Here is a 63870-nt window from a genome sequence, read left to right as displayed (position 1 = left end):
ATCACTAGTTTGCAAGTTTTTGGTGATTCACATTTGGTTATCAAGCAAGTTAAAGGTGAATACAAGTGCACTAACAAGGCCTTAGAAGAGTATTTAGTTGAGGTTAAATGGTTGGTGAGTTTCTTCAGCCATGTGACATTTTAGCACATGTTTCGATTGGAGAATAATGAGGCTAATGAAATGGCTCAAGTGGCTTCTTGTTTAAAGATTCCCAAAGGATTCCAATAAAGAATAATTAGGATCCAAAAGAGAAATTTCGTGACAGTAATGAATTTGGAAGTGGCAAAAGAGGATTGGAGACATCCTTTGATCAAATATTTTATAAATGCCAATGAGAAGGTTAGTAGGCAGATTAAGTATCAAACCTTGAATTATGTCATCATGGGATATGACTTATTCAATAGAGCCCATGATGGTATGACCTTATTATACATTAGCCAAAATGAACAGATGAAAGTAATGGATGAAGTGTATGAAAGCATATGTGGTGCCTATCAAGCTAGAGAAAAAATGAGGTGAATGATCAACAAGTACGGTTTATTTTGGCCTACAGTAAGGAAGGGTTGTATGGCCTATGCTAAGAGATGTCAGGCATCCCAAAAGCATGATAGCCTTCAAAGAGTCCTTGCAATTTGTTTGCATTCAGTGATAAAGCCATAGCCTTTCAAAGGATGGGCAATGGACTTGATTGGGCAAATTTTTTCTCCTTCTTCAAAAAAGCATTCTTACCTTTTGGTGGTAGCTAATTACTTCACCAAGTAGGTGGAAGGAGTGCCATTGATGGTAGCAACCCAAGGGCATGTAATTGACTTGGTGAAAAAGCATATAATCCATACATTTGGTCTACTCCAATCGATTACTGTTGATCAGGAACCTATGTTTAATGGGAAAGAGATTAGTGAATCTGCCAAGGAATATGACATTTCAATCCTCAATTCATCACCTTATTATGCTCAGCCTAATGGGCAGGCTGAGTAATAGAATAATAAAGAATAATTTGGAAAGGGTGATTGAGGAGAACCCTAGATATTGGCACAATTTATTGTCTAATGTATTGTGGGCCTATTGAAATTCCAAGAGAAACAGTACTGGTACTACACCTTATGAATTGGTATATGGCCATGATGCAATGTTGCCTTTAGAAGTGATTGTCCAATCTAGTCGAGTGGCCTTACACTATGATATTCCAATTGATGAATATACTGAGGCCATGATGGTTGAGTTACAAGATTTTGAGGAAAAAGAGTTATGGCTTATAGCTATCTTGTTGCCCAAAAAAGAAGAGTGGAGAGAGTCTACAATATGAGGATAAAAGTTAAGATACTTTCAGAGGGGGATTTGGTATGGAAGACTATCTTACCTATAGGCAGTAAGGATCCAAAATTTGGAAAGTGGTCGCCAAATTGGGAAAGACCATTTAAGGTTTTTAAGGTCCTTAGAGAAGGAGCCTATCACCTTGCATCCTTGGAAGGGGTCCCACATAGGAAAGTTATAAATAGTAAATATTTAAATAAATATTATCCAACCGTGTAGGAAAATGTTAGACAAGCATAAAGTAAGAAGACATGCATAAAAATTTTTCTTTTCATTATAAAATTTAAACACAAAAAAAGTTCTAATGTCTATTCTAAAAAAGAGAAAAAATAAATACAAAAATCTCAGTCCCTTTGAAGAACAATTACAAAGCTAGCCCAAGCTGAGAGGATTGCCCTTCTTTGGGCCTTCACTTGGACATCTCTAGGGGCAGTGGGGCCATCTTTTGCCAACAACTGGTCCATTTGTTGATTAATATTACTCTGCTCCTCCATTAAGAGAGTTTGCTAGGTATCAGCTACAGTAAGTTCTACTTGCAACTGTTGTATTTGGCAATATTGGAAGCCTTCTTCTCATTGATGAAGGCACTTTGTTTGCAAAGCAGCAGCACTGGCCAATGTGTGAGAAACTTACCTTACAAAGGCCATTTGTGCATTAGCAGCCTCAACCTGAACTTTAAATTATGTCATGAAAGAAAGGTATTGGAGAAGTTGACCCATGAAGTCTTGGAGGATTTGAAGCTGGTCAAGATCTAAAATTCTTGCTGCTAGTGGTAGAAAACTTTGAAAGCTGCCAGAAAGTTCTTCAACCCTGGTGAGGGCAAGATCTTCAAAAAAATGACTAAGCAGTAGGAATAATTGGTCGACTTCTTGTTGTTTAGAAGAGGTTAGTTGGTTGAACCCTTCTTCATAGGTAGTACTGGCTATTGACAACTAAAAGGCACTGGTCTTTTTTAGCAAATATGGAGTTAAGTCCATTGGAGAACTCCTGGCCTGGTCACATTAATGTAGAGATTAATGCATAATAATGGAAGTCTAGAATTAAAAAAAAATAAAAAAAAAATAAAAAAGGTTACCTCAGTGGTAGTAGCAGGAAAAGAAGAGGTGCTCTTGATAAGTTAAGGTTTGCCCAAAATTGCTTGAACTGGTCATGTTGATGTAGAGAAATGATTCCTTGTGAATATTGTAATTGCATTTGCATCACTTTTCACTTAATTTTGCAATGGCGTACAGTAAACATGACATACTGTTATGATTTTGACCATATCCATCTCAATTCCTTTGCAGTGATTCAAAAATCTGTTTTTGATAGACATTATTGTGGTTTGTTTACATATCTATTAATTAAGTGATGTGCTTGAATGGTGCACTTGTTGTTCATTGAGAAATATAGCTTTATATGACGGGGACTGTTCCTTTCCTTTAATATTTTCGATCTGAATATGACTGGTTTTTTATTATTAGTTATTGTTATTATTTTTATTTTTATTTTTTAAGATCTCTAGTCAGTATGACAATTCTGAGGATTATAAATAAATTATGTCTTGGAGATTTTGGACATGGGCAACAATTTTGGTGCCTTTTACATGATTTATGATTACCATGCCTTCTGTTTTTTCTTCAAATCTTTGAGGTGGATAATAGTTGTGCCATTGGGGCTTTGATTTCAAAACCGTAATCGTAAAGAATGAATATTTACTTTTCTATGTAATTTTTTGTTACTTCATAGCTGTCTAATCGATTGTTAGTGTGAGGTTGTAGATCAAACTTCAAAAAAAAATCCGAAGTTTTTATTTTTCTCACTTATCTATGTATCTCTAACTTTGGACCCTCTTGAATTCTGGTTATTGTGTGTGTTTCTTATTCAAAGATACCAATGAAGTTCTATGAAAGTTCAGATTGGATCCAAAACCTGGCTGTTTGATTTATATTTTATGGAGTTCCTTTAAATGGTGTTTGGTTATATAGATTTGGAACTGAGTGCTGGATCCTGGGATTTTGTAGTCCTTGGGAGTTGAGGCTTATACATCATGGCAAGGATTAAACCTCAAGCTCTGCTACAACAAAGCAAGAAGAAGAAGGGTCCAAGTCGTATCGGTGCCACTACAGTTATTTTATACAGCTTAATTATAGTTGTGATGGTGTTTTTCTTGTTTGCTAGTTAAAAGTTTATATTTTTACAAATTTATTATATGTCATATATGTGAATAGTTATTCACAGATAATGAAAAATATGTAACACAACACTTAATACATTAAAAGTTATATATTTCATAATACAGAACATTGTTATTCTGAAGGGATTGATTACATAAGATGTGTTTAAAGGGTTGAAGAAGTATCGCCGAAGTGCCCGCAAAGTATCGGTAAAGTATCCGATATTATGGATTTGATTTTTTAATTAAGACATGTTGAAGAAGTTTCAGACACACTTTTAAGAGTGTCCGAAGAGTGTCGGTGTCCAACACCACAATTCCTCCACAGAAGTGTCTGTGCTTCTTAGGTCAAAATGAACTCAATAAATCTTAGGTGCCAGTTTGATGCTTTTAGATTTTAGGGTACAAGTTGAACCTAACCTAAAGTTTTTGGGTTTCAATGCCCTTTACCTGATATAACAATATTCAGTAGCAGTAAGCATGAGAATTTGTCTACTATCTTATTCTTCAATGATTGTTTAAAGGTTTCAATGACATTGTGGCATTTTTGCACTGACTTAACAAAAGACTTAAAGGTGCAAGTGCCTTTTCTAATTAAGTTCATATGCGGTTAGTTGTTACTTTCATTTTCATAATGTACATTGTGACATTGTTATTTTTCACCTATTTGGTATTTTGACTGATGGTTACATAATGCTAATGAGGGGAGATGGTGAAATTTTAATGCTTTTCTCACATGACCATATAGATGGTATTAAGTGAAGAACTATGTCAGTGCTTCTACCTTCTATAAGTTCATTGATGGTTTTGTGCAGAACCCAGTTGCTAGATGGCATATTTGCCAAGGTTCAATTAACAGCATTGCCTTTTCAACTGATGGGACCTATATTGCGACTGTTGGAAGAGATGGTACTGTCTTGATTCCTTGTGTGTCTCACAGATTTTTTTTTTTTTTTCTTTCTAAATTTACCTTCTTTTCCATTTGTATTTATTAGTGGTATATATGGGCTTTAACTAATCAATGAATGTAGGTTATCTTCGTGTATTTGACTACAAAAATGAACAACTGATATGTGGTGGCAAAAGCTATTATGGTGCTGTATTATGTTGTGCTTGGAGGTGAGAAGCTTTTGTGGTTTTCCTTTCATAATAGTTTACGCCTTTTTATTGTTGTAGCTTTTCTTTCTTTTTGTAAAATGATACTGTTTTTCCTAGGTGTTGTTTTTAGACTAGCTATTAAATCCATTTAAAGAGAATAGTATTATTGACAACTACTGCTACTCAACAGCATGGATGGAAAATACGTTTTGACTGGAGGTGAAGATGATCTAGTTCAAGTTTGGAGTATGGAAAGATCGTAAGGTTGTAGCATGGGGTGAGGGACACAACTCATGGGTAAGTTTCTTTCAATAGATGGTATTAGTTCATAGTTTCCTCTCAAGCGCCATGACTTCCACATTCACTTTGATTGGTGGGTGACAGGTCAGTGGAGTTGCTTTCGATTCATATTGGTCGTCGCCAAATTCGAATGGCTCAGAAGAAAATGTTATGTACCGATTTGGTTCTGTTGGCCAGGTATGTTATTAGTCTTTCATTATTGTCAGTGATAGTTGAATATCATATTTCGTGGATGCATACTCACATAATTTCCTTTTTCATACTGTTAAATATTATTGATTAAATGGTTCCTTGTCATCCAGTGTTTGTGAAATTCTTTGCAATTGAGACCTAGAACTCCATATCAGATTTGACAGTTCTCAGGTGGTCTTGGCACTTGTGATTTCTTTGATCTTTATAATTAATCTGGCTGGTTGTTAGAGGTAATTAGTTGCAATTCCTGGTCAACAATACACATTAGGCTGAATGTCATAATGTAAGAAGCATGAACACGGAAGCAAACACAAATAGAGGCATGGAACACGAAAATTTTGAGAAATTAGGATATGGACATGGTGAAAATATGAAATTTATTTTATTATATATGTTCTTATTTGATATGTATATGCATATAAATTTAGGGAACATATATAAGAAGCATCATTGTATATGTGGGTGTATCTTTTCTTTTCTTTTCTTTTCTTTTTCCCTTCACTTTCCTCCTGTATTTTCATATATTTTGCTTTGATCCCAAATCATCTTTCTTAATTATATAAAAAAAAAAGACTAAGGTGTCTTGAGGCATATCCAAACACAGTCGCATGTCTAGTCGCATGTCTGTGAAGTGCCTTGCAAAAAAATAATAATTAAAAAAATTGACATGTCACATGGTGTGTACGACATGTGAACACTCGTGTCCCCAGCATGTCAGTGTCCATTAACTTATCCGATACAGACATGGCACCTATTTTGAAGTGTCGGGTGCTTCATAGGTCATAATGATTTTTGATGCTAAACAATGACAGTGGTATGGCTTAAAAATTGTGAGGAGTTTCATTAGACTATCTACTATGAATCTCAAGCATGACAGTGAAATTTTTTTTTTTTTGAGCACCAGACAGAGAAATTTAGGATAAGCAGAGACTAGAATTTTGAGGATAGGTAGCACACAGAAAATGATAAATGATCACCAGAAATCATTAGGAGACCTAGTAGAAAGTCATGATTATGATTCATATAAATTTAGGATAAGCTGAGACTATTGATCGTTTATCATTTTCTATTTATGTTCTATCCTCAAAATTCTTTCTTCTATTATTGTGAGTTGATTCAATTATTTATTTTATTTCATAATATGTTGCCATTTTATGGTGCCTAAGAAAAAAATTATGTTTCACTGCCATCTTGTGACGTCTCTAAATTTGGGCTTATCATTGCTTCTGTCACTGTTCAACAGTTTGATTCTGTTTTTTAAAAGTATTTCTATCATCATTATATGCTTACTTTAATGTCTTTTTCATTTCACAATTTAATGTTGTTATTATGCAGGACACGCAATTGCTTTTGTGGGACATAGAGATGGATGAAATTGTTGTGCCACTGCGCCGAGCTCCTGGTGGGTCCCCCACTTACAGCACTGGAAATCAGTCCGCTCACTGGGACAGCGCTTGCCCAGTGGGTACTCTGCAAACCGCGCCAAGCACACGAGATGTTCCAAAACTCTCCCCACTGGTTGCACACCGTGTTCACTCCGAACCCCTCTCTGGTTTGGTATTTACTCAGGAATCTGTACTTACTGTCTGCCGAGAGGGACACATCAAGATTTGGATGAGACCTGGATTTTCTGAAAACCAATCGAACAGCTCTAATTCTGCGTTGAGCACGAGTTTGAAGGAGAAGTCATTGCTGTCGGGAAAAGTTGGTAGTTCTAGTTACAAACCGTGATGAAACAGTGATTAGAAGTGAGACATAAGCGATCTTTCAAGAAGTCCCGTTTCTACATGATGTTTTGGTTGTTCCTTCCTTTTCATCTGGTTGTTTTGCTCGGAAATGGCAAAGCCTGCATAGCATGCGTGCATGGAGACTAAAAATGGTTCCATTGTATATCAAGGGATGAAAATGCAGTTGATATCATCATATGAGATTGAGAAGACACTGCCCAACCTACCTTGTAAGCTTGGAATGGCTGAGCAGAATAATGGAAGTTGCTTCTTTCAAATATATAATCTGCAGGTTTTTTTTCTGGTGGGGAGGGGGGGGGGGTGCGCTTTGACCCCTATTTTTCTTTTGAAATTGCAGTTTCTTTTCTTTTCTTTTTTTCGAAATTTTCTTTTTCTCTACTTTCTTGAGGGATTGGAATTGGATAGTTGTACACTTTCAATTTATATCTAATTGCTCAAATTCTGGTGGTCTACAGTAAATATATCATGCAATTGGTCACATGAAATAGGTAGATTGTATGAAGCAGGCAGTAGTTAAGGCTGTGTTTGGATTGTGGATTTAGATGAAACAAAAAAAAAATTAATGGAAAATATAGTTACTTTGCATACTTATTTGGGTAAATTACACCAACCTTTGCATAAGATTTGAAAAAAAATACATTTAAATCTGATAAGTTGCATTACACTGGTTTTCTTAAAGTTTTAATTTACATAGTTTATTTTTCATTAATAATTGGTTGTTCATAGAAAAATGATATCTAACTTATTTATTTTTACAGATGACTAAACAAACAAACAAAAAATTTGGGGAGGGGGGGTGTGTGTTGTTGGAACGCTTGTACTTTAGTTTCATGTTCTATTCCTATCACAATTCAAGATTCAAACAACCTTATGCTAACTGCAGTATGAAATTATATCCAAGCCAAATTCGAATAAAAGATGATTCAGTATACAAGATCTTAAAGCGGGATCTAAAAAGAAGAAAATAAAAAACAATATAGACGGATTGTCTCACCTCGATGATCTGAAACTAATTGATGGAGTTATATGGAGTATCCAACATTGATAATAATGCAACAGAATATGATATATCATTCAATCAAATGCTTAGCTGTATGGTATGACAAACTTCACAATTCACTCAACTGGGAAAGAAAAGAAACAAAAGCTTATATAGTCCCATGCCTGTACAATGTCATTGATTACTTGAACACACGAGAGCTCAGTTCAAATATCCTATTGGGGCTACAAATGCACACAAGGTTTGGAGTCCAAGTCTTCTCCAGAAACTATAATTCAAAACGGTCTTGAACTATTGATTGAAGAGATCGAGGAAAAACTGGACTGTACAGTTGCACTGATATTTTCATCCAAAATTTACATACAGCTTAGAGCTGTAACATAACATTGAATCAGCTGCGTCACTCGATTCTGGAGTCCACGGTTTCAGTTTGGGTGGGAGGATTTATTTGTGGTATATATGCAGTTTCAGGCAACTGATGTGGCTGTGTTACCTCTTGAGAACTTGGTTGTTGATTTAACCAAGCTTGCCATCGTCTTCTCAATTTTAGAGTCTCGAGAAGAATAGCGGTCCCACTCATTGTGCCTCCAAATCTAGCAAGCGTCGCAAGAAGAACTGAAAGCGCAGCCTGCACATGAAGCTGTAGCTCCCACAAACATATAGAAACATTTAGGTTCCACTTGGATAAATGAATTTCAAATGAACGGATTGACTATTATAGATAGATTAAGAAACTATAATGGTAGAGTAAGATGAGAAATATATTATTATGATCTTTGTACAACTGTAATCTTTTAGCACAGGATTTCAACATAACTACTTTTTACATTTCTATTTCCAATCCATCATAATCTATCATGGTAAAGCTTTCAATAAAATCTTGAAATCCAGATATGAACCATCATGACTAAATTTGCCTATTCTCTTTGAATTATAAGCACCCAAATCAATTCATTTCAAACCCATAAATCCAAACGCAACCTTAACATTAGAGGGAACCACTTTGTTTGCCTTTTACAATATTAGCCAACTATGTTCAAATATTGTTTACCCCATTCATGAGATGGCTTTAAATAAGTCAATTAGGATGACAGAAAAGTTCAGGAAGATCAATATAAAGCTCTTACAATATAAAAAAAAACATTTTGACACTAACTTCAACTAGGTCAGTTCCATTGTCCGAATAAATCGTTAATTTCTATCTTCACTCAAGTGACTCTTACCAGTGAATAGAAAAGGTGACCAAAGAGAACGACAAGTGCAAACTGAATAGTTGCATACAGCCAGGCAAATTTTCTCCTCACTAAGCATAAATTGCAGAGATATATTAGTAGAGTATCAAAGATGCAAAACTCATGCTAGCAAAAGGGTCGACCAAAACATAAAACTTAAAAACTTTAGCTACCCATAGTTGTTGATGTCATGGATGCAAGGAGACCCAACATGCAGGAAAATGGCAGGGATATGGCAATTGCACCCGATCCCATTTTCGTAACCTGCAGACAGAAAGCACATATTAGGAACATTGGTAGGCTTGAAAGTGTTGTACCTAGAAGTCACTAAACTTACCAAAAGCTGCTCTAGAAAACATAAATAAGCTAGCATGCTGACAATGACGAGAACAGGAACATCCTGCCAAACTCTGATAAAAGTCACATTGCTTTAACTATACAGATTTGAACATCAGCTCATATTAAAATTAACAGAAATTCTCAAATTAAAATGATATCAAGATAAAATTAAGTTTGACAACAAGCTAAAGACCAACATCTAGTAATCAGCATTTTACTGATGGCATTGTTCTCAAATCCCAATTGATTGACACTGATTTCAATTGAGTTAAAAGCCTGTTTGGTACAGCTTCTTGCAAGTTGAAAGCTAATAATCAAGAAAGCATAAGCTAAAACCCCCTCTCCTGCTTCCTGATTTCAATATGGTTCCTAAATTGCAGATCTACAGTGATATATAAACATTGCAGGGAAATTAATCTCATCTGGCATACTTAATCTCATAGTAACTAAATCTTGAATGACTTTATCCTAGAATTTAGCAATTTACAACACCAAACAATCATAAAATAACATTGTTTTATATCAACTAGATACCAACTAGACATATCGTATGGTTTTCACACTAAAGATGAAGCACTGCTTGAGATAATGTGAGCTATACCTGATTTCATGGCAGTATGTGTGCCCTTTATTTTTCATACATTTAAGAAGCCAGCTGAGCATCCAATAATTGCTCCACCCGGGAATGCTGGATATGGAATAGACTGAAATTTAACTAGCATCATATTTATATTTGCATAACATCTAACAAACAATTAGCAATATTGTTAATAAGGTACCATGCCTTTTGAGCTGTAGATAAAAAATGGGAAAAACGAGTTGCCACTTTGCATTTGCAGTCTAATCGGCTATAAATATTATAATTTTAGCTCTTATGATTCTAGCACACAATATGTGCAAATCTTGTGTAAACAGCCACCAATAATTTTGCAAATGAAAATTATTTTCAGGCACTTGCATCTGCCTTTTAGCACTGATTTACAATACTACATCAGGCATGCATGTGGTGGATTCAAGAAGCCTTTAACACTTCTACTATCTTAATGTGAATTTTCCTATTGGTCGCTGGACAAATAAAATAACATATCACGTACCTGAAACCCGCCTTCATTCAATGTACGGGCACCATATTGGAGGACAGTAGCGCCTTCAAGAAGAGGTTTGATGGCCGGATGATGTTTAAGTTTCTACACAAAGGAATTAATACACAAGAGACCGAGTAAGACCTTATGCTTGCACTTTGTAGATAAATACCTAAAAGGTAAAGAGATACACTCTATCCAAGGAAAAAAATGCTGATAGGATTACAGACTTCAAAATAATAAAAAGCTGTTAAGGGATTCTCCAAGAAAGTAAACTTAGGTGATAAAAGAATCGCTCAAACAAACATTGAAAGACTTGGAACCAATACAAGTCAATAGCTATGAGAAAAAAAAAAGTTTATATATTCTTTGAAAGCAGGACAGCCTATTGCATTAGCTTCAGTTGACTCTTTTCTTTTTTTTTTCTTTTTTTTTAAATGAGCTGGGTTTTGCACATTTTGTTATGGGTTGAACAATAAACATCACCTACCAAACCCACTCACAATATTGTCATTCAAGTTTGTTTACCATATACTTCTAACCATACAATTGATATGAGACAAATATGATGGTTACAATTGATCCAATCATCCTATTTGTTGACTAAACTCAGCAGATCATCATCCCTATGGAGGGAAACCTTTTCTAGATTTGTATGATGCTTGATGCAATCTAACCACAAAAGGTGATTCCCAAGGAATTCCCAGGTTCTTCTTCTCTTGCTTCTTTCACTTTTATTCTTCTTAGACACTAGTCAGATTTTACTGTTCACAGGTAGTGCCTATTCAGTACCACATTTATCCTGTCAATCCAAAATCAACACTAACTCTTTCCACTACTTTTTGGCATTGAATTGAGCACTGAAACCTTAAAATACTTGCTGTCAATAACTACTGACAAACTATTCACTGAAAATCCAACAGCCTTTTCACTTTAAAAACTAAGTTCTAACTCTTTACAATTGGAAAGCCCTACAACCTTTCTTCCAGTTTATTAAATCCTAACCAACAAGCATAATGCGACTCCCACCCCCATTAAGCTAACTGCAAGCAGCAACATTCCAAGTTCCTGCTGTTTCCTACGTCAATGTATGAGAAGAATATACAGAGAAAGAAAACTGTTTATAGACTTTTGGTAACATTTTATATTACAAACAGTAACAGATTTTCATTTTATAAAAAAGGAGAGAGAGAGAGAGAGAGAGACTCACATATGAAAAAGAAAATGTGCAATCTTGACTTATGTGAAGGTAGGTCCATATATAATATATAAATAAACATTGCAAAAATAACAATAAAAAATACCTGGAATTCCTCATAAGGATTCAAGAAAGGGTTGTGGTGATTCAAAGCAACAACAAGGCCAAGAGAAACCTGTATATCCAACCGAGGAAACATCTCATTTAGGTGCCGAAATTAGGGTTTCATTGTGGAGCATGCTAATGGAAAAAATTAATAACTTGTAAATTCCAATTTTAAAGCATCAGAACTTATGAAGTCAACAAGGTTGCTCCAGCCACTTTCTGAACTATACATCGACGTCCACCTCTTTTTTCTCTCCTTTTGAAAACGTTTCTCACATAACGACTAATGCATTTAAAAGGACAAAATTTCTAGCATTGTTAACCATATTTTTATAAACGACTTTGAGTAGATTTAGCATGTATATCCTCCACTTATACAATTACATACCTTTGTACACCATATAATGTAACACAAGAAGCTAAGGTAATTAGTAAAATTAATACACTAAATTGTATCCTTAATTAATATAGAGCTATAAAGCAAGGGCAAATGATACCTGTCTGTCTTTCATATGGTATAGAAAAGATCCCCCATATGTCTTGTTATCCAATGGCCAACCCAAGGTGTGAAGTACATGACCAGGTTCATGCTTACTTGAATCAATTTCCCAAACCTGATAAAATTCGCTTCAAGAATTAAGCACAAGCTAGAAAAATCTTGGGGATGTATTTACTAGCTAGTACTCTAATTTTACATGCCTCCAAAAGATTCTCTCTTAAATCATTTGGTCAAATGAGATTTTGTGAAAGCAAAACTACTGACAAAAGTGAAGGATCACGGAAGAACAACCATTAGATATAAAACATCTAGTTCTTCAACTACGCCATAAGGCTCTTTTTATGGATTCACCATGCTTCTAGGAAAAATTAATAACAATTAAATCATATGCATTAGAAGATAAGACTATGAATGATTTATCCTCAATGAATTGTGTGCAAATTGATAATATGATGCATTAAAGTTAATTTGGAAAATGGATAGCTTAGTTGACAAGACTTTATTCCCGCATGTAGATAGGTTGTTTTCGTGTTTCAAAACACTCATGCTTATGTCATGATAGAGCAACCTTACTGTTACTCCAAGGCCCACCATTGGTGACAAGTTTCAAAAACAAAAATGTATAGGTCAATGTATCAAATTTCCAACCTACATTGCTCCTACCTCCAACCCAAAAAAATTAGAAAAATAAATGCAACTGTTATTGCAAAAAAAATTACTAAGAACAAGAGAAATTTACCTCTTTAATTCCTAGAGTATAAGTTTGATGTTGTCCCTGCACCTTCTCCCTCAAATTGTACTTTTTCATTATTTTCTGCATATGAGAAAACAAAATAAAGTTCTTACTAGTTAATGAACATAGGATTGGACAGAAAATTGTAGAAACCATAGCTAATACTGCAGCCATAAGAGACAATCTCTTTATACCTCTGATAATGACCCTCGGCATCCTTCACCAAGAAGTGTTATGCGTCCTGCAGAGCAACAGATTTATTAAGAGTCAGAACCAGTAGGCTAGGGACTAATAAATAAACCTTGCAAAATAGGTCAATCTTGGCAAACCTTTTCTATATGAAAGCCAGTCATAAACATGAAGTTCTTTTCTAAAAAATTTCTTATTTTCTTACTGTTGGTGGAAATATGCATATAATCAAAAAAAAACTATTTTTATTACTATGCACAGATTAAAAAAAAAAAACATTACTTCTTTCACGAGGGTTAATCCCTTAAGATTTAAAAGATTCATCAAAATAAACAAAAACCTTGAACCCAAAAAGTCTTGTATATTTGCATCATAGTCCAACTTCTTAAAGGTTTTCTTCAGTGCCTATATTCTCAAATAGAACACCAAAAGGCTTGAATGAATATGATATACGTTTATCATTTCATATTTAATGAAAACAGAGGAACTAGAGAACGGGCAGTATTAATCTTACTTCAAGGCTCTCCAACTTCCTGGTCATTCAAATAAAAATTATTTTGTGACATTGTGACAAATGCAGTTAAAATTTAACCCAAAAAAAAAAAAGAAAAGAAAAACAACTCTTTATCCTCATAGATTTAAAGCATATCCGTACTGACCTTTTTGTCCTTTCTTGTGCTGTCAGTTGAGCGAATTTTGTAATAACCTCTGCAATGTTGCTGAACAAAAAAACACATGATTTCAAGAAATGATACATGGTGCACATAAATCCAAGTGAATTTTGTTTAATTTTTCAAGCCATACATCAAATTTCACAAACATTTTTATATAGGCACAATTGGAGACTTGAAAATACCTGCGCTCTCTGCGGAATAATGTGCGATATCAGTATCTAACATCTGCCATGTGCATCCAATTCAATTCAAGTTAAATTCAATAATATGTTCCAAAAGCCTCTCTTGCCTTTAACCAAAACCCAAGTTTTTTTTTTTCTCTGTTTGTGTTTTCTATGATTATTATTTATTACTTTTCTAAAGTTTTTAAGTTCCATGCAAATGACTCCTTTTTTTTCTTTTCGTATTCATATTGCAAAAGCTTGGAGCATTCTTTGTATCACATAATTAGTATGAAATCCCGTAGGCCTCAAAAACTGGAGAAAAAGGCAAGTTGGGTTCCATGCGAGCAGAACTCATAGGCATGTTCTTTCCAACAAAACAATCACCTTACTAAATAAAATTATAATAATTTTAACAACAATTAAAATAAAACAATTTTTTTTTTTACAAACATAGGTCCGCAGATAATGTGGCCTATAGTATGTGCTTCTCAAATTCATTGTACTATGCTAAAAATTATTATGTTGCTGCATATGGAGAGGTTATAGTATCTTCGACTATGCTCAAATATTATTGTACTGCTGCACATGGTGGTCAACTAAGAAATGCAAAACAAACGTGTAAAGATGTTCTTTTTCCCCTAATTTGATCACAAATCTATGGAACACACCAAAAGATTTTATCAATAAAACAATTTGCAGGGATAATTAATTTTAAGTAGGGATTTCTTGCTAAATATATATTATAATGCATTTAAACCACTACATGACAAATTTATTTTGTAGTTCCAACAAACACACTATTCAGTCAATTAAACAAACACATAAAGTGCACAGTTACGACTAGTACCAGTAACCCAAGAAACCCACATTGAGGACGACTATATCATACTAACATTTGAGCAGAAATGGAGAGAAAAATTAGGGCAAAGATGAACTGTCCATCTTCTGATTTCGTTTCTGACGCGTTAATGTGCCTCGCCGCCTGGTCTTTCTCATCACAATCAGCCCGTTCGAGATCGCCGTTCTGACGAGTCCGACGATAGTCCTTTGTAGACAAAGGTTCTGAGGGGAGTGCAGGGTCTGGATTTGAACATATGGCTTGTGAAGGGATTGGAGAAGATCGAAGGTAGGGTTAGGGTTTTGGATCCGACGACGAGAGTAGAGAAGACGAAGTAGACGACTGGTGAAGAGAATAGGAGAAGAGAGAGAGGGCGGTGAGGGAGGAGGTGTGGCGGCGGCAGTGGTGGTCGCCGGTGGCGGCACAAGAGCCGACGACGTAGGAGGCAGAAGAGATAAAAGAGAGAGGCGAGTGAGAGGGAGTGTTAGGTTAGGGTTGGGGATTTGAAAAATTTTTTTTGAAAATTTAGACAGAGTCCGACGAGTCCAACGATAGTCCTTTGTAAACAATTTTTTTTTATTTTTCAATTTTTTTTAGGTTACTAAGATTGTAAATTTATTTGATTCATTTTTATTTTACTGAAAAAATTTGTTTTTTTTTATTTGGTAGAAGTAGGGGTAATATTTTAATGAAAAATATTTTCTGTTAAAATAAAGTTAATTTTTTGTGAGCGGGAAAATGAAATAATTTTTTTTTATTAATTTTTTCTCTTTTTTTTTGTAGTTAATGATTTTTTTTTTTGATTTTTCAATTTTTCAATTTTTTTTAGGTTACTAAGATTGGAAATTTATTTGCTTCATTTTTATTTTACTGAATTTTTTTTTTATTTGGTAGAAGTAGGGGTAATATTTTAATTAAAAAAATTTCTGTTAAAATAAAGTTAATTTTTTGTAGTCAATGGAAAATATTTTTTTGTAGCCCATTTTATTTTTTTTTACTATAAATCAAGAACTAATTTTTGTAGTAGAAGAGAGGGTGTGGTAGTAGTGGTGAAGGTGGTGGATAAAAGGTAATGACGAAGAAGATTAGTGATGAAGTTGTGGTAGTGGTAGAGGATGTGGAATGACGGTGGTGGAGGAGAGGTAATGGTAGTAGTAGTGGCAGTAGTAGTGGTAGTAGTGGTGGTGGTAGTGGAGTGGTGGTAAGGGTGGTAGTAATGGTAGTCGTAGATGTGGAATGGCAACAGTGGTAGTAGTGGTGGTAGTGGAATGACATTTTTTCAGTAGTGGTGAAGGTAGTAGAGGAGATGTGTGGTGAGAGAGAGAAATTAGTGAGAGACAGATAGAGAAAAGAGACAGAGAGAGACAGAGACAGAGTGTTAAGCGAGAGAGAGACAAACTGATCGCTAAAAGTGCATTTTCTTATAGTGGGTCGATAAGTCCAGAGAGAGCTTGATGAGCAAGGAGAACACAGAAAACATATATTTGCAATTGATCAAAGAAACATAAATATGAAGTACCAACACAAAATACTCTCCGAATTACCAAAGATGGAAATTAACATATGCCTAGAACGAAATATGGTGGCTAAGAGAGCAAGAGGAAGATATTAGGACAAGATGGCAGGAAGCAAGAGAGGATGAAGATGGACAACAAAAGCAATGGAAAAGCGGGTTTACCGGTAGGATTAACTGATGGTAGCGATGGGTCGTGCGAATGTGGGGACTATGGCGACGGAATGGGGTTCCGCTGTATTCAGAGAGACGGTGCCAACGGTGGCATGGTGCCATAGTGATTACAGGGCGGTGAAGGTGTGTGAGGTAGAGATTGCTAAGAGAGGGAGTCGATTTGTGAGAAATTAGGTCAAAGAATAAGATGCAGAGAAATAAACAGAAATCAACTTACCTGGTCAGAATGAAATACTCTAAGTTCGTGAATCGGCGGTGTCGACTTTGGATTTCGGGCAGTACAACGGTGGAATGAAGCAAAAAAATCGTCCGTGAGGGAGGAAGAATGAGAAGTAGTCGTGTGAGAGAGAGTAAGAGAAAGAGACATGAGAAACGTATGAGGGATTAGGGGCAAAACTTTGAGGGTCCCAAATTTTGAGAGGGAATTTCAAATTAACATAAAATTTTGATAATTACACACATTATATGATTAATTAGACAACAAATTAATTAAGAAAATTAAATTATCGTTAGCTAATTTAAATGATAATGACAATCACTTTTTTGCCAACGAATCCATTGATGACATCTCTCTTTAACTCGTAAGTTTTCTATTTACTCGCCAGTTCATATTTGCCTTTAATTTTGTAATTTTTATTTCTTTAGTAGAAATTTCACTTTTTTAATAATTTCACCTAAATATTAAGGTTAAATTTCACTATTTGAAGATAATGAAATTTCACTACTTGAAATGATGGTATGTTTTATGATAACGATGACAAGGATAATAAAGGTGGTAGTAATAACAATGGTGGCTTCATAATGGTGGTGGTGGTGGTGCTGACAGTGACAGCGACGGTGATGATGGTTGCAGCAATATTAGTGATGATTGTAGCAATTGTGAGGTTATAATGATGTATGTTGATGCTTGTGTATAAATATTTACAAATTCAGTTAGCATTAAATAATTATGTAATTTTATGTGAGAAATTCGGCGTAATTTAAATGAATTTTATCCTACAAACGCAAACTCAAGTATAATTGGATTTGAATGGATTGAACAAAGGGTACCGCCTCTTATACCAACACCTCAAAATTATGATAATAAATTTTAAATAATATATACTTTGCAAAAAATATAAAAATTATTATTTAGAATTATCTTCACACTATGAAGCATGGGTATAAAAATTATCATTTAGAATTATCTTCACACTATGAATTATTATCTTCAAACTAGTTACACACTATAAGAAATTGCACATTTGAAAACTAAATTTTTAATCGTTAAAAATCATTTTTAGTCGACTAAAGTTATTTTAGTAGCCAAAAAATACCATTCGTCGACTAATCATTTAGTCGCCATAATTTTTTTTATAAATTTATTTTGAACTTTTATCAACTAAATGTTTAGTCGTAGATAAATTTTATCACTACTATGTTTTATTTAGTGATTAAAATATATAGTCGCCAATTCTTTGTTCCATTATCGGCGACAAAAGCCAAACATCTAATTGACTCCTTTAGCTAGCAACCAAACTTTTTTGTAGGCAAAAGATTGTAGCTTTTTGGGTGACTAAATGTTTAGTCGTAAAAAATATCGATAGTTTTTTTGATGATTAAATTTTTAGTAGACAAAAACTTCAAATTTTTTGGGCTACTAAATATTTAATTACTAAATAAAATTTATTTTTCATCTTCTTTTTTTTTTTTTACTACAAATTATTTAGACACCAAAAATATTTTCTTTCTTTTGGCTACCAAATATTTAATCGCGAAGAAGCCTTTATTCCCTTTTGGCTACGAATTGGTTAGTCGCCAACAACTTCACTTCTTTTTAGCTACTACATGTTTAATCGTAAAAAACTTTCTTTAGTTTTTATTTTTATTTTTATACATATATATTGATTTCGCCACAACCTGTATTTATTCTGTGCAACCTGTACCTTGTATATAACGAAAATAATAACAATCCAAGGAAATTAAACTTTTAACGTCAAATTCGAAATATAATAGAAATTTCATATGAATCAAGCATAATCCAACCTAAAATAATAATTCTATACAAAACAGAGGATTATACAAAAATCATGTTTGCCGTACACGAAAAAAAAAATATCCACAATACCATGTCAAATGGTAATCTATACAATGCCAAAAGTAATATGTTATATGCCAAAAGCAATTTGTACCATGCCAGTAGTTATCTGTATGAACAATGGTAATCCAAAAAAAAAACAAAGGACAACATAATAACAGATTATAAAAAAAACAATGTCCTCCGCACAAAAATAAAGAATATCCACTTTTTCACGCCAAAAAACCATCTGTAAAAATTAAATTCACATCTACATCAAAATACAATACATCCACATCTATTAATTCATTCCCAGTACAAATTATTAATATTTTTTAAAATACAATACATCCACCTCTACATCAAAATTCACATTCAAAAAATCATATACCAAGGCACTGCCGGACAACTCGGATCATTGTCACCCACAATGAACAATATAGGCACCTTTATATTAGCAACGACATATGGGTCAATTCTTGTGCCATAGAATGAAACCCCAATGCCAAAACAGGCACCCCCGTCCTGGGCAAGCGCATCTATTAGTCGGCCACCTCCAAAGCAGAATCCAATGATACCAAGCTTCTTTGAGATTCCTGCAGCTACAAACTCATCCATCATCTATTTTTCGAGGTTGTATCTTTTGCAATCCTTTCCGGGGTTTGTTGTGCCAGCCATTCTTCAAATAAAGTCTTTGGTCTGTCCTTTGCCCATGGATCCCCACGAAACAAGTCTGGTACTAGTACACTAACAATATTTATTTCAAGAAAAACACCAGTAAAAATTATATAAAAGATCATTTTAAGAATTGTTAACAATGCTGACAAAGATATGGAAAAACAAGACAACATGGATATCAATGCATAGACCAGCAGCATTAGATACAGAATGCTCAAGTTTGTTTAGGTGCCAAACGCATAAAACCGTAAATGAAGTATTTTTAAAAATTTATGTTTATCCAACACCATTATATAATGCTATCTAGTGAGAGAGCAGTGATTATAACTATGTTAGATAAGAGGACTACATGATGATAAACAACCACTAAAATCCACCAAAGCAGTTACAATCTTCAAAATGAGCAAAAGTACCTTGCATATTACTGCAATGTTAATGGCATCCGAAGGTCGAAGATCAAAGCTAACACTCTCCGTTTCATTACCCAACTGAGATTTTTAAAAAAAAAAAAAAAAAAAACTTTACCAGTTAAATATTACTATTAAAGCAAGTTCTATGGAAAATATTCGTCAAACAAAATACAGGCTTGTAACAGGAATATGCCTTTGTGAGGTATAACTGAGCAAAATATGCTTCATGTACCCTCTTGGTGACTCAAACAACCTTCACCTGCATAAGAAACAAAGAGTTATATCAAATGAAGGTCATACAAAAGAGAAATCAAGGTATGAAAAGATAGAGGCATTGCTAATCATGACAAGTTGCCTTTTGATTGCATGTGGCAGGTAATTTGATGACAACATTGAAGATTCCTAAAGGATGAGCAGAAGAGTTTACTTGATAACAGTAGCCAGTGAGTATAAGAACTAAGGTGGAAATGAAGTTCAGAAGACATGTTTGTTGATTATCATGTTTTTTGCATCCGAGTGTTGAAATTTCATGGTTGGATGCTTAGAAAGTATGGCCAGAAAATGAGCTACCATGTTAAACAAGAATGTTCAAAGATCCTTCCTATTTGTATTTCTTTTCCTTTCTCTATATCTTTCCCAAAACAATCATAATATGATGTGCATGGTAGCCTCCTATGCAGTCCAGATCAACAATAATGAGGAAAGCCAACAGATTTTCCTTGACCTCCGGCATTACGTTGCTAGCCTACTGAATATGATAGTGTACTCAGGTAGTATATTGCTAGACATAGTGTGAAAACTAGCTTTCTTAAATATTATCACATATGATATATATATATACACAAATATATATTCATTTTCAATTTCCACCCTCTTTTGTTACATGGCATATTTATGACTCATAAGAGATAAAACATGTTATTCGGTTCAGAGTACCTCTGGCACCATTTGGTTCTTCCCACTTTGACATTCGAGTTCCGTCAAATGCAGATGTGACCTGAAATTGGTTGACAGCAATGCCTTTAAAAGAATTTCATTATCAACAATGGGATCATAAAGAAATCCACAAGACACGTGTCATATATTAATTATCAATAAAATTGAACTAATAGCATGAACTGGTCAATGCAACTTACAATTCCAAAAGAAAGCTCCTCCCCACTAGCAAGGACCAAACCGGAGTATATTCTGTTTAATTTTTGAAGTGGCCAAGAAAGAGAATTTTTATTGAAGTTGTTGCACATATTGACATTATGGATCACATCATCCAGAGCATGGAACAAAACAGGTAATGCTATGGAGGTTCTAACAGGATCAGCAACCAAATAAATGTCAACCCTTCCACTGGCATCTAGCTCACTCTTCAGGGAAAGGGCATCAAACAATTGATCAAAAGAAGGCAGCATCTGAAGGAAAAGATGCTGTGCACCATTTGAAACAGGGTTTATAGAAGTTCTCCTCGTTCTAAAAGGGGAATTCTTGAGATTGATTAACATTTGTTTAAAAAACAGTAGGACTTCAACAGCTCTAGATTTAGAATAAGATTTCTCGACAAACTGAGAAATGATTGGACAAAATGCATTGTAGATCTTTGTCACATGCTCATCAATGCATTTACGGGCTGGACAACAAGAAGAACTTGGAAAGCAAATCTCGTCAGAACCAAATTATGATATTGACATGCGCCATTCCTTGTCACCACTTTGTCTTCCAGGTAACGAGATTGAAACATCATCTTTAGAGTGCAACTCTCTCTCAAGTGCTTCAGCTTCATTCCTGTCTTGATCCTCTAGGGCAGAAATCACTTGAGATGCAAAATTCTGTCGGCATTCTCTTCTTATGTTCGAGAGAATAATAGACAGGATGGGCTCTGTAGTAATGTTTCTCCGAGACAGAACCTTTAACATGAAAATATTATTGCGCAGTCAAAACTCACATAATCGCATATTTTTTAATGTGAAGTGATCATTAAAATATTTATAAGACTACCTCATGCCACTTTCTGTTGTAACGTTTAGTGACGTCATACACTCCATCTTTTGCAAAAGCAATTACATAATTCAAATTCTTTTTCCACCTTCAAAGAAAAAAAACATTTGCAAACAATATAGATGAAAGTCAAAAAGTTGATTCAACTATGAAGCATCAGGATGAAAAAAACAATTCCAAAACTATATAGATTATGTGTAGGTGAAAGTACCCTTTCTCATATAGCAAAGGATTGTCGTATATTCCTTCACAGGGATCAAGATGCATCCATCTATGAAATTTGAACCCATCATAAGAATTTGTGGATGCACATATAGAACATAACAAATAGCAGCAGCTGCGTGAATAAAATATTTACACAAGGACCCATTGTATCTCATGTCCACACAAGGACCTCATAGGAAACAGAAGAGTCCATGAGACACAAGTATGAGCATATATGCTACATTCCACAAAGAATGAGATAGTTTTAACGAGCACTTGGCTCTTCTCTAACAAGAGGAAAGAAAGAAAAAGAATAAAGGGAGTAGTACTAGCATGCTAATGATCTATAGAGAATGAGATGTGTATCTAACCACAAAAACGATCAAGTTATCAATAGGCATTACAACCCATTTTCTTCCAACATATCAAAAACGATCAAGTTATCATCTAGTAACAGTGTTTCCTGTTTCTGTTGCCTAATTCTTATTTATCCTTTTGTATTAGTTATTTTCCCCACAGCTGAGTGGAGGCGCAGAATAAACATATCAATAGAAACAGAAGATTTATGCACATAAAAGTTTCTCTCACCAATCAGAGCAACGCCATGAGATTAATTCTGTATTCACAAAAGAGAATGAAAAGAAAAGCGCACCGTGGAGCAGTTTTCCCATCCTTGTCATCATCAATAAGTGATGCAGAAACAGAATTTTGACCATTGGTGAGTGGGCCAGTGGTAATAGCTTTTACTTTAGGAATTCTTATTTTTTCTTTAGAACTGTGTGCAGCAGTACTAATACCCATGTTCCGCCATTTGTCCTGATCATGTAAATAGGCATGAAACTAGTAAATAGCATGCTGGTGTAAAGGAAAATCATGCAATAGAAAACATGAGCAAACTAATGATAATTCCTGTTTCAATAAAAAAAGACAAGAAATAGAGAAATTACATGGATTAGCAGCTGCAACTAAAAACATTCACATACTGGTAAAAGAAACAGACAGAATCAGATGCAAATAAAACCATCATCATAGCAGCAAATGAAGCAGAGAGTTGATGTGGCAACATCAACCTCATAAAGATCTTGAATATGTTAAAGAAAACTTGCACAAGCATCATCTTTACCACACAAGATGATTAATAATCCACTAACTACAAACTGAAATCCACCTAAAAAGGGCCCATAGCATAATGGGTCGTGTGAGGAAATATGGACCAAGAAAGGGCCCACAGCAGAACCTCGCAATCAGTCCAATATCACTTCCAGTGCCCGGTCCACCAGCACTCTGCAAACAGAAATGGGTCTAGGCCCAAAAAGAAAAAGCTAAAAATAAGGTTACATATCTTTCAATGTACTTAACCAGATATTTTTCAAGATGATACAAGAAGAAAATGGAAATTTGAATTACAAGCTACAATGACCATATATGGTTTTTATGAATGGTCTACTACTCAATGTGAGTTTAAAATTTTCTTCAACAAGATTGTTAAGAATGAATTTTGCCAAGATTGAACTCACTTTAAGAATGGTTAATCAATCATGTCCATTGCATTGCTTATTTGAATTATCTGAGAATGATGATCCGTTTTAGAAGATGGTGTTTTCTGTAGTTGATGTTGGTTTACTATTTACTTGGGTGACATTTGTTCTTTATTGAGAATATGATTGATAATCTAGTCAAACCTTTGGCAATTAAATTGTGCAAATGTTCATGAACAACTGTTGTTTTCTTGTCTTTCCGTGCATATTTCTTCTACAAGGCATCTCGTGACATGGATACACGATTTGGGATTAACAAAGAGCAAAGCGATTCTACTACTAAAGCATGGCTTGAGAAGATAAAAACCCTATTTATCAGAAAGGGTTGTGGATTCTCCTCACGGAGTGTTATTACAGGTGATGCATATAAGGGAGTCAATGAGATTGGACTGCCTTTTGAAATTGCTCAACGGATAACATTTGAGGAGAGAGTTACTCAATATAACATGCAGTATCTGCAGAAGCTGGTTGATGAAAAGTTGTGTTTAACTTATAGGGATGGTTTGTCAACCTACTCGCTGAGGGAAGGTTCGAAGGGGCATACTTTTTTAAGACCTGGTCAAGTGGTACATCGACGGATAATGGATGGGGCTATTGTTTTCATCAATAGACCTCCGACAACGCATAAACATTCCCTGCAAGCTTTGTCGGTTTATGTTCACGATGACCATACAGTGAAGATCAACCCTCTTATATGTGGGCCACTTAGTGCTGATTTTGATGGTGACTGTGTCCATATATTTTATCCTCAATCCCTTGCTACAAAATCAGAGGTTTTGGAACTGTTCTCTGTAGAGAAACAGTTGCTTAGTTCTCATAGTGCAACTAACGAATGTATTTTGGACTCTAAAATTAGACATTAATCATACAGAGGGAAACATAAAACTTAAACCTTCATCTCCGCAATATAGAGTAAACTCATTCCCCATGTAGTGTACACAACTAAAGACCAACAAGAAAATAATAAAACAAAAATAACATGGGATTTTTGGCAACGCAAAATATACATATTAGCCATAATGAGATACACAAAACTTTTGTGACTAATAAACACACAAATTTCATCAACAAAATTGTTAGTTATATTCTAACACAAGCACAAATCACTAGTCCCACATAAATCAATTTATAAGAATCTTCTTCTAACAAGAAAACTATTATTTATATATATGTGTACGTACCTTATCGGGATGAAGACAGACTTTGTCTCTGAAGAGAAGAACAACACTGGCCTCATCAAGAACACGGGTGAAAGCAGCGACTGAGTGTTCCTGAAAATCAAATAATTGTAGTATTTCAAATAATTCATGTATAATTACAGACTCTCACTGAAAACACAATAACTGAAATACATGGAGTGACAAATACTAAAATATGATTAATCAAAGATCCTAAAATACAATACTACATCAAAATAAAATAAAATACAATACATCCACATCTACATCTACATCTATTAATTCATTCCCTGTACAAATTATTAATATTTTCTAAAATACAATACATCCACATCTACATCAAAATTCAAATTCAAAAAATCATATACCAAGGCACTAACCAGACAACTCGGATCATTGTCACCCACAATGAACAATACAGGCACCTTTATATTAGCAACGACAGATGGGTCAATTCTTGTGCCATAGAATGAACCCCCAATGCCAAAACAGGCACCCCCGTCTTGGGTGAGCGCATCTATTAGTTGGCCACCTCCAAAGCAGAATCCGATGATACCAAGCTTCTTTGAGATTCCTGCAGCTACAAACTCATCCATCATCCATTTCCCATGCCCCAAGCAAAATAGATCATATTTCCCATGGCCCAAGCAAAACCCTTCCACCGGGAAAAAGATCGTGTTGTGTAACTAAGAGTTTCTGTTTGCAATCATGAACAACCCAAAAATTATTAGGGAGTCAATTTCCACCCAACAAATAGAACAGATACAACTCCATTCTAGTTTAGTGAAACAAAAATACCAACTTATTTGTATTTTTGGGCTTTGTCTTGTGCTGTGACCTACACAAATTCAACACCAGCATGGAATAGTAAAGAATTTGTCCACAACAGCTGCAAAATATATCTTACACGGTACGAATTTAGAGCCAAAATCAAACAAATTCTTAATTCCTTTAATTTTTGTTTTTAAACCTAACTCAATTTCTTCATCTTCTTTCTAATTTACCAATATGACATGCAAATTAAACCTAATTTCTTTCCAATTACATGAAATTGAGCCTAATCATTTCTTGATTTTAATTATTAGATAATTAATCTACAACAATCAAGCATGTAATCCTTACCTAGAGTTCCTAATTGATAATCTCGAGTCAAAGTGATTTACATCACCTCTTGAGCTCCCAGCACACACACACCCGTGCACTCTGTGGGTGATGGAGATGCTTTATAAGTCCACAAGTTGTCAATCTTGAACCAGAACAGGGCACACATTCACATATATTCACAAGTACGTATGTAAAATTTTCAAAAAAAACTGGAGAAGTTAATGCGATTAGATTCAATGTTTGATTAAGAAACACAAATACAAGTCCGAAATATCGAAATTAGAATGTAGACCAAATCAAAACCCAAAACCTAAAATCTATAGGCCATAATATAACATATCTCTAAAAATCCAAAACCTGAATTCACCATTTCTTTTCAATAAAGAGCTTGACAAGTGTAGATTTCAAAAAATCCAATACATACATAGACAGATTGAAAGAGAGAGAGAGAGAGAGAGGTTACTAACTAAAATGCAGCAGCAATGAAATGAATACCATTTATCTTAAAAAAAAACAAATTTGGATCAGCGAAAAAAGAACAACTTTATTGATAGCAATAATCATACAAAACATACATCAATAAAGCAATGGTTGGTGAGGAATCAACACCAAAGAAAACAAACAAAGCAAGCAAACTCCCCCACCTCAACCCAGCCTACAATAAAAGAACAAAACCAACACCTGCACTGAAATAGAAAAACAAAGGATAGGATCCCAAAAATACCAAGCAACTCCACTGCCAAGTAACCAGCCGAAGCAGAAGGATCCCAAAAATAATTACGTCCTTCTTGATGAAGCTATTTTGTTGAAAAGTTAAGAGTTTACCATAAGGATTGGACATCAAAGCTACTTTTATTTTGTGCAAATAGTTTACTAAGAGTTTACTTTTAATTCAGATGGCTATTTAATTCAAGTAGAACAATAAGTACTACACATTACCAAAAGCACTTGGAATAACTATTTGCCTTAACTTACAAATTGGGAGCTCCCAACCACAACTAAAAGAATTCTTTACTTGGCAGCAGGGAAAAAAAAAAACCTCCCAACGGTGTTGTACAACTCCCCTTTGTTTTTTCTTTGAGCTAAGACTTACTGTTGGTTTTAACCTAAAAGACAATCAATCTAGATCAAATCAAATTCAAAGGATGGTCGTATTTGATCCATGATTTTGAATTACTCAAGTATGAAATTCCCAAGTGATCATATATTTTGAAATTCAAAACAATGGGCATGATTCCGTGTAAGGAAATTGAAAGCTGAAAAGGGTCAACTTCTAATATTAACCATCTTTCAATTAAATTTAAGGACTTTATATTTAGATAACCAAGTGTCCAACAGAAGAATACAAAACAAACTGAAGGATCTTACACTACTTTCTCTGGCACGTCCTTTATTGAGAAGAGCGGAGGCACTAGAATCATCAAATCCTTCTGATCCACATCCATAAGACCACACTTCTCTACAGAGTAGCATGCATAAGAAAATAAATTTGGATAAACTAAGTATAAACGGTTCATTTTCATTTCCAAATTGTATAAACCATGAATGTTGAGGGCTAACCAAATTGTGGTTCCATATCTGCCCAGTTTCTCTTCTTTCTCTGAACAACATCCGCATGAACAGCAACAATATGCTGGTAATCTACCATTCCTTTTTTAATAAAAAAGCACGTAAAGAAATGAAACCAAAAAAAAGATAAGAAAAAAGTGAGAACATGGTGAGGACAAATGGAAAGGAAAAAAAGTAAGAAACTAGACTGCAAAATAACACAAAGTACTTTCTAACCATTAAAATAATAAGCCTCTGAGACTCTAGCAACAATATCAGCAGAAATATCTTCTTGCACTTCTTCTGGCAACTGTGCTTTGACTTCTGTTGGTGCAGTAATTGAATCAATTTGACATTCATCCACGTGTTGATCATTTTTTACTGATTCAGTACAACTCTTTTGATTCAGATGAATTTCATCTTCTGACAAACATGTTGATACCCTGTCAGTGTTCTCAGCATCTTGGCCATTCCTAACAGCTTTTTTTGTTATCTTCAAAAGAAAATTGTTACAGGGTTGAAGCTCCCCAAAAGCAGGGTGTGAGTACGGATCCTCGGGGCGAAAATGGAGCCCCAACTTGTTTGACTGCAAGCTACGAGCCTGAAAATAATGCCAAGCATTTATTAGCATATTTATAGTAGAATACGTTTTAGTTTGATGGAAATTTTAGATCTGCATGTATGCAACATTAAGTAACAAGTGCATGACATCACAGTAGCGATTTAGCATAGAACAATAATCGTTAAGTCAAAATAAGGAAACCCAAAAACGTTCTATTATAGGAAATGCATTTGCTACCAGCAAATATGGTATGCACTTGTTTTTAGGCACCAAGGGATGCAACCCTTATACAAAAGAAAACGTATCTCAACTATACATTAGAAGCATTCAAAATTTTCTAAATATTGATTCAAGGAAGGATTGATCTTTCCCAAAAACCAACTACACTAACAAGACAAGACAATAATGAATTCTTTAACTTTGAAATTGGCTCTTCCTTTCCATCAAAAGTCCTCATATTCCTCTCGGACCACACTAACTACAAAATTACCAAAGGGCCCAAACACCACACCTTCCTCCTCCTTTTACCCACACGAGCTCCCCTCCACGACAACCTCCCCCACCCTTTGAGGGAATACCCATTCCATACCAATCATAATGAGGAGCAAAGCCCATAGCAGCACCCGAGCAACTTCATAATGGATAAGAAAATGACCTACCGACTCTTCATCCAGGATCAATTTGTGTAATCCGATGGCCAATAATAAAGGTACATATGGTGTGCAACCCTTAAAGCATTGCACACTACAGCACGACCCTATCATTTATCATGCTAAACAACAAGGGAAAAAAAAATTCAAAATTTTCCCTTTTTCACACTTTCCACTACTTCAAACCTAAAGTTCGACACTAATCTTTCATGGTTGTTAGGAAAGCCTCCACGCTTAGAGGGAAGATAGTAATTCATGGATTATCTTAGCATCAATACACTTCGAAAAAAGTATGCAGAGGAAATTTATTTTATTAAACATAAGCTTCATGTGGATTAAAAATTAAAATTAAAATCATATAACAGAGGAAATTCATTTTATTTGACATAAGCATGTTGACTGCATTATAGCTAAGATTAAAATAATATACTTCAATTCTTTTTAGCTTTTCACACTTTTTTGTTGGTTGGAGTCTTTTCCCCATTATCTTGTCAACTGCTCATGCTTAAACAAGGATACAAGTGAAGTTCAAGCACTATTTGATTAGCATTTTTAGAAGTATTTCTACTCTATGTGAACTACGTTCGCTTATATATATATATATATATATATATATATGTGTATATGTATGTTTTTAAAAACCAATTAAACAAATGATTTACTTGAGATGGCTATTTAATTCAACTAGAACAACAAGTACTAAACATTACCAAAAACACTTACAAATTGGGAGGTCCCAACCACAAGTTATAGTTGCTTCATGTGAATATCACTCAATATATTTTGGGATAAATCTTCGGAGAACATGTTAAAGTCAATCACAAGTTTTCAGCATCTAAATGCAATGAAAATATAGTTCCAAAATACATTTGTTTAAATTGCTAACAAACTAGGCATTTTTACAAACATCTTAAATGCAATCAAAATCAAATAACAAAATTACACCTATAATTTTAATGCCAAAATTTCTTATGAAATATTTTGCAACAACTCAAGAACAAGTCATGGAACCAACAATATGGTTACAAAATACTATATTAATTAATGTAAAAATAGATTATTTCATTAAGAATGTCAACTGAGATATATAAACAGCAAAATAGAACAAAATCATTACCAAGCCTTGCTTCACTGCAAATTTCGAATCAGTGTGAGCCAAGAAAGACTCGAATAGAAATTCAGATAGCACTAGAGACAGAAAATAGGGTAAAAATCAGAGAGTATAGTTTTAGAAGAGGGAGGATTTCAGAAATATACACAGAGAGTAAAAAATGGGGAAGAAGAGAGTTTTAAAAGAGGGTTTAGGGTTTCAGAAATAATCAGAGGGAGGCATACCTTGTTGATTGCTCTTCAAAAAAAAAAATTCCTTCGTTTTCTTACAAACCGAACAGAGGCTCACTGGGTTAGATTAGAGTTTTAAACCGAACAACCACTGAGCATCTCCAGCTAGGCTAGTTAAAATAGCTATTTGAAATTTCACTTTACTATTTTAGCTAGTCATTTTTTTAATATACACTCCAACAAGGCTATCTACTTTAGCTATCTTCTATTAAAATATTCTTATACTTTAACTACCTTCTTTCCAATCTAAAAAAAAAAAAACTAACTTTTTTCAAATTTTTATTTTTTTCATTCTTGTAAATATAATTATATTTTTGTCAAAGTTACATTTTTCTACTATCGTATTTTTCAAATGGTCATATTTTTTCAACGGTCATATTTTTGTAACGGTCATATTTTTACAACGGTCATATTTTTTCAAATTTTTACAACGGTCATATACAATATCGGATACTATAGTTGTCTTCTTGCTCAGATTAAGCAATTTATCAGTGTAGACGCAAAACAAACAGATCAATAGAATTATGAACCCCCAGTAGACTAAAATCAGAACCATAGGACAAGTGTTCAGGGCATGGCCAAACAGCAAAAGCACAAAAGATCCAAATGAAAATAAGACAGAATTAGCTCACCATTTGCACTTTGTCAGCATGTATTGCTGTCGCAAGAAAACCATTCATGGACAACCAGCGCTCTAAAGCATCAGCCCCTCTTTGTCTCTACAAAAACCAGTGTCAAGGCACACTGCATTACAAATAACAGAGTTGCATTAGTCAGATAGATTAACAAGATTAATCGTCAATTGTCTAACAATGGTGAAACTACTGCCACTATACAATTTACCTTTCCATGGGCTCCATTATCACATTGGGTATGAAGAAGATCCATCAAATAATTTCTTTTGTCCATGTCCTGGACAAATTCAACTTTTTGAACAATTAGATCAGTGCTGGAACCAACCCTTCCAACAGCAAGAAATATGTAGTTTGACATAATGTCCGAAGCAAGCCTCTGCAAGAGGTAAATTAGTGGTTATGATCCATCCACATGATAACTTATACTAAAGAAAAGCATAAATACCAACCATTCAACAAATTAACTTATACTAATAAAACCAAAATGCAACAAAATGCAACAAAATGCAATTTGATTTCACTCAAGACTTCTTAATTAAAACTTGTGATCTAGTTCTACTTGCGGTTGGTATGTACTAGAAATAATGCCCTCATATATATAAGTAATTATGAAAAACTCAGATTGAATTATGCTTCATCTGGAGCTAAAATTAACTTCATATTGGTTGCATAATCCAACATCATGCATAAAGGCAACCAAAACAGACTTCCATAGAGTTATGTTATTTATCAAGGAGTTGAGTAAACCAACTTGTATCTCAGTTGGAAATGTGGCACTGAAAAGCATCGTCTGTCTTGCACCTGGTGGAGGCATCTCCATTTGCTCAACAATCCTTCGAATATGGGGCTCAAAGCCCATATCCAACATTCAATCAGCCTCATCCAAAGCCAAATACTTGATCATCCGAAGAGAAACTCTTGCCCTCTCTATCATATCTACTAAGCGGCCCGGTATGGCAACTAATATGTCCACACCCCTTTCCAGATTACGGAGCTGCATAAGCACAGTTAAAAACATATCAGCATTGACACAATTTAAAAGCTATGCAGATCCAAAAATCAAAGTACTTGATTATCCAAAGATATGAGCAGAACACTGAATGCATACATAAACAAAGAAAATGATTAAACAGTACAAATTAAATCACTGCTCTAAAACATTATCTACAGCAACAGTTTAATAATTTATCAATTAATTGAAAAATTCACATTCGTGGAAGCCAAGTGTACTCTGCACACCTTTTTTTTTTTAAAAAAAAAGAGAGAGAGAAGAAGAAAAAGACAAATAATAAAAAATTGAAGCCACAATATTAAACAAAACATGTAGAAAATTTACTAAATATTGAATCTAGAAAAAAGAGGTTTGCCCATTTACCCACAAAAACAGAAACAGAAAAAGTTAAGTGCATGGAATGTGTTGGACACAAGTAAAAAAATCAAAGGAACTTTGAACTTGAAGAGTACATCTAATAACTACTGAAATTATATTTTTTTTTGGTCTTCTGAGGAATGAGAACCATTTCACATTTCACAGCCCTCAATCTGGTCTTCTACATATTAGAATTCTTGCAACACTCCAACTTCAATTCTCCATTCATGGAACCCAAATAATTACAATCTATATTCTAACAGAAATTACAACAAACATATAGTGTGCAATACAAATACATAGACAAATAAACAGAAATGACAAAATTTATTACCTCCCTTGAGCAAAAAGTTTGAGAATTAGTTCTATAAAAATAAGCTCATTAAACAGGGAGAGGTAAAAAAAGTGAAACAGATTATTTCCAAATATGAAAAATATATCACTATCAAACACTCCCAATACCCAAAATGGACCAAAACAGAAGAGTCTAACTCCAAAATTATACAAGCAGACAAAATTAATAACAAATTCTTATAGTATGTGACAAAAGTTAATGACAAACCTCTTTAAATCTCAAAACATTGGGATGTTTCAATGATCTGTGATTCATGATCTCCCTCTGTACATGCTCATCAATCTGCAGCAAAAAAAGAACCTCAGAATAAACCCAAAAAGAAAAAAAGAAAAAAGACCTAGATGGGAAAAATGATAACCCAGATGGAACAAAAGCATGAAATTAAGGAAAAAAAAACGTTTTCGCCTCTCTCGATTAATTTGACAGCAAAGAGCTCTCTGCCATTATCGACAATCGGAAGAGACATTGGAGCGTTGAAAAATTTTACCGCCAAAAACCGAATTGAGGAGGCAAAAATAAATAAAAAATTGAAAGGCTCATGAACAGTACCTCGCTTGTCCTGGCAAGGTCCTGTAGCTCACCACCATTGTAGCGATCCTTGAGCGAGTCTGCTGGAGCAATGTTTTACCCTTCCAAGCTCGCTTCTATGGCTAAAAGGAAAGAATAGCCAAGCTGCTGGAGATGCTCTTAGAATCTGCAGTCAGTCGAACTAGAGGAAGACAGACGAATGAACACAGTAGAGAGAGAAGAGACAGAGGAGCAGGGGAAGAGATCACTCGAAGGAGGGAGCAGCAGAGGTAGAGGGAGGGAGAGAAACGAAAGAGTGAAAATAGAGAGAGAGAATAGCCTGTGGAAGAAGAAGAGGGATGGTCAACCGGTTGCTCTCCGGTGGTCCAATTTTTTAAAATTAAAGAATTCAAGGGTCAGGATGTATTTGTGTAATCCAATGGCCAACAAAGAAGGTGCACATGGTGTGCAACCCTTTAGGGTGCACACTACAACAGGACCCATATATTTTTTAATCACACATTCTAATCAAAGTGTGATTATATATATATATATATATATATATCTCTTTTAATCACATTTTAATTAGAAAGTGTGATTATATATACACTACTACTTTTTAATCACACTTTTTAAATAGGTTATACACTACTACTTTTTAATCACACTTTTTAAATAGGTATGATTATAAATATATTTTTTAATAACACATTCTAATTAAAGTGTGATTATATATATATATATATATTTTTTAATCACACTTTAATTAGAAAGTGTGATTATATATACACTACTACTTTTTAATCACACTTTTTAAATAAGTGTGATTATAAAAATATTTTTTAATCACACATTGTAATTAAAGTGTGATTATATATACATTGCTACTTTTTAATCACACTTTTTAATTGAGTGTGATTATATATATATTTTTTAATCACACATTCTAATTAAAGTGTGATTATATATATATTACTACTTTTTAATCACACTTTTTAAATGAGTGTGATTATATGTACATTTTTTTAATCACACATTTTAATTAAAGTGTGATTATATATACATTACTACTTTTTAATCACACTCCCTAAATAGATGTGATTGTATAAAATATTCCAATTTGATTTTTATATAAAATATACAATTTCCAAATTTGCGCCTCTATTCTACACCCGTGAATGACAGAGGACGACTCTTTCCATCCCCAACAAGGTTGAATTTCACAAACACACAGGTCTCTTTTCCTTACTACAGCAAAACTGGGTTTTCACGGATTCACATTAACGACATACAGTAAATGCAAGCCGTGGTAAATAAAAATATCTCACTTTTAATGGAAGTGTGATTAAAAAAAAGGGCAAATTACACTAACGGTCCCTATAGTTTGGGACTCGTGTCACTTTAGTCCTTGACTTTTCAATTTAGACACATTTGACCCTGAATTTTGAATCTTGTTCCAAATAAGGACAATTGAAGCTACCATTGTTTAATTTCAAGGGCAAAATCATCAATTTAATAAAATATAAACTAATTTGACAAAAATAAATGTCAAAAAAATATTTTAAATTTTTTAAATTTTTTTTATCCACCAATGATAAAATTATGTAAAATTGATAAAAATTAATAAAAATTACATGATTAATTTTTAAAAATTAATTTTACATGATCATTATCCAAACAAACAAAAAAAATTAATTTGGTAAAAAAATAAATAAATGTCTAAAAGATTTATCAATTTTACATAATTTTATTTTTAGTTGGTAGAAATAATTTTTAAAAATTCAAAAATATTTGTTTGACATTTATTTTTCTCAAATTAGTTTATATTTTATTAAATTGATGATTTTACCCTTGAAAAATCTAATGATATTTTCAATTGTCCTTATTTGGAACAAAATTCAAAATTCAGGATCAAATGTGTCACAATTGAAAAGTTAGAAACCAAACTATAGGGACTATTAGTGTAATTTACCCTAAAAAAAATTAGATTAATATTTTGATCACACTTAATTTGATTGAGTGTGATAATATTTATTTTTTATGTCACTTTTCAATTAAGTGTGATTATATATATATATATATATATATATTTAATCATACTTTTTAATTAACATGTGATTATATTTATTTTTATATCACTTTTTAATTAAATGTCATTATATATAATATTTATTTTTAATCATACTTTTTAAACAAGTGTGATTATATATATATTTTAATCACACTTTTTAAATCGGTGTGATTATATATGTATTTTAATCACACTCCCTAAATAAGTGTGATCGTATCGATTTCATTTTATTTTAATCACACTTTTTAAATAAGTGTGATTATATATATATTTTAATCACACTCCCTAAATAGGTGTGATCGTATCGATTTCATTTTATTTTAATCACACTTTTTAAATAAGTGTGATTATATATGTATTTTAATCATAGGTGTGATTGAATAAAATATTTCTATTTCATTTTTATATAAAATCTGATTCCAAGTTGGCGCCTATTTTGTGCCATCATTGAGCATGACTCTTGACTTTCCCAACATTAAAATCTCTTCTCCTTGCTGAAACGAAACCGTTCATTTTCTTCATCTCAACTTTGAACCACCATTGCCTTTCCCAACAAGATTGAATCTCTTCTCCTTGTTGAAATGAAGCCGTTCATTTTCTTCATCATAGCTTCGAACCACCATTGAAGTTACTCACTAAAACCACCGTTGAAGTTTGTCTTTCAAATCAAAAATCTCTTGAAATTCCTGGTGAGTCCTCTGGTTTTTATGCCCCTTTTGTGTGTATTTCTGTTGGTATAGTAGAATCACAAATTTTGCAGAGTTTTCTTCTCTGTCTGTGTATTTATGCTCTTGTAACCATAAGTAAGAAATAACATGCACAATAAGATGTATGATCCTAAAGATCTACCTTGTCCCCAAACATAATACTATATCAGCCATTCGACAATGTTTCTCAGCTGCATTCATCTCTGTCGGGGGCAAAACATCCTACAAGAAAAAGGTTAACCACATTCATCAACATTGAGAACTTCACGAAAAGGTTTTCTATGCTTTTGATTGCATTGGAAGCAATCTATTCTGGAAAATAAATAAATAATAAAAAATAAATCATTTTGTTATTTAAATATGGTAACAATTCTGTAAAGAAGAATCTTACTGCACAGATGTTTCCTGTTCTGTTTCCAAAAATTCAGAAAACAAAAACAAAGTTCAAAGTAACAAGAGACAAATTGACTCCAAACAAGTCCTTAGATATCAGATTCAACAATTTAAGGTTTTAACACCACTAAAATGTACTCCACAGTTTGACATTGCAACAAGAGTTCTATTTTGGCTTTCTAGACTACAAATTGTATAAGTATTTATGTATGCCGCCTTTGTCATCTGCATAGATCTTTGAGTAAGTTGCAAATGAATTCTCTTCGATTACAAATAGCTGAGGAAATAAGAGCATGTACCGCTCTTCCCTTCAATATAATGCAACAAATGAGAATGAGAGTCATAGTTACCTCCCAATAAAGAACAGTATCCTTAAGTTTTGCCCCACACTTCACATCAGAACAGCTCCTTGATGTCTTCTTCAACCCAATAGTCTCCACCTCAAAATCCCGCAAATACCTTCAAACATTAAGTAATTGAATTAAAAACCATGAACTGAAAAAGTGATAATTCTAACCTTCTATATCAGATGATAAAATTGCTAACTTTGACTTAAAACAGATTATGAGCAACAGAAACCATTCAAAATTTTACACTTACTCCACTCCACATTTGGAGCAAATTTCCTTGAAGGAGTTCCCATGCAATTTTGCTAGTTTCTCTCTTGGTATTCCAGATCGGAGATGTAGGCTATCCACATTCTAGAAGATACAAAGTATTGAGCAATTAATCATAAAAAGTCTAGCAGATAGAGTGATAGACTTAGCAATCCACATATAAAAGCCCATCTGCATGAACATAAGGCTTAATAAGAGATAACAAAGAGGAAATGAAATATAAAATACTCCAAAAAAAAAAAGGAGGTAAAAAGAGTTCTCATCAACCATCCTCAAGCTCAGGTAGTCTTAAAGTACAAAACGCATGAGACAACGAAAGAACAGTACAATCTTTTCTTGACAAGGAACAGCATAAAGTCATAAACTAGCCTGGCTAATAACGAACTTCAAAAAGCCAGCCTTTTCAAGTTCAACCAAAGCCATATGTGTCATACTTGGCATTGCCCGATGAAAAGACAAGGATGCTTCATGCACGCCTTTTCCTTCACGCTGCAAGTCAACATAACCAAATCAAACTAACCACTAGAATGAGATGAAGAGAAGACAAGGACAAGGGTTGTAGATTGGCTTCTCCAGATCAAAAAATTACAGAACCATAAATGATTTCACCTGAAGTGTCCACACTCCTTTAGGACCTCGGAAATCAGGTATCCCACAAGATGTTGATATTCCTGCACCTGTAAATACTACTAGGTGCTTACTCTGCAAGTACAGAAGAAGAAATTCAAAATGGTTAAATAATAATTAATCTAGAAGAGATGTTTTTGAAGATGTAAGAGACAATGTGATTAATTAGTTTTAGATTTTAGAAGTCCTTAACCTTCTATATCATCAGCGCAAGCTTTTTAATCTGTCATTCAACAGTAAAACAAATTATATCAGATAGCTGAGACAAGATCACAGAACCTCATTTCAATGAAAATATTAAAAAAAGGTGACTAGTGATAGTTAATAATTCTTACTGATTTTCAGAATTTCTCAGTATAATATATACAATGTGTACCCTTCATCCTGCATATGTATGGATATGTATTTGATAAGTTTAACAGAGGGTGGAGGAGTCTACATGATTGGGTTATTCTTACTGATTTTTTCTTTTTCTTTTTGGTAACTGATAAGTTTCTCTTTCTCTTTGCTCTCTTATTTACTCTCCAGATTTGTTTCTCTTTGCTCTTTTATTTACTAATATATATATGCATTTTATTTTGGTTGACATGGATATGGATTTAGATTTATAGATGTGTCTTGAATTTTGGATTTGCTGCCAAGGTGTTGCTTATTTGGTAGGTTATGCCTTATTTTGAAAGTTCTTGGGAATTAGTTGTTTAAAGTCTCCCCCTAGTAACGTGCTATAATTATTCAGTTTTAAAAGCTCTCTCTCATGTCACTTGCACTTAGATGTACACTTCAAACAACAATTTTGACATCTGCACTAAAGATGCTCTTAGTCTAAGGACCTACTAATACAAATAGAATTAATGAAAGTTAGAATTACTCAACGGGCACGAAAATATTGTTACATTATGTAAGCATATTGGCTAAGTTCTAGATGTATTCCAAACTTACACTATCATTAGGAAACAAAATCAAAATGCCACAGGCAAAAAAAATAGGGGTATGAACTATCATACAATAATTTGCTGATGATAACCAGATATAATTTTATGTTCTTATGATAATATATAATACATGAAAGGTAAGCTTTTTTGGCAATTCCTGTCTTTGTTTCAGCTCGTTTCTGCATAATCTACTATAGTTCCTATATAAAACAGTGGACTGGGGAGAGGCAGGCTTTATGGATCTTTTAGCTAATTAAAATCCATCATTTTGTTGAATGCCTAAATTCACTAGTCATATTTTATTTTTTTTTTGGTTTTGAATTTATGGAAGTTTGAAGGGGACTTTTGAAGGTTTTGATTCCAATCTTTAAGCAGGGAGCTAGACTAAAATTTGCAATTTTAGTTTTGTAAAATTTTAGTAAAACCTCACCAACTGATGTGGCTATAAATTGTAATTTTCTTAAAAGCTAGTAAGGGAACTATAAGGTACAATGGTAAGTAAACCCCCTTTGTTCTTGTCCTAAAATCAAGCAACACACTTGTACTTCTTTTCTTATGGCAACTGGCTTGACAAAACAACCTGAGAAGATATTCTGTCCTTCTCCTGTAGTTACATTTTCAACTCCTTCATTCCTCTCTATTTTCCATCCTTGTATCAAAAAAAGGATTGATCTTATTAATGCCTTAATGTTCTATTCAAATGGGTCTGTTACTATTAGCTTGTTTTATTCATCTTGCTAAATCCCTACCCAGAATATTATAATTTTTTATCTAACAGAAAATTGGTATATAGTTATTGAACAATACAGTACTTACATATTATTAGGATCAAAACATGGTTATAAAAGGAGCATTAGAAGAGCATTATGAAGTTGGTGAAACTTAATGAAACCCAAATAGAGAAAACAAGTTGACCTTGACAAGATTTAATGGAACAACAATAAAACACTCTAACCAATTTGAATTTTTTATTGAATTGAATCTAGTTCTTAGCACTTTTTATTTTGTTTTATATTATATATATTTATTTTCCCCCTCTTGTTTCTGTTAATCTATGTGAATATTCGATGCCATTTGATTTCAATGGAAAGTACATCCTTCACTCTCTGTATAGCTGTGTTTATTTCATGTATATTCAGTATCATCCTTCTAACTATTCAACACATCTTTATCAAAGATTTGAAAGGGCTTTGAAAGAGAGCATTTCTTCAAATGTAAGAATCCAAAAATTTCAATATTTTGCACTGTAGTTTTGCCTTACTAGCAGATTCAACTTTAAAATAATAATAATAATAATAATAATAATAATAATAATAATAATAATTGGACTGTCAATACGATGTTGGCATTTTTACTTGTAGTTCATAGTTCATGTTGTCCCTATTACTTGATATACTAGTTTGACTTGTTGCTCATGCATATTTTGCCCAATAATGCATATTTTGTCCTATTGCTTATGCATAGTTTGTCTTGTTGATATATTAGTTTCTCTTCTCCAGTTCCCTTGACCTGTTATTAAAGGTCTATAATGTCTCATAGCCTAATACATTGTGCATTATAAAAACTCAACCATAATTCTATCAGAAATGATAACCCCCAAGTAGGGAAAAAAATCCTTTTGCTCTCCACGTTATGAGCATTTTTTTTTTAGTGGTTAGAATGAGAATCAGGTAGAGATATTAAGCAAAGTGACTCACTTACAATTGGACTATAACATGGTCCTGACAATGTGGTTCTGTTAGCTCCCTGTGTGCACATATAGTGGATTAGTGAAGTGCTTTTAACAACGAAATCATTCGTTAATAAACTGAACAATAATACCTTGTGGGGTTTGCAGGGAAGATCCCACCATTTCTTTCCCCTCCCATCTATTAGACCGCCTCCGTGCAGTGATATTTCATTGATTCTGTAGAAGATAAGCCATTGGTGCTTACTGTTACTATCTGGCCACAAATCAGGTCCATCTGGTGGCATAAGAGTGCCATCAACCTATAAAAGAATGTAAGTACCAAAAGACATTAGTCTTTTTTACCATTGGAGTCTTGAAGAAAGTTTCAAGAGGAATGGAATGACAACATTAATTACTTGGAACACAAAACCACTTTGACAAGGACCAGTGAAAATTGTGGATTGAATCATGAGGGAATAACTGTAGGGAACAAGGAGGACCCCTGACTCAAATAAGCAGGCCATGTCCCACGCTGTTTTGAATGCCTCTGTGTCATCTGTTATTCCATCCCCCACAGCATCAAGTTTTCGTACATAAAAAATACCAGTACTTGAATTGTAAGAAGTCCCGCCAGTAGTTGCTGCTGTTGTCCAGAACCAAGCACACTGTTGCTGCTGCTGTCCAGAACCAAGCACACTGCTACTGCTGCTCTCCAGAAAAATGCTGCAGCTGCTAACCCAGACACCTTCTAACCTCAACAATTACACCCAGTAAACAAACCACACCAGTTGCAGCACCCTTTACCTCAGTAGCTGCAGCACCTGATTCAAATTGATCACAAAATCATGAACTGAACAGCATCACTAGTGGCACCATATTCCAAAATTTTCTCTCCTTCATCTTGAGCTTCACCCTATCCCACCATTGTTTAGACTTTATGGAATTATTATTTTTTCTTTTTTTGACTTTGCAATTATTCATAGATCGGATAAATTATTTGTTATAAGATCTTGTATTTTATTTATTTATTTCTTTGTTGCAAGTTTGCTTGAGGCATTTAATGTTCTATCAAAGAAATTGTGCCTTCTCAATGACATTCCTTTGATGTTATCAGCTGTGTAGCCTCTAGTTTATTATTTTATATTCTAATTTCTTTGTTGGTATAGGTATTCAAAAATACATTTAAAATGGACAAATCTTGGATGTTCAAGGATAGAAGATCAAAAGACTATGAGAATGGAGTTGAGCAATTTCTTAATTTTGCTATGATCTGTGCAAGTGATCTTCAATCCATACGTTGTCCTTGTAGAGTCTGTGGAAACTTGAGAAGCCAACCTATTCGAGAGATTAGAAATCATCTCTTTTTCAATGGTGTTGACCAAAGTTATACCACATAGATATGGCATAGAGAAGCAGTCACTAGTGGGACATCACCATGTTTAAATGAACAAGATTTTTCCCAACAACAATTTGACCCGTCTCCCACAGACAATGTAGCTGAAACAATAGAAATGGTTCAAGATGCATACGATCATTGCACGGCTAATCCTGAAGTGTTTAAGAAATTACTTGAAGATGCCGAAAAACCATTGTATCCGGGTTGAACAAAGTTTACCAAGTTATCTGCATTGGTTAAACTATATAACTTCAAAACTATGAATAGCCTATCTCACACTGGGTTTTCAGACCTACTGACGTTGTTAGGTGATATGCTGCCATTGAACAATGAAATGCCATCATCCATGTATGAGGCTGGGAAGATGTTTGCTGCATTGGGAATGGGATATGAGAAAATACATGTCCATATGATTGCATACTCTATAGAAAGGAGTACAAAGATACAACTTCATGTCCTACATGTGGTACATCCAGATGGAAGTTGAAGAAGAATTCCACTGAAATAAGAAAGGATGTGCCTGCAAAAGTTTTATGGTATTTTCCACCTATCCCAAGGTTTCGAAGGATGTTCCAATCAGCAAAAATAGCGAAGGATTTGACATGGCATGCTCATGAAAGAGATTATGATGGCACAATGTGTCACCTAGCGGATTCTCCATCTTGGAAGTTAGTAGACCACAAGTTGCCAGATTTTGCTGCAGAGCCAAGAAACCTTTGATTAGCTATTTTTGCAGATGGAATAAATCCACACAGTTCCCTTAGTAGTAGGTATAGTTGTTGGCCAGTTATAATGATTACCTACAATCTTCCACCGTGGTTATGTATGAAGAGGAAATTTATGATGTTATCATTGTTAATATCAGGTCCATAACAACCTGGTAATGACATTGATGTTTACTTGGCACCACTAATTGATGATTTGAAAATGTTGTGGGAGGTAGGTGTTGAAGCTTATGACGCTTATAAAGAAGAACACTTCAGGCTGAAGGCTATATTGTTGTGGACAATTAATGACTTTCTAACATTAGGTAATTTGAGCGGTTGTACTGTAAAGGGATATTATGCATGTCCAATTTGTAGTGAAGGAACATGTTCTCACAGATTAAAATATGGTAAGAAGAACACATATGTTGGCCACAGAAAATTTCTTCCACGCTATCATCCATATCGGAGGCAAAAAAAAGGCTTTTAATGGTGAGCAAGAGTTTGGATTAGCCCCAATACCATTAACTGGGGAGGAGATATTAAATAAGGTTGAAGGGCTTGTAACCATATGGAGAAAGAAAAATAAAAAATCATTACATGTTGGTGGTACAAAATGTTGGAAGAAGAAATCATTATTCTTTGATCTTGAATATTGGAAGTACTTACATGTTCGACATAATTTGGATGTTATGCATATTGAGAAGAATGTGTGTGAGAGCCTCATTGGTACATTACTTAATATTACAGAAAAAACAAATGATGGAATTAATTCCCGCCTTGATCTTGTAGAAATGGGTTTGCGTGAAGAATTGGCACCACAAATTGGGGAGAAGCGAACATACTTGTCTCCAGCATGTTACACATTGTCTAAGGAGGAGAAAAGAAGAGTATGTACAACATTATTGGAATTGAAGGTTCCAGAAGGATACTCTTCAAATTTGGGAAGTCGTGTATCAATGCAAGATTTGAAACTTTATGGTCTAAAATCACATGATTGTCATGTATTGATGCAACAGTTACTACCTGTGGCAATACGATCTGTGTTACCTAAGCATGTGAGACATTCCATTATCAGGTTATGTTTCTTTTTTAATGCTATTTGTAGCAAAGCGGTGGATGTGGTAAAATTAGATGAGATTCAAAAAGAGCTTGTGGTCACATTGTGTTTACTTGAAAAGTACTTGCCACCTTCGTTCTTTGATATCATGGTGCATTTGACAGCGCATCTTGTTAGAGAAGTTCGACTTTGTGGACCAGTTCACTTTAGATGGATGTACCAATTTGAGAGGTTCATGAAGATCTTAAAGGGTTATGTTCGTAATCATAATTGTCCTGAAGGTTGCATTGCTGAAAGTTACATTGTAGAAAAAGCTGTTGAGTTTTGTGCAGAGTACTTATCTGGAGTGGATGCAATCGGGATTCTTTCTAATAGGAACATGACAGTTGATGATGATATAGAAATTGGAAGGCCTTTATCAAGTGGTTATGTTGTTACTGTTGATCGTAATGAATGGGAGCAAGCACATCGTTATATGTTAGAAAATACAAGTGACATTCAACCATACGTTGAGTAAGAATATTTCATGTACATTTTTGTATAACTGCATTCTCACAAGTTAGAGATTTATCTCATAATATATTGCTTTATTGATGATTTGATAGGGAGCATATAGCTTGGTTGAAGCTAAAATATCATCGTCAATCACAAAGTCAAAAATGGCTACAAATTGAGCATAATAAAACATTTATGTATTGGCTTCGTGAAAAGGTATTGGGGTAATTCAATATTTAACCTTTTCTAATAGCAAATATTATTAAGAAAAAGTTACCTAACTATTCAACCATATACAGGTCTCAAAGGAATTAAGTGGCCAAAATAATATCTCAAATAACCTGAAGTGGATAGCACAAGGACCTCGATTGGATGTTATAAAATTCCCTGGCTATATCATCAATGATTGCCGTTATCACACAAAAGATCGGGATAACTCACGAGTTAGCCAAAATAGTGGAGTTAGTTTAATGGCAACAACAATGCATGTGATACGTTACAAGGATAAGAACCCAGTGTTTACTGATATGAGTTACTATGAAGTTATTATTGAGATATGGCAACTTGACTACAATATGTTCAAGATTCCGGTATTTAAGTATGATTGGGTTGACAACACAAAGGGAATTAGAGTGGATGAGTTGGGTTTCACATTAGTTGAGTTTGGGAGGATAGGCCATAAAGACGATCCCTTCATTTTGGCTTCCCAAGCTAAGCAAGTTTTTTATATACAAGATCAACTTGATTCGAGATGGTCAGTTGTGCTAGAACCTCCTTAAAAACAATATTCTTGTGAAAAGGATGATGAGTTCAATGATTTTTGTATAGAGCATCATGGCTTTACAAAAGTTTTGCCAGAAGTTGAATCATTAGATGTGGTTGATGATTCTATGTCATCTTACATGCGAGGAGATTGTGAGGGAACTTGGCTCGATAATCCATGATGAAAAAAAAAATGTCTTTGCAAGAATGTATGTCTAAGTATTGTATTTTCATGTTAAAATGTTTGACTTATATTCATTTTCTTCATGTCTTTATATTTAATTGTCTAACTATTTGACATTTTTTTCTTAAATTTTTATTTTATTTTATTCACAGGATGGATACTTCTTATGTCCTGCCTACTGATGGAGAGGATGCATGGTTACCAGCAACAGAACCAACATTTAATAAAAGAAAAGGCAGAGGTTCGACAACATTATCAAATGTCATAAAGGATAGGAGTTCTAGTGTACGAAAAGCCATTGACTATAACGAGAATGGTCAATTGATTGGATATAATTCAATCAAATGTTCAAGCTATCTTGGGGTGTTGGCTCGCACAATGATTCTGATATGCTATAAAGACTGGTTTGAGGTGCCAGCTGAACTGAAAGAAAAATTATGGAGTTGTGTGGAGGTAAGTAAGACACTTAAACATGTATTTAAGTGCAATCAAAATTAGAATTTTATAACATTATATTTTTTGACTACTCAGTTAACATACAAAGTGGATGAAAGAAGTAAGAAAAATGTGTTACCTTCAATTTGTTCAAAATGGAGGACATTCAAGAAAGAACTTACCAAGTACATATGTGAAAACAAGTCCAATCTTGAGATCATATCAAACCCACCAGCAATTTATGGATTCATTGAACAAAGATGTTGGGACTCATTTCTTGTAGGGCGACTATCAGAAGAGTTTGAGGTAAAAATAATCAAACTTTAGTTATTTAAAATGTCAGTATTAAATGCTAGACCCATCAAACTTCGTATAGTTCTGTAATAACAGTGGCATGCCCCTTGTAATCTTGTAAATTTTATGTTTTATTTTATGACTTATTTACCTAAAAAAATTATTAAATGCTATACATTTGGATTAATTTTGTGTGTTACATTTTCAAAGATTTTGAGCCAGGTTCAGAAATGGAGACGAAGTCAAAATAAGTATAACCATAGAATTAGTCAAAACGGCTATGCTCGCTTTCAAGAAGACTATGTAAGTGGTTATAAATTTTATTATTTAATAACAATTTTGATATCATTATTTTGAAAAATTGATGTATGTTTAATTGACAGAAACGTATGATCGGATCTACTGAAGATTTGGACAGAAGCGTTCTATGGAAAAAGGCTCGTCAAAATAAAAATAGAGAATATGATGACAAGACAATTATGGAACAAGCTGCGAGAATTGTAAGATATTGTGTGTACTGATTGCATTTATTTTATATTTATCTTAACTGTTCATCTTTCTTATATAGTAATGTAATATTGTAGGATGAGTTGACCAAACAAAAAAGTGATGGGAGTTTAAAGATTGAAGGATACAATGACATTCTTACTATGGCATTGGGTCCTCCTGAATCTTCTAGTCGAGTAAGGGGTGTGGGAAATTCTGTCACACCTAGCACCTACTTTCACTTGCCTAGATGTGGGAATCAGTCACATTAGGAAAAGAAGTTTAATGATCTTGAGGCAGTGGTGGTACAATTGCAAGCTAGGCTTAGTGCAGTGGAACAATAAATACCATATACACCAGAATCTAAACATGTTAGTTCAAACATCTTGAGAAGTGGTTATGAAGGAAATTTTCAGCCTGATTTTCTCTTAACAGAAAACAGAGTGAGAACTAAGAATGACATTCCACCCCAAACTCTTACCCAAAAGATTATAAAGGTGTGTAGCATTTAGAACACCTAAAGTTGTTATATTTTCTAATACTGTTAGTAATTTTATTAGTGCTTTTGTTGTTATCTGTGTGTTTGTTATAGAGCAAATGTTCAAACACATTGAAAAGTGGTGGTAGAGGCAATTTTCAGCATGATTCTTTATTAGCAGAAAATATGGTGAGAACTAAGGACGACATTCCACCTCAAGTTCCTAAACAAAATAAGAGAAAGGTGTGTAGTTTTTATCTATTGATGTTATAATTTCTAATATCGTTAGTGATATTATTAGAAGTTACATTTTTAACTTTGTGTTATAGGGCAAACCATGTAAACTCGTGATAGGTTCCATTGAAAATATTGTTGCTTATGGTGCGGTGTATGAGAGAATTGAACACAATGAAGCCATTCATACGGTGCCATTAGGAGAATCCAATGTACGTGTGTCTGTTGAAGTTGTTGTTCAAAAAGATGCCCCTCTTCCTATACCTATCCCAGATGAGATGCTTATTGTTGGAGAAGCAGTGGGATTTTTTGTTGCTTGGCCCAAAAATCTTGTATTGGTCGGTGATGAGGTAAAATACTCAAACTTAGAAACTTTATTACAATTTATTAAAGTTAAAGTTGACTTATATTTGTTTATTTTGAAAATTTTAAACTTAGGGAGCTTCAATTAATGTTGAATGTGGAAAATATCAAGAGTCCATTCAATCTTTTGTTTCATTAGTTGAGCATATCAAGTATGATGAAGCCATAGACATTCCACTAGAGAAAGACATATTTGGGGAGGAGATCAATATCCAACTTCAAAGAGTAGACATGGAGTACATATGTCATGTAAAAGAATTATCTGTTTCATGTATCATGTTATACATAAGGTAAGGAAAATTTGTTACATCAATAGTTATTTCTGCAGATTTTATGAATTACGAATTTAATTAAAATTTGTTTATTTTATTAGTCATCTCCATCAAGGGTTGAAGGCTTCCAATTGAAGGAAACAATTTGTATTTGTTAACCCTTGTGTCGTTAGTGGAAAAACTATGGCTGGGGAGAAATCAAAATCAGTGTTGCTTGCAAGAAGATTAGAGGAGGCTATGCTAGAACAATTGGTTTTAATTCCTTATAATTGGGTAATTATCTAAAACTATTTATTTCATGTGTTCAAATGATAATAAACTTATTAAGCTTATACTTGTGACTTGTTTAATTGTAGGTACCATTGGATATTGTTAGTCATTGATCTAACATTGATGATTGTGTACTTACTTGATCCGATTAATTCTAAAATAAACACAAGCTTTGAAATTGTAATAAACATGTAAGTTTGGCTAGTTCGTATATTTTTAAGCAATTTGAGTTACTCTAAAAATATTTTGACATTTGGAATTTCTTTTGTAAAGTGCTTTGAAAATTTATGAAACTGCCCAAAAGAGGAGGAGGACCAATCCAGTTTGGAAAGTAGTTCAGGTAATCAATATCATTTTCTCTAATTTTATTATACTTATATTATGCTAATGATTGTTCAGCTTGATCATAACACTTTATATATAGTTTCTAATAATAATAAAAATGCTTTTATGTAGTCCCCACAACAACCTACAAACATGGAATGCAGGTTTTATGTAATGCGGTATATGAAACACCTCATTAGAGATCAAAGTATCCTAAGAAAACAAAATGTGAGATAAATTCTAAACTTTTATTACTATTATATTCATGATACTTGTACATCTTCTTCATTATCTAATTGTTTGTAAATAACCTCTTGCAGTTCAATGGAAAAAAGACTTACACGGAAACCGAACTTGATGAAGTGCGAGTTGAATGCATTAATTTCGTACTATAGAATATGCGTTGAAATCCAATGTAAGTATGATATAACTTTCGTTCTTTAAATTACTAATCAACAATTTCTTTAGTTGGTAAAGAACATATAATCACTTCAATATTTCATTTTAGATTTGTTGATTCTATGTATATTTGGTTTTATGACTTTAAAATATCTGCTCATACCTTGAAGATTTTCATTTTGGATTTATTGATTCTATGTATATGTCATATTTATATATGGTAATCCAAACATTTTATATTAGTAATAATCAAAGTTGTTATTCATTTTCTATTGATGCAGGAGATGAAGAGTCAGTGTAATGAGAAAATGTTCGATTTTGTCTTTTGTAAGTCTCTACAAAAATATTAAGTTTATTCATATGCTTCTAGCGGTTTCTGAATTAATTTGTGTTTTTATTTTTCAGGTCAGAAATTTTTTGGAGAAATGCAAAATATGGTCAAAGAATTCAACTTAGTTTTTTCAAGTTTTTTTTTTTATTTTTTAATATATGTAAGCACAGTTTAAAACTTTTTTCTAATTCCTTTGTATATACTTTTCGAACATTTAACTTTCATTTATGAAATATATGACGTTATTCCATTCAATATATGGTTGTGATTCCAAATATAGTATATAGTGTGTATTACATTCTTCAAATACATATGACATGTGATCTTATCTGATTATTAATCACGCGTTTTATTAGATATTAATCACACTTAAAATCTGTGATCTAAATGTTTATTATCACAGGTTTTATTAGTTATTAATCACACTTAAAAGATGTGATCTAAATGTTATTAATCACACTTAAAATGTGTGATATAAATGTTTTCAATCACACTTAAAAGGTGTGATCTAAATGTTATTAATCACACTTAAAATGTGTGATTAAAAATGACCCATTTTAATCACACTCCCAAATATCACACTTTAATAAAACTAAAAAGGTGCGATTAAATAACAAATATCACACAAAAAAAGTGTGATCTTTATCTGTTTTTGTAGTAGTGCTAGCTATATATTATATAAGTAAAAGTGAATTTTTGTAAGGAGCTTTGTGAGAACTCTAAAATTTTATAATAAATTTGTGAATTTGTATAATTAAAAAATAAATTTAAATAATATTGGGATTACAATTACATTATAATCCTAACATTATTTACACAGTGTCTTCAAGCACAGGTATATGCTAGTATATATACATATATAGTGAAAATAATATATATACATTATTCACTAACAAAACATAAGAAAATAAAAAATTATGATTATCAAATCATCTTATTTTATTATTAATTTTTTTTTTTTTTGGAGGGGTGAATGATATATGATTTGATCAGTAATATAAAAAATTAGGGTTGAATTTTAGCGAACTTGACAAATCCGTAGTAGATATTATGGATTTGTCAAGTTCTCTAAAATTCAACCCTAATTTTTTAAATATATATGGTGAAATCACCATATATTGTTACCATAAACTGATCACGCATTCAACTTACACAAATTAATTCAATAAAACGTGCACTCCACAGCATATTGCATGCGCACCCATACCATGGTTAATCTATGACGCTCATGAAAACTAACCCATAATCTATAGAAATTTTAGTTTGTCACTTGAATGTAAAGGACAATTTGACAATAAGGTTTTGTAAAATATTTTTGGCGAAATAAACGAAACCTAAAATACATCGGACTTGATATGGTAGTAGCTTGGCATATAGATCATTTAATATTTATTTTTATTTTAATAAAAGCATGCCAGGAGCATATTTAAAGGGGAAAAAAAAAAGAAAAAAAAAAACTTTTCTTGCATGGTGGCCTTGGCCGCCGTCTCCTTCGCGGACGATGCTGCATTCTTTGCTGCCTGCATTTTCAGTCTCTCTTTCTCTTTCTCTTTCTCTTTCTCTGTAATTCCTAATCTTAATTCTTAAAAATCACCACACTTTCGATCAATGGCAAAGACATTGGTGGACCAACTTTAAATAGACCCAGATGATTTAGTGCAGGCTTACCACGTGGCACCAAAACTAGACACGTGGAGTCGCATGAGGTAACCTTGGTGGACGTTGGGACACCTGTGCAAACATGTCGGTGCAGGATCGTGTTGGGATGGGGACGTAACTGTTTGTTTTCCATATTTGGTAATAATTTAGTATTTTCAGAGTAATATGTGATATTATTTATAGGATCTAATTTTTGTAGAGCACACATAATGGATTGGATTGGGCAGTGCTATTCATGTTCATGAGTTCATTACAGATCTTATTTTAATGATGTAAATTGTTTGGCCTTGTTTGGTTTTTGAAATTTTTATGAAAAAATAAAAATTAATTTCATAAAAGTAAATATCAAGAAACAATTTATTTCTAGTCTTTGAAAATATAAAATAATGTAAAAATGACAAATGCTTTTTTAATTTTGATTTATTTAACCGAATTAATTTTTAATTTTTTTCAGAAAAATTTCTAAAACAAATTTTGAAAACCAAATCAAACATGGCCTTTATTTTGTCGAGACCATCGTATATATCACCATTAATAAGTAAAAAATAGTCAATCCAACAATCGCAATTTATTCAATTTATTACATTTGTTTTCTAAAAATTGAACGATCAATGTGTTTTTAAAAAGAAATTATCAATTATTATTATTTTTGTTTATAAAAAGTGCAATAAATTGAATAAGTGATGTGTGTGTGCTAAAATCTTACCACAACTAAATTCTGATCTTCCTCCTAGAGTTATGGGAACAAAGCCGTAGAGCATGCAGTCCAGATCCATGCTTGAAAAAAGTGAGCAGAATAACTAACTCATTTGCTTGTCAAGCAGGAATTTTGAGAACAAAGCAGTAGAGCACTCAGCCTAGATCCAAGTATGAAAAAGTGAGTAGAATGACTAATCCAATTGCTCATCAACCGGGAGGACTCTCTGATAATAAAATTAGTAAACAAATCTCTCAAGATAATTCAACAAAGTAACTAGAATACTTAAACAGACCCATGGGGTGCCTCCGATATATAGAGTGTCCTATCTCTCATAGTGATCATGCTCATGTTAAACTCTTATACCCTTAAGGGCAACTTGTCATTATGGCATAGTCAAAATTATAATTTGGCTAGTTTGTACTAAATTATCAAATTATAGTAATGTAATCATAGTCATCGCATGTTATTTTGACACAATTCTAACAATATTTTATTTTCAATGTAGAGGTTGTTTGGGATTATTTAGATAAAAAATAAACTAAAATAAACCAAAACTTTAAAAAATAAAAAATAAAAAATTTGTTTTTATAGAATTTTCTCGTAATTAAAAGTAAATATATTGTGCTCAGCCTAAGCACAATGATCTTATTTGGTAAAATTTATTAACAGCTTTAAAAGAATTATCTTAAAAAATTCTCAAACCTAGTTTTGAAAAAAAAAAAAAAAGTTTTTTGAATAGACTAAGTTTTTTTATCTGAAAAAAATAGAAAAATTAAAAACTTTAAAAATTTATCCAACAATGACTTTATTAAAAGACAACGGTCTATTATATATATATAAAAAAAAAAAAAAAAAAACTTAAAATTTAAAAAATAAAAAATAAATTTTACCAATGGGCAATTTTAATTGTGTTTGGATAAAAGAATTACGGAGGGATTTGCAAAATGATTAAAAAAGTGAATAAAAATTAAGTTATTTTTTTCTTTTTACTTTTTTTTCTCCTATTTTATGTTTTTCATTTTTCTTAGTAAAGGACGAACTGTGAAATGTTGCCATACTTGAAAAGAAAATAAAAAATAGGGGTATTTTTTTTAAGGTCCCTGATATTATGATTTTATAGTATAAAGGATATCAAATATTTTCATGATGTCTAAGGTCCCTTAACAGGATCCAGAGAAATTTCAGTCCCAGAGAAATTCTCTCCAGAGAAAATTGAAATCCAGAGAAATTTCAGTCCCAGAGAAATTCTCTCCAGAGAAAATTGAAATCCAGAGAAATTTCAGTTCCAAAGAAATTCTCTCCAGAGAAAATTGAAATTTCTCTGAGTACCAAATAAATCCAGAGAAAATTGTGGAAAGGAAATTTGTATGGCTATCCAGGAAATTTCTTTGACTTCGCAAATTTCTCTGGCTCTATTAACTACAATTAAACCTATGTCTAACAAACCCACAAACCCACAAATTTCTCTGGTTCAAAACTAGAGAAATTCTCTTCAAACCAGACAAACCAGAGAAATTCTCTCTATTTACAGTAAAATTGTATTTTTATGAACAGAACTTGGTGATTGAGTTCAAAAACCAGAGAATTTCTCTGGTTTCAATCCAGAGCAAATTCAGTTAAAAAATCAAAGAATTTCTCTAGTTTCAACCAGAAGATCACTTTTCTCATTAATCTACACTTGGCTTCAATTTCTATTTTTGTGAACTTAAGAATATAGGATTTAGATCCTCCAGTACAACAGCACACCAACATTTCAATAGTCAATGTATTGCTTTTTGTCAAAACATAATTGGAAATGCTAAAAGAGAACAAATACACAGAACTGTACGTGTAACTTGGAACAAAGTAGAACCACACCAAGTACTTGACTCCATACGGGTATCCATCTTTATTGGAAGTTCATCAAACAAAATAATTACTGTGTTAGATATAAACTGTAATCTTCAACAAAGACGACTTCACCTAGAAGAATCTTTAGAAGTGAACTTAAGTGAAATACTATTGACGCAACCAGTACCGATAAAAAATATCATAGAGTATAACCCAGCGCCGTCGGAAGCGAACCTGGATCAACGCTGCACCAAAACACATGTCCGGAGCCGACAAAGTAGCTCGATGTCGCGGATCTTCAGTCCGGCGTAGGAGATGAAGATGAGCGCCTGGATCACGAGGGCTTCGGAGACGAAGATGTATGCGATTGCGATGAGAGGAAAGGAGAGAAGGAGAACGAGGCCGGGAATCTCCACTGGGTAAAGCTTTGGGAAGTATTGGAAGATGAGGAGGACTGAGAGTCGGGTTGTTGGGGATGGCAGTGGGTCAGATGATGAAGATAATATAAAGGACTGAAATTTCTCTGTTGTATGTTTAGGGATCTTAAACATCAAAAAATAATTTTATGGATCTCTTCCATTATGAAAAGTGGGAGAGGGACCTTAGACCAATTTTCCCTAAAAAATATATATTTTTATTGATTTTTTGCTAATAAAAATGTTTGATAATTTTAGAGTAACATGTTACACCATTAACTTAATGACACATATCAATTTATTTTTTAACAATATAATATAAAATATGAAATCTTACTATTTAAATCAATAAAATTAAAATTAAAACATGAGAGATATAGATGCCTCAACACCATTAATCTCTCGCCATCAATGCCCGGCCCCACAAATTACATGTGTTCCTTATGTTATAAGGGCATATTTTAGTTAAAAAGTCATTATAAATTATTATATTATTTTTTTTATTTTTGTGTATATTTTTTTTTATTATAAAAAGTTAAAAAGTAATTAAAATAACATGTTTTCAAACGAAACCTAATCATAATTTTTTGGGTATGAATTTATGTGATGAAAATTAAATTTATATATTGTGAAATTTATTATAAGATAATAATTTTGGATAATTTGTTACGTTTAGATTCATAATGTTGCTGGTTGGGTATATGACTACTTTCTTCTAAGAATGTGTTTGGGAACTAGCAAAATAAACTAGTTTTTTTGTTAAAAAATTTAGGGTAAATTACAAATAAATTTTTGAAGATTTATTTAAACAACAATGATTCATCCCACTAATTGACCACTAATGAGGTGGAAATTCAAAAAAAAAAAAAAAAACACACACACACACACACAAGAGCAAAACATCCCATCATGTGAGACTCACACCACTTTAGAGCTATTAGTGCTCATCTTTTTAGTGGTTTCACTCGTTTTTCTTATTCAAAATATGAATTGCTCTCTATAATTATATAAATTCCCTTGTCAAAATGTTTTATTTAACAAAATTAACAAAAAAAATCACATTCATAACCACTCTTCTATATAGCAATAAAATTACTTCAACTGTTAATTGAAATGACATTGCTATACAAGTCCAAAAATTAGATCAAATTTTTGAACCTAATGATGTGATAATCAATTAGGATAAGAGGACACTCTCTCTCATATATTTTAATCATCAACTAATTATATTACTTATATATCATTGAATATAAAAAATGAGTCTAAAAAATAAATTTGTATATCATTTTCCTAATCAAAATATACATTTGATAACATTAAAAAATGTTTGAATTAACGATTTATTTAAAGGGGTTATAGTTATATGTTACGCGATTAGAAACTTAAAGGGTTGAGATGTAATTTTTAGAACTATAAAAGACAATTCATATTTTAAGCAAATATCATATATATTTATAATTTACTCATTTTTTTTTTTAAAAAAAAAGTCATTAAGTTATTTGTAATCAACTAAAAAGTTCATTGTCACTTTAATTTTTTTACTATAAAAAAGTTTTTTTAAGCAACTTTTAAAAAAATATTAACTTTTTAAATTTTTTAAAAAATAAAAATTTAAAAACTATAAAAAAATGGTAAATTATAAATACACTCCTTAAGATTTGCTTAAAATACAAATTGTCCTTATGATTTGAAAAATTACAAATATCCCTTGTTAATTTTTTATTTAACAGAATTAATTAAAAAAAATAAAATTTATAATTGTTTTTCTATACAACAATGAACTTACTTAAATTATTAATTGAAATATATTTTTAATATGATTAAAAATTATTAATTGACTTTATAATTTATGAATAAAATTGTGATTTGTCATGAAATAAGAAACCTCAAGGAATGAAATGTAATTGTTAAAATCACATGAAGCGATTTATATTTCAATCAAATCTCAAAAAATATATTTATAATTTATCTAAACATGAATCTCTACCACCAAGCCAACCAAAAGGGAGAGAGAGAGAGAGAGAGAAAAAAAAAAAAAAAAAAAACAAACAAGAGAAAGAAACTTCTTATCACATGTCTCTATCCTGAAAACGATTCCGTTTGTTAAACAAATAAAATCTATATAATTACACGCAATTTGAAAATATTAACTTTTCAATTTTTTGATTTTTTTTTGTCACATCATTTTTTTATTTTCACACAAAAAAATAAAAACAAGTCAAAAAAAAATCTAAAGCTAGTTTTTTTATCATCTTTCCAAAACACCACTTAGGCCTCTTTTAGCAATATCACTTTTTAGCTTAAAAATCAAGAAGTCACTAAAAAAATAAACAAGCCAATAACCTATACTAAAAAGTCAAAAAATTCATATTCTCTCTATTAGTGAGTAGAATGACTAATCCAATTGCTCATCAACCGGGAGGACTCTTCGATAATAAAGTTAGTAAACAAATCTCTCAAGATAATTCAACAAAGTAACTAGAATACTTAAACAGACCCATGGGGTGCCTCCGATATATAGAGTGTCCTATCTCTCATAGTGATCATGCTCATGTTAAACTCTTATACCCTTAAGGAATACCCATATTGTTCCACCTTGTTCTCGCAAAACAATTTCAATTTCAGTTTTTTCAAGGTCACAAAGCAACTCTTTCTGTCCGGTGAGTAAACAGGCTATAAGTTCCCAATCGATTTCTGACTCAATGCATTGGCAACGGTGTTGGCTTTCCCCGGATGGTACAAAATCTGTAGGTCATAATCCTTAATCAATTCTAGCCATCTCCACTGTCTCATGTTCAATTCTTTCTGTGTAAAGAAATATTTCAAACTTTTGTGATTGGTATATACTTCACATGTCGCCCCCATAAAGGTGGTGACGCCAGATTTTCAATGCAAATACTACTGCAGCAAGTTCTAGATCATGGGTCGGGTAGTTCTTTTTGTGTGGTCTCAGTTGTCGGGAAGCATAGGCAATTACTTTCACATTCTACATTAAAACACACCCCAAACCCTTATGAGAAGCATCACTAAAAATGGTAAAACCATCCATACCTGAAGGTAGGGTAAGAACTGACGCAGTCACAAGTCGAGTTTTCAACTCTTGGAAAGCTGATTCCCTTTGGTCCGTCTAGTCAAATGATATTCCCTTTTGAGTCAGTTGAGTCAACGGTAAGGCAATTTTGGAGAAATCTTTGACAAATCTTCTGTAATATCCAGCTAATCCCAAAAAGTTTCGGATTTCTGTAACATTTGTTGGTCTAGGCCAGTTTACTACTGCTTCAACTTTCTGCGGATCAACTGAAATTTCATCCTTACTAATAACATGTCCCAAAAACATAGCATGATCAAGCCAAAATTCACATTTAGATAGTTTAGCAAAAAGTTTCTGTTCTCTTAGGGTCTGTAGGGCAAGTCTCAGATGATGTTCATGTTCTTCTATACTCTTGGAATAAATTAGAATGTCATCTATGAATACGACAATAAAGTCATCGAGGAATGGTTTAAAGATTCTGTTCATGAGGTCCATAAATGCAGTCGGTGCATTGGTAAGTCTGAAAGGCCTAACTAAAAATTCGTAATGTCCATACCTCGTGCGAAAAGCAGTTTTGTCAATGTCCTCTGGTTTAACTTTCAACTGATGATATCCGGATCTAAGATCAATCTTAGAAGAGACTTGAGCACCCTGTAACTGATCAAATAAGTCATTAATACGCGGTAATGTGTATTTATTTTTCACAGTTACCTTGTTCAGTTCATGGTAGTCAATACAAAGTCTCAGTAAGCCGTCTTTCTTTTTCACAAACAAAACGGGTGCGCCCCACGGTGAAGTGCTAGGCCTGATGAACTTTTTATCTAACAGTTCTTGCATTGCACTTTTAATTCTTTTAGTTCAGTTAGAGTCATTCTGTAAGGAACTTTAGACACTGGCTGTGTACCTGGAATCATATCAACGGTGAACTCAATCTCCCTGTCAATCAAATCCCCTGGCAGATCATCTGGAAAAACATCTGGGAATTCTCTGACTATAGGAACACAGTTCACATCAGTTTTATCATCAATGGGTACAGTCAATACAGAACACAGATACCCTTTACACCCCTTCTCAATCAGTTTAAAGGCTTTCATAGAGGAAATCAGATATGGAGGAGGTACTACTCCAACCCCATTAAACACAAATTTAGGTAAACTCGGTGGACGGAAAACTACTTGTTTCGTTACACAGCCTATGGTAGCATGATATTTCGTTAACCAGTCCATCCCCAATATAACATCAAAATGATCTATGTTCAGAGGCAGTAAGTAAATATACAGATGCATATCCCCAACAATAATTTCACATGCAGGGTACATACAAGCACAAGTTACAGATCCCCGACAGGTGAAGATACAGCTAACAGATAATTCATGGGTTCTAATGGTCTATTTAGTTTTCGCGAAAAAGCATGCGATACGTATGAATATGTAGACCCCGAATCAATCAAAACATATGCATTTTGAGTACAAATAGAGAGAATACCTGACACAATGGTCTTGGTATTCTGCACGTCTCCCGGTACTAGTGCGAACACTCGGCCTTGCCTCATGGGCTCTTTCCCGGTAGCTTTGGGGTTAGGCTTTGGTGTAGCAGTCGATGCTGCTGCGCTAGGTGCAGCTTTACTATTGGCCTGCGGAGCAGAGGGGCAGTCTTTAACCATGTGGCCCACCTTGCCACACCAGTAACAAGCTCCAGATATTTTATAACAAACTCCCTTATGGTTCTTACCACATTCAGAATAGGGTGGTATAGACCGGTTCCCTTGACTAGAAGTAGTCGTTGACCCTGTATTCTATTTCTTGTTCAATGGGTTATTCTTGCCTTTCTTGAATTTAAAACCCTGCCTTTTACCACGCCATTCAGATGCTGGTGTTTCAGTTTGTTTCACATAGTTCCGTAGTTTTAAAACATTTATTCTGTCCAGTATTGCAACATTAAGGCCGCCTTCAAACTTCTTGGCCTTCTTGTAATCAGCATCAACCATGTGCGGTGCATAACGGGCAAGTTCAGTAAATTTTGTCTCATATTCTGCCACCGACATAGTGCCTTGTCTTAGCTGTTCAAATTCAGTCACTTTTCTGTCCCTGACACACTGAGGGAAATACTTTTCAAAGAAGGACTCCTTGAATTGAGCCCAAGTCATAACAGTGTTGGTGTCGCGGACTAACATCCACCACCTTCTGGCCTCTTCTTGTAGTGTAAAGGTGGCCAATAGCACTTTGTGTGCTTCAGAACACGGAAAGACCTCAAACAGTTTCTCTGTCTCAAGATCCCAAGCTTCAGCCTTTAGCGGCTCAAGGCCTCCCTAAAAGGATGGCGGTTTCATTTTGCTGAACTTCTGGGTGAGAGCAATTATATCCCCATCATTAACATTCGGTTCCAGCTGTACCGGATGAGGAGGTGGGGGCTGTTGGTTCTGTTGTTGTTCTAGTCTTACAGTTAATAGTTCCACCATTCTTTCCAACCTCGCCATTCTTGCCTCAGGGGATTCAGTTTCATTAGCAGTGCTTGCATTATCCATTTCTCTATATGCAATATTATAATAATAAACATAGGAAGTTGCATACTTTAAACACTTAAACATAAGCAGTTATATGTTTCAACACATTAACACATATATATGTCATGTCCACACACACTTTTCATGCTCATGTGATGCCCAATTGCTTTCCCAGGACACCCTATAGCTAATTTGGACACATGTGTGCGGTATAACTCGTGGTTAAGTATCGCTCTGATACCACTCTGTCACGACCCAAACCCGCTCTTATGGGTTTAGCACCGTAACCGGCCAGTAATCCGAGATTACCAAAGGCCTGCTTAATAGTCAGACAATAATACAGAGTACAGGGGCATGGCAGAAGCCAAAACAGTAAATAAACAGTGTTCAATGAGCTGTGACAGTCTGTATGCAAAAAGATTTTTCATACGTATATACATGAACAATACAGAACAGTATGTACAACATTTACAGTCGATCAGAACAGGGACTTAATCCGTGTTAGACAGTACAGTACAGTGCTATCAGTCTATACAGTTATTACAAAACAGATACAGAGACAGACAGGGGAAATTAAAACACCCCTAAGCCAAAGCTTGGTAGGCTCGGAATCTTGCAGTGAGGCACAGTGGTTGGCTTGGCAAAAAGGGAGTCTAACCCAAGCTCCTAGCTCCGGTCTGGTGCCTGTACACCTACATATATATATAAACAGTGAGCTAAAGCCCAATGAATAACATAATGCGTAAAGAGGTTAAGAATGAATGTCCTTATAGTAATGAAAACAGTTCATTAAATCAGTATTTTAATCATTCAATCGTAACAGTCATATGTGGTACATCCATTAGCATAGCAGTACAGTAAACAGTAGGTCTTAAAAGACCGAGCAGTCAATGATGGCCATCATAACAGTAAACAGTAGTGGTTCCACATGGGAACCGACAGAGATCTCTGTAACAGTAGCAGTAACAGTAGCAGTAGCTGCTAAGGATGCCACAATACAATTCAGAATAGAGGACATGCATTCATTCAGTTAATAGTAACAGTTCAGAAAGCAGTTCAGTTAACAGTCAGAAAATATTCATCTTTGAACATATCTTTACACAGTTGTTACTCACAGAGTTCAGGGCTACAGTTAAGCTAGAGCGCATCCTCGGATGCCAACCGTACACAGTTTACAGGATGAACACACACTAAGTTCACATTTGGGAAACAAAGACTTAGTCCCTACTTAGACTCGGTGTGGTTCTATATCTATATCCTCATTAAGATGCCTTAAACTAGGCCTAGGAATGCCTAGGATGAAATGAGGATACAAGGATGCCCTTTAAAAGCATTTTTAGAAAACAGAGGTCACGCTCGAGCATAGGTTACTCCGCTCGAGCAAACATGCAGACAAAGGTTTCCGCTCGAGCGTAGACTTACCCACTCGAGTGTTCTGCAAAACAGTCAAAAGTGCTGAATAGGTGAAATTCACGCTCGATTGGGCGCTCGACACCCGCTCGAGCGTAAGACACAAGGTCCCGCTCGAGCGTTAATTACCCCGTTCGAGCTGACTCAAAAACAGAACAAAATGCTGGGAGCACGATTTCCACGCTCGAGCGCCAGTCACCCCGCTCGAGCGTGAGTTCAAAATCTGGAATTCCCAGATTTGAACCTCAAGCTCAAATTCAACATTAGATGCATCAAAACCATACTATTTGGGCCAATTTTCTAGAAAACATTCCAAAACTCAAAGTTTAACATGATTCAAAGCTCAAATGTAAAATCAAAGCCCCAAAGGAAGATTAATTGAGCCCAAATTGAAACTAAATTTCATGAATATGAAGAACATGCAAACATGCCTGAATTTAACTAATTCAAAGCTTCCAATACTTGCTCTAATGAGTCAATTCTTACAAAATCAAGATGAAATCATGGTTTACTCTCAAAACATGGACATGCATGTGAGGAATTATGAACTACAATCTCATAACTTCAATATATATATACATGCATGCAACAATTAAGCTTCAACACAACAATTTGAGCCATAAATTGGCTCTAGTCTTCAACTTTGCTCTAAACCATGCAAGAATCAATTTAAACACAAGAATGAGAAGATGAATTTCTACCTTAAGTCTTGTATTCAAGTATAGAAACTCAATTGCACAAATCCTTAACAATTTCTTCAAGTTCTCTAGCCAATTCTCCAAGTTGAACTCAATTCCTCACACTCCCTCACTCTAGTCGGCTATGGGACTCAAAATGGCTGAAGAAGTATGTTTGAAGAAGGCTCAAATGTGTTTAGATAGTGGGCTACTAGTGGGCATTTTGGTGAATTAAGTCAATTGGTGCAATTTATCAACGTTTAATCTAATTTAAGCATACCAATTCACATTTCGGATAAATACACCATAAAATCACATAAATTCTAATGATCATAAATCATCAATCAATTTCGGATTCGGCCGCCGATAAGGCCTTCAATTTGCAGTTTAAAGCACAAAACATGAACAGATAATTAAACAGTCAAACAGATAGAGTTGCAATTTAACTAATATACTCAATCAATTTGGCTTCAGTTTTCAGTCAGTCAGTCAATTAACATATTTAGCCTCAGTTTAACAGTAATCAATGGCTTATCAGTAAACAGTGGTGAGGGTTATTACAACTTCCGAACAGTTTTTTTCCCCCCCTTCTTTTGTATATTCTTGTTTCAATTGTATAATCATTAAACATATTCTTTTTTGCAGATAATATGGATTTTGAATGTCAACAACGTGTCCCACCTACTGCTTCAAATAGACGACGTCGTGAATTAGATGTTGACCATGAACGGGGACGAGGTCATGGCCGAGGACGAGGTAAAGGTCGTGGTCAAGGTCGTGATCCAGTTTCGGTAGAATATGATATCCCCAGTGCCAGTCAAAGTCGGAGCCGAAGCCAAAGACAAGTTCAAGGTTATGATATGCCTGACATTGCTATGGAAGATGCCTCTTTACCCGATTCTCCTACTGTCCAGGAAGAGGACCTTACTCATGCTTTTCTAGGTGGACCGACTGATCCATCAATATTGCGGAGTTTCAATAGTCATGTCGCTGCAGCTGTTTGGCACGGGGAGGTAAACATTCCTGAATATAAGTGAAATTTTTTTTTTAGGTGAATAAGTCATAAAATAAAACATAAGAATGAACAAAATTTACAAGAGGTATGCCCTAGGCCCTACACGCACTATACAAGAGAAAGCAAAACCAAGAAAAGCAAACATAAATAAAAACCAGACGCAAAATGTTCAAGCACTATATCTAAGAGAAATAACAATTGAACAAAAGCGAAGAAACTAACAAAAACCAATAAAGAAGCAAATAACAGCTAAGATCCAGTCATCCACATCATCAAAACAGTAGCAATCAAAATATCCCATTCAGGTATCACACAACCCTGAACCAGCATAGCCTTGAAACAAACTCCCCACGGGATGTAACAGGAATCCCAAAAGCCGCTGGAGAAGAAACCAGCAACTAATGCATGCATCCAGCAGCTTAGTAACGAGTAACAAAACGTCTCTAATACATCCCACTAGAGTAGGCAAAATACGAATGTAGCTATAGTAGGTATAAAACAAAAAGAAAATAACAAATAGCTTATGAACAATTTGAGTTTTTCGGATGGCGCATGCAGCAGCCACTCCCATAGACCCATTCCTCACTCTAGCCAACTTCGAAGACAACAACTGCAGCTTGAGATAGCAGGCCTTAGTTGAGCAGCGATGGATTGTTTGTCCTAGACAATGTAGAATGACCTACCAGGACAGCAGAGATATATAGAAAACATTATCAGTGAGATAAAGAAGACCCAAGACAATGTTTGCTAAATTCACATAATGTGGGCTCACAACACTCAACCCATAATATAAGACCTCACCACACTCAGAAAAAGCTTCCTTAACCTGCACATAAAGAGATGCAATATATATAATGGTAAGCTTATAAAACATATAGAGACTAGTTTCACTCAACCCACAGAAGTTTGAGGAAATAATAACTATTTGTCTCACCACACTCAACCCACATATAAAATCAAGCTCCATAAGAATACACCTACACATGTAACAGATAATTAGATTAACACTCAATATTATGTTCACAATCACTCGACTCTCCCTATACTGAACTCACATCACTCAACAGCCCTCCCACCACTGCAAACATGGGGCTTCAGGATGGAAGTAGGAAGATTCCAATGCATCAGGAACTAATTATCACCTGCTGCCATAGGAATATTGCTAATAGACAACATTCTACTCCTCACCATCAGCACAATAGAGGTAATAATAACCTCAACCGGCTTGTTTTCTTTATTAAAAATTCTGTTATTCCTTTCAATCCAAACATAGTACATAGTGCAGAGAAAGGAGAGTCTAGTAATGATAGATTTCAAAGACATCCCTTTACTCTCACTATGGACAACCGTAACAATTTCAGGCCAAGGCACATTATTCCATTGAACATTGCATTTACCTTGCATTGCAAGCCAAATTATGTATGTGAAAGTGCAGTCAAAGAAAAGATGTGAATGACTTTCATCATGATCAAGGCAGAAGGGACAAGTTGGCCTACAAGATATACCAAACAGTTGGAGTCTATCACTTGTATTCAACCTACCATAGATAGCCATCCAAACCACAAAACTGATTTTGGGAATACTAGAATGGCCCCAAACCAAATTGTACCAAGGAACAGTATTCTGCTTATTTCTCCACAACTCCCAAGCAGATTTGATAGTGAATTCACCATCTGGGTTTAAGGACCAGATAGCTTTATCTAACTCCAAAGGTTGAGGAAAACTATTGTTAGGGGTTTGGAAGGTTAATTCCCTAAGATCGCAAGAGTTAGGAAAAGGCCATTTCCAGGAACCCCCTACAATAATCTGACTAACTTTGGAATTCCCATTTAAACCAGAGTCATACATGATTCTGTCACCATACCTATCCCAAAGAGGGCCCAGATGATGCCAGTTGTCATACCACAAAAATGTATCCTGACCATTACCAATCCTATGTCTAATAAGAGGGTAGATAATAGGCCTAAGCGAGAGGATTTTCCTCCAGACCCACGAAGGGTCATTAGGTATTTTGATCTTCCAAAAACACCTCCCCTTGATAAGATAGGATTTGACCCATTGGCACCACATAGATTTTTCCCCTCCTGAAAAGAGGAACCAAACATGTTTGGCAATGACAGCCTTATTCCAAATCTCTATAGATTTAAAACCAAGACCACCCTCTTCCTTATGAGTGCAAACTATATCCCAAGCAATCTTTGCACTATGCTTCCTAAGATTCGTGCCAGACCAGAGAAAGGCTCTAAGAAGACACTCAATCTCCTTAATAACTTTCTTAGGCAGAATAAACAAGGAAGACCAATACACTTGCATGGAGAACAAGATGGTCTGGATAAGTTGTGCCCTACCAGCATAGGAGAGAAGTTTGTTGGTCCAACTACCAATCCTCTTGGTGATTCTGTCAACAAGTTGATTACAATCCGAGGCTTTCAACTTGGTAGTGATGAGGGGCACT

The 63870-nt window shown here is 33.9% G+C and overlaps 2 protein-coding genes and 3 pseudogenes across 30 annotated transcripts; 2 read left to right on the top strand and 3 right to left on the bottom strand.

The window, feature by feature from the left end:
• The first annotated feature begins 3192 nt into the window (after window positions 1–3192).
• LOC114260428 (putative catabolite repression protein creC) lies at window positions 3193–7266 on the top strand (annotated as a pseudogene). The gene is made up of 6 exons (XR_014349672.1): window positions 3193–3421; window positions 4285–4378; window positions 4501–4588; window positions 4758–4864; window positions 4952–5044; window positions 6395–7266. The product of XR_014349672.1 is annotated as a putative catabolite repression protein creC (transcript).
• A 582-nt stretch (window positions 7267–7848) lies between these two features.
• LOC114310706 (electron transfer flavoprotein-ubiquinone oxidoreductase, mitochondrial-like) lies at window positions 7849–15432 on the bottom strand. Of its 27 annotated transcripts, none has more exons than XR_014349678.1 (13): window positions 14870–15393; window positions 14041–14083; window positions 13844–13903; window positions 13190–13236; window positions 13002–13076; window positions 12261–12377; window positions 11765–11833; window positions 10473–10565; window positions 9980–10082; window positions 9377–9439; window positions 9213–9303; window positions 9031–9110; window positions 7849–8447 (listed from the first exon to the last, which is right to left on the bottom strand). XR_014349678.1 is itself a non-coding variant. In XM_082903527.1 (13 exons), exons 8-13 carry the CDS (start codon window positions 10487–10489, stop codon window positions 8208–8210), a joined length of 588 nt encoding a protein of 195 aa, XP_082759653.1. In that variant the 5' UTR covers window positions 10490–10565; window positions 11765–11833; window positions 12261–12377; window positions 13002–13076; window positions 13190–13236; window positions 13844–13903; window positions 14041–14083; window positions 14916–15393; the 3' UTR covers window positions 7849–8207. The 27 variants fall into 27 exon arrangements, 9 of the variants coding, with proteins under 9 accessions (XP_082759653.1, XP_082759654.1, XP_082759656.1 ...); XR_014349674.1 differs by having other exon boundaries at window positions 9377–9449; window positions 14916–15393; XR_014349675.1 differs by having other exon boundaries at window positions 14916–15393.
• Window positions 15433–19075: 3643 nt separating this feature from the next.
• LOC145806472 (peptide-N(4)-(N-acetyl-beta-glucosaminyl)asparagine amidase-like) lies at window positions 19076–26082 on the bottom strand (annotated as a pseudogene). Its single transcript, XR_014349671.1, has 10 exons — window positions 24981–26082; window positions 24604–24693; window positions 22537–22700; window positions 21892–21951; window positions 21681–21768; window positions 20828–21589; window positions 20628–20688; window positions 19885–19950; window positions 19695–19769; window positions 19076–19350 (listed from the first exon to the last, which is right to left on the bottom strand). The product of XR_014349671.1 is annotated as a peptide-N(4)-(N-acetyl-beta-glucosaminyl)asparagine amidase-like (transcript).
• A 130-nt stretch (window positions 26083–26212) lies between these two features.
• Window positions 26213–30361, bottom strand: LOC145789219 (uncharacterized). Its single transcript, XM_082900935.1, has 6 exons — window positions 30235–30361; window positions 29582–29652; window positions 27490–27853; window positions 27265–27354; window positions 27073–27163; window positions 26213–26810 (listed from the first exon to the last, which is right to left on the bottom strand). The coding sequence occupies exons 1-6, from the start codon at window positions 30359–30361 to the stop codon at window positions 26633–26635; spliced, it is 921 nt and encodes a 306-aa protein (XP_082757061.1). The 3' UTR covers window positions 26213–26632.
• A 10513-nt stretch (window positions 30362–40874) lies between these two features.
• On the top strand, window positions 40875–44286 carry LOC145805743 (uncharacterized; annotated as a pseudogene).
• Window positions 44287–63870: the final 19584 nt, after the last annotated feature.

This window comes from Camellia sinensis, chromosome 13 (assembly GCF_055761805.1).
Source record: "Camellia sinensis isolate YWXY chromosome 13, ASM5576180v1, whole genome shotgun sequence".
Taxonomy (NCBI): Eukaryota; Viridiplantae; Streptophyta; class Magnoliopsida; order Ericales; family Theaceae; genus Camellia; species Camellia sinensis.
Note: the sequence above shows the minus strand (reverse complement) of the source record. Positions and strands in the feature narration are given on the sequence as shown.

Bases quoted from the DNA above. Each gene is read 5' to 3' on its own strand.
- LOC114310706 (XM_082903526.1), bottom strand. The intron at 9,111-9,212 runs GTAGCTAAAGTT...ATTTATGCTTAG, and splicing joins CATGACATCAACAACTATGG to TGAGGAGAAAATTTGCCTGG. The intron at 8,448-9,030 runs GTAAGAGTCACT...TGGGAGCTACAG, and splicing joins GTCACCTTTTCTATTCACTG to CTTCATGTGCAGGCTGCGCT.
- LOC145789219 (XM_082900935.1), bottom strand. From the start codon at position 30,361: ATGGTTCTGATTTTAGTCTACTGGGGGTTCATAATTCTATTGATCTGT. The intron at 27,164-27,264 runs GTTAGCCCTCAA...GCTACTCTGTAG, and splicing joins AGATATGGAACCACAATTTG to AGAAGTGTGGTCTTATGGAT. The intron at 26,811-27,072 runs GTAAGATCCTTC...ATTGTCTTTTAG, and splicing joins GACGTGCCAGAGAAAGTAGT to GTTAAAACCAACAGTAAGTC.